Here is a 65,893-nt window from a genome sequence, read left to right as displayed (position 1 = left end):
CATTTCGCTGCACTCATTTGAGGAATGCCTTGTATTCTCAAGACATAGCGAAACGCCGAAAGGTCACCAGTGCTAATATGCGGTTCATTTACGAGCTATGCATATTGTATCATTAAAGAAGCCCATTTATATACACGAAAGGTGCGCAATTAATTCAGAAAAATAAAATTATCAATTCGATAAAAAAATTCAAATTTAAAAAGATTTCAATGCTTCCAATTATTATTCAACACCTCGATTATCCCAACAACAGCTAGTGCAACCGATACTTGTATACTTGTATTCGTATTTCGTACCATCTTATTACAGTCCAAAACTTTTGCGCGGTTTTATTAACTGGTCAACGCGTAGTCAGTTTTGGCCCAGCTAAGTCATGAGAAATTCCTAATTTTCCGTTGTGGCCCGGTCCCAGTTGACACTGTAGGTACAAAGTGGGCCAAGTCTTAAAACTTTAAAACCTTTAAAACCTTTAAAACCTTTAAAACCTTTAAAACCTTTAAAACCTTTAAAACCTTTAAAACCTGTAAAACCTGTAAACCTAAAACTGTAAAACCTAAAACCTGTAAAAAACCTTAAACTTTAAAACTTTTAAAACTTTTAAAACTTTTAAAACTTTAAAAATAAAATTAATAATATAGTTTTGACCGTGATTTTTCGAAAAGTGGTTTTAAGGTTTTAGCAGTTTCTAAAATAAAATAAATAATATAGTTTTGACAGTGATTTTTTCAAAAGCGGTTTTAAGGTTTTAGCAGTATTTAAAATAAAACTATTAATATATAGTTTTGAAAGTGATTTTCAAAAAAGCGGTTTTAAGGTTTTAGCAGTTTTAAAAAAAAAAAAATAATATATAGTTTTGACAGTGATTTTTAAAAGCGGTTTTTTTTAGGTTTTAATAGAATTATTAATATAGCCTTGAAAGTGATTTTAGCTACGTATAGGTTTTACCGTTCTAGCATATTTACTAATATTGTAAAGAAGTCCTTACATTCTAGTGGCCGTGTCTGGCGAAGAAGCGAAAAGCTTACTCCGCACATCTGATTCGCGTGAAATCGATAGCAGATTTTTTATATCGATTGCAAATCATTCCCTCGAATCCTTAAATAATTCAAACCTGGTATTGAAATGGCAACTACTAGCTAGTAGCTACGCTCACCAGTTAAACTTACAGTTAGTTGCAGCCTGCTGCATCATGAAAATATAACCACAACTAGAGTTTTTCTAGAATACTTAAATTTTAATTTCTTACGGACTAGGCAGTTGTATTTAAACAAAATTTTCTTCTACTAATATTCGAACAATATAATTTAATTTAAATTAAGTCGGCCATTGAAATTCACTATGTGAGCAAACACAAATAATTACAACCATATTTTAGTAGTTACTTCCTTAAAGTGCTTACGATTATCACTTATCGTTTCAGATCGCAGAAATTGCTAGTATTTTCTGGGTTTCAATATATAGTATGAATGCTGTACCGGAGCTAGCTTTGCCGGAACCGGCTCGTTGGCACCGGTAAATCAATTTTTTGAGAAATAAAATACAGTTAACTGCAACAGCAGTTGATTTTAAATTTCATGAGCAACTGCTCGAAATTGGGCTGTTGTTGTTTCTTTCCACAAAATCACTAACTGACCATGAGATATCAACACTGTCCAGTGAGCAAACTGCAAGCTCGTATACTTGATGACATTAGTGAATAGATGTACGAGTACTTGCTTGTTTTAGCCTTTAGATAGGATAGTGTTGTCGAGTCAACTTGACACCTTTTGATACAGCGAGTTATACCTACTTATACGTTAAGCGGATAGGACTCACTGTAAAAAAGGTGCCAAGTTGACTCGACAACACAGTATGTCATTGTAAAACCTTTTCTTTTGAGACATGTTGTACGAGTAGTTCTAACTCGGACCGTTGATTAACTGGCATGCATTCAGAGTTCAGCATATTTAGAATGTTTGATAAAAAACGGGAATGCATATGGAAAACATTATTCATAAAAAACTTTTCTTTATTGCTCATTTTGTAAAATAATAAAAGAATAAGAAGGTGCACAAACTTCGTGTCTGTCTCCCTTTTCTCAGCGACACAGCAGGCGAAACTTAGGTCTCTGTATATCATTCTGATAACGCAAAGTACAGCCTGTAGATGAGCCCAAAAAAGTCACTTTGTGAAAACCAAAAACAGTTTTGAGAAAAAACTCAAAAACCTAACATACAAAACCTACGGGAACGTCAAAACCCTGTTAAAGCTGTAACTGCCACCTCGAGTGCGAGGCTATGCTAATGCGAACAATGCATTTGCTTAAATACTTATTTCGCTATCAGGTTCGTTAGCACACCACAATTCACAACAGCCATTACAGTTATGGCTCTGTGGTGATAGCCCTGAATCAGTAAATTTTCTAAAAAGTAATTTTCAAAAAGCAAATGAAGTTTAAAAAAGGCTATTACGAAAGACTCCACAGCGGTCCATTACGAACGGCTCAAAATTCTCAAGATAAAGTAGTCGCCTCCCAAAGTGGTTTTGGTTCTGGCAGCTTTTAATAATAGATTCTTATCGCCCCACAGACGCGATATACGGTCCGGTGTACGATACGGTGGGACACCGTATCGTGCTATACCGTTGATAAGCTAGAGTGATCGCAGCGCGCAGACGGTAAACGATACGGTCCATTCCTGCCTCTGACGTGAAACATGCTGTGGTTCAAATAAGTTTTAAGGCTTTGGCAGATGGTAACAATCGTTCAGCTGAAATCTTGATGAAAACTAAATTCTAAACTATTTTTGATACCAAAACATCCGGATTTAACAGCCCATGAACTTTTCTACGAGCATTTGAATTTTAACACAGGCGCCTGAGTTTAAATGGCAGCTCGCAGAGTAATCCAACGGCTCCGTTTTTGCATGCTAAACAGATGCAGAATCGTCTCTGTTTTTCAGATAACTGCCTCGCTTGGTATCAAAAATTCCTTAGAATTTTATCTTTCTTCTAATATCCTTTTCTGATGAATCAAGAAGAATTAAAATCTACCAGAACAATTTTAAAGTTGCATGATTTGGCAGCTGCACACGTTGTGCTTCATGCCACTGCCACTACGGGAGGTTGCTATATCGCAGATGTCAACGGTAGGCATTACGATATCTCAGCCTTCTACCGTCAATCCTACCGTTAAACGGTCCGGTAAGGGTACGCCGTGATGACGTAGAAGAGCCTACCGTATATCGTACCGTCTATCGTAGGTCCATTTTGCGTTGCGATAAGAATCTAATCACTCGCAGAGTTACGGTACCGTATTTTACCAATTAGGATACCGATTAGTGTCCAATTACAAGTTCAAAATTTGTGCAAGGCCTTCGGAAGGGGACGCTATTTTGTGGGGGGGGAGCGGTCGGGGTTGGGATACTATAAATTTGTTTAATTTATTTGCTCCTTCAGAGCTTCAAAGCCATGGCGAAAGAGCGTACAAAGGGTAAGGGAGGCCGGGAAGGAACGGTATTGCGATTTGCAAAACACTGTAATAGTTACAATGGACGAGGAAAAGAAGTTGAAATCGACCGGCCAGTGTGCGGTCGCACCTCATCAACTTCTTTTAGTCGTCCAGTGTATGTAATTGGTCAGTGGTCAGTAGGAATTGTCGGTCAGTCATCTTGGATATTTTCTACATTTTGGTTTTTTTTTTATTATTAAGCGTGGGCAGTAGCGGTGGTCGTAGGTCAAAAACTGGAATCTGGAATCAGATTGTTATTACGGAGTCAAGAACAGATTTGGAGTTCAAAATGGCGGAAAATACAGTCTGTGGTAACAGTGAGCCGGGCGCGTGATGTACCGACTCATTAAAACACGGAAAATTCACAGGGATGGCGGGAAATTTTGCTCCCGAGCGCGAGTGTTTAAGCGATTTGTCCCTTCTGCTTTTCAAAAAATTTAAAAGGAAAGGGTTGACCTAATTATTATGTTACTACAATTGTCATGAAAATTGTTGTTGCTTTTAAAGCTTTTTATGAAAATCATCTATGAAATTTAAAATTCCATTTAGAATTTGTACCAGTAACCTTTGCAGAAATTAAGCGACTTAATTTTGTTATAAATTCCAACGCTTTGATCCGACATCCAAAATTTGACGTGAGAAGCACGCCAATTTTGATTATATTTTTGAATATTTTTTTATATATGATTCCCTAACAAAACAAAATAAAACACGGGAAGTTGGACAATGCCAGCTCTCGGCAGTGATTGTGGTACATATAACAGTACTGTAACGGGACGCCTGCGCCGATCAGGAAAATGCTGCCGGAAATCAGGAGCGGCAGACGTGGATCTTGAATTTATTTATTTAATATTTATTTACTGTCTGTAGCTAGAACTACGAGGTACACATGGAAACGGCAACTTTGAAATTTCTACGCTTACGTTATTCCCTAATCTGAGCCAACGAATCTACGAGACTTTAAGCCATTAAAACATTCACCAGTGGAAATAAAATAAATTGTACTAAGTTTCGCTCATTAAAATTACATTTGTAATCGTTATTTTCTAGTTTTGAGTTTAGTGATGAAAAGGTAGTAATCCTTCGCGGACTTATTCCGCGCAATTTGCGCGGGGTCTGCTAGTTTTGTAAAATAAAACTAAAACTGCGGAAAGCAGATGCGAAGCCATACTTTTGATGAAATGCACTCCAACAACTTTTTGAAAAGGTATCGGAGCAAAATCAAACAACCAATACACACACGCTACGAGAATACTTCTATAGAATATTTTACCTTATGGTTAGAAACGAACCTTCAAATATTGCACAAATCTGCCGACAACGAAAGCCGGGAGCTGTGTGCTGACTTGTGAGCCGGACTGATTTTCCGCATTAATGTCAAAAACAACAAGTATATATATTAATAGTCTCATTATTAAAAATTGTTAGAACCTCAAAATCTCTTCTCGAAATACCCAGTCATGTTATGCATTTATTATTAGAAACTGTTTAAACCTTTAAACCAATGTCTAAAAGATATCTGTCAAAAGCGAATATCATTAATTTTTTATTAAAACTGTTAAAACCTCAAAACCATTTCTGAAAAATCACTGTCAAAACTCTATATTCTTAATTTTGTTATTAAAAACTGTTAAAACCTTAAAACCTCATTTCAATAAAAACACTCTCAAAACCATATATTATAAAAAAATTGTTAAAACCTTGAAACCGCTTTTTCAAAATCACTGTCAAAACTATATATTATTTATTTTTAAAAACTGCTAGAACCTTAAAACCACTTTTCGACAAATCACTGTCAAAACTATATATTAATAGTTTTATTTTTAAAAACTGCTAAAACCTTAAAACCGCTTTTTCAAAAATCACTATCAAAAATATTTATTAATAGTTTTATTTTTAAAAACTGCTAAAACCCTAAAACCGCGTTTTGAAAAATCACTGTCGAAACTATATATTATTAATTTTATTTTTAAAAACTGCTAAAACCTTAAAACCACTTTTCGACAAATCACTGTCAAAACTATATATTATTTATTTTTAAAACTGCTAAAACCTTAAAACCGCGTTTTGAAAAATCACTGTCAAAACTATATATTATTAATTTTGTTTTAAAAGTTTTAAAACTTGGCCCACTTTGTACCTACCCTCGACTCGGAGCGCCACCATGCAACACAGGTAATTGCCTACACACGGCGAAAGGGGAAAAACCAGAGTACACATCTTCCAGCTGACATTAACATCAATTAACATTGTTAATTGTAACTTATCCAATTATACGGTACATAGTACTACATATGTACACTACATGTACATACGTATACATATAAAACGGCGGCGTACCATGGAGGTAAGTTCATTTAACCTCTTACTGTATATAGGAGATTTTGCTGTACTTGCAAGAAAGCAGATCCTGAAAGGCATAAATGTTGTTGACCAACCTGTGGATCCTTCCTTGGACACGTGCATGTAAATGAAGGAAAACAGCAACCAAAATGGGATGAGGAAGGTCGGCAATTCCGAAGCCATCAGTATTGTAATCTGTGCACGTTCCTGGTTAGTGAATCTTGTGAACTATTGAACATGATATCACTAGCGTGGTAAAAATCTAGTAGCTTATTCTATACTACGCATGGCCTTCTCATAGTTCTGACATCTCGCGGTCCAAAACATTTCACAGGAATTGGCACTACCATTCCACAGGCCGTGGCCAGAACAGGCTCGAATGATTTTTGTTTTGCAATTCGCCCTATCGGAATCGTGCCGGTAGAGCCGTAGAGGTGCAGCATTGCGAACAAAATTATTTCTAAGAATTATTTGGCAAAACGCACCCGTGTGCATACTGGGACGGCCCAAAAGCTAAAACCTGGAAAATGCCATCTTTGTAGGGACAGATCACTGGAGTTGCTGGCGATAAACTATTTCCATATCACGGCATAATGATGCAATGATGATTACGGGCATCTAAGCAGAATTTATCGCTGGCCGATTACTAGTGGACAGATTTTAATATTATATGACTTTCAGTTGATTGTAGCTTCCAGTTCCTGTACGTGTTAGCATAATCGAAATACAAGTGCGTACGTACAAGTGCAAAATCTGCCAGTTATATGCGGCACTAAACTTATGCTTATGCCGTCGATAGTGGGTGGGCCGTGGGTGTGCCCGTATTAAACATATATGGGTGGGTATGTGTTAACACAGGACCGTCCTCGGGAAATACAGAAAAATGGGTATTCCTTCAAGAAATATTCCTTCATTCGTTTTGTGCTCCTAGAGCACGGTCCTAGTTAATACCATGCATTTTGCCTGTACCTTTCTTCCATTATCTAAAAGTTGGCCAATCCACAACACATACTCGCGATCGTATCTGTTTTATACAGAAATCTTAGCTTTAGTTTTTATATGTTTTTATATAGCTTTGGCATATAGCCTTAGTCTTTTTGGGAGTTTTTGTTGGATTATTCTTGAGCGTCAATAAAAGATTCGAAACTGCATATTAGTTTGCGGTTTTCTGCGAACTGCGTGGTATTTATATGAGTAATCATAGTAGTATCAATTTTTGTACCGCAACCGTAAAGTGGGATACTGAGTCAAATTTAAAATGCCATCAAATGACTGCAGATCTTCTAAAAGGTAAAAACTAATGGAACATGCCATATTCAAAATTCTGTAGTATGTAATGTTACCGTGGCAGCTGTAGGTCGAAGTTGCCATTTCGGGTCTTGCCGGAGGTTGAGTGGCTAGAAGGCTTTCACAAGCGACCTTTAGGGTATCTTCACTAGAAGTAGAAGAGCAAATAATATCCTTGCCACCTTTTGCGTTGCATCCCACGGTAATTACAAAGGCGGCAAAATCCACTCCGAACTGTACAAAATATCTAATTCCGAAATCAGCCCAACGCAACAGCGTATTCGAAGGACGGGGCGCACTACGAAGGCATGCCGACATTTCGTCCAGGTTTTTTATCAAATAAGCTTGCTCGAAAGGTATGACGTATTTCTTGTAACAAAACGTTGCATTTCGATAAAAACACACCCCGTCCGCTGGCGGCAACTCAGCGACAATTTGGGACTCGTGGACAAATTTGCAGTTGGTGAAATTATCGTCGGCTAAGGGATCATCCGGCCACTTTACATTCCAGCATATAGAGTGTTTTTGCAGGGGCTTAAAGGCAATTCTGCCTGGCCGAAATATTAGCGGCCCAGTGGGTTCGCTGCGCACCGCCACTTGCACGCGCTGACCCACATAAACCGACCTGCCTCCTTCGAAATAATCGTGTGGCCAAATATGGCGAGTATGGATCCATGAAGCGCCGGCTGTGCTGCTATCGAAGTTAATAAAGAACAGATCTCCATTAATGTCTTGAACGTATCCCAGCCACCATTCGCCGCTGTCTCTTTTAACCAATACTGTATTGCCGTAATTGGAACATCGAGCTTCCAAGCCAAAATGACGAAAAATAACGGCGTTCCATAAACAAATAACATTATGAGAGAAAAGAGCAAATTACAGCCGAACGACTCACCAATTTGTTCTTGTTCAAACAGTCCTGAAAGATCATCCGTTGATGGTAAACGAAAGCGAATTATGTCTGACAAGTTTCAGGACCATGTCAATATTGGTCAGATTTTGTAGAGAACGCGGATCTGAATCATCTGATGAATATGATGATAACTATGTTTGAGATAACATTATGTGAGTCAGTGGGTCTAATGAATAGGAGTTTTCGAAATGACCCGCATCGGAGCAGAAATCCGACAGGTTTCTACAGTATTTCTTTGTGTTCGCTGTCTACTTACTTCTTGAGCGTTCTAGAACGTCTCGGTAGCAAGCTTGGCCTAATGCGAGCTGCTTGCCTTCAGCACAGTCGGTAAAAAGCTAAACCTTCAGTATGTCGATGGAATTGTTATATACTTCAATGTACAGTTCCACAATCTGCTTCTTACAAAGATGTTGGATGCCCTTATTACCTTCAGAATTTCGAATAGCTGATGCACGCATCCCAGTACTGCCACTATTGCCACGGTAGTCTGTATCGTGCTGACACGTTATTGTGGGTTATCACTCTGATGCTATATTGTGAGCGTTACCAGTGAACTTTTCCAACCCACTAGGGAATCCATTGTGACCTTTTTGTTGGTTTAGTTGTTTGCTAACATAACTTAATGTTACGTAATATCTTCTCATGGTCGTCAGAGCAAAATATGCCCGTGTTGCAATTGGTATCTCTGGGCTGCATAGTGCCACCACTCATCTGCAGTCGGTTATACAATACTGTTGTCAGCATTCTCAAAAGTTTTACACAAAATTAATCAATGTCATATGTGTACAATATTTTATTCGCTGATTTATACTCACTTGTATATGCAAGCTGTAGCTTATAATAAAAATTCACACTCTCAATGTTTCCAAATATACAATTAACCAACCATCGGCAACGCCGACTTGTTCATGGCAACATTCTTGTTCATGGTGTGTCGACGACTGGACTCGGATAGCCACCATACCACAGCTTTACCGGTAATCACAAAAAATATACAAAACTGCAACCGACAGATGAGAGAGGAACAGCGTCACTGCGTCAGCAACCCGAACAGCCGGCTAAAGTAATCCCGGAAGTTCCAGTGGTTCCAACTACTACGTAGCCAGGCGCTGCGTATGAATTAAGCGCTTCTTTGTTTACAATGTACGACAAAAAGAGGTTGAACCGATCAGTCGGTCCGCGGTTCAAAATAACCTCGCAAGCGTCAAGTTTTAGTGGTGGCGTGTCGTTGCGAGGTTATTTTGACCGAATCGGTTCAACTCTTTGTCGTATATCTGTCATTAATGTCAATACAGATATTGACATATGTACCAGACAAAATACAACAACAAAACACATGCACCAACAGACAAAATACTTTAGCCACCTGATTAATAACTGCAAGCGTATATAATTATATTAAATATTACATACTACGCTTATGACCAATGAGCAACCGACAGCTAACCTTACGGGTTTGTGCTTGTACATGTGCTTCTGGAAGCATAAAAACATAATTTAATAGCACATCAAAAATGCAGATCTGCATTTTTGATGTGATATTAAGTTACAACTTATAAAAATGAAAATTGTAATAAAATTATTATAAAATAAATATAAAATCCACAACCAATACAGATTTTTGAATTTCTGTACATAAAAAGTCACAATTATTCAGTTTTCATATGGGCTTCCGGTATGTGAGGCGTTCTTATAAACCTTAATACCTACATATATACGAGTATAGCTAATGAATGCATGAATGCATTTGTACGAACTCGAAGCAACGCTGTCTTGAAGGCAATTTAAAAAAATTACAGAGTAAAGGGCGAAAACGGAGTAAAAATTAAGAGTTACAGAGTTAAGAGTAAAAGCAGTTTGAACTATTAAATCTTGTTCTTGTGTCATCTTGTCGTATGCGTAAGGGAGCTCACATCATCGAAGCAAAATCATCAAAATTATTTGGTTCGTTATTAAAGTTAAACTGGCCTCCTACAGGTTGATAACTGTTCAGCATCGCTAAACCGTAATGATGCGGCGCATTGCCCATGGGTTACACCACAGTGTAGAATTTACTTTTTATTGTTTCCACCATGCCCATTGACCATACCATATGAAAATAATTGTTTTGCTTATTCCAATGTTCCTTTGTCTTTCCGCAGAAGATCAATTTTCAGAGCCGGCGACATAGCCGGCCGGCGATATATAGCCGGCGACGGGGCTGTGCTCAGTTAGGATATACGTACGGCAATCGCGTTAGCGCTTTTATGTTTTATTGAAATTCAGTGCAGTTTTGTCAAATTCTTGGTGCATTAATATTGTACCACACCGGTTATGAGAAGAGTGCTTTCGCAAAACACCTGTACTTGAACAATACGATAAAGATTTGCAGATAACACATATTATTATTATTTGTAGTAACTAATTTATGATGCAGTTACCATCAGCCACCAGAATTGTCCCTGCTAGTATTTTCATGACTCTACTGAGTACTAATAAGTAGTAGTTTTTAATAAAAGCGGCGGTATTTATCTCTACTGTGGAGATGAAAGGTTAATATGCAGCTGCTTACGCCTCTCTCGAATGTATTCTGTGAAAATCTTTTCATTTTATGCACTAATCGTTGTATACTTTACAGCATTTTAATTGTAATTGTTGGAGCAGTTGCTGACTTGCTACGGAAATCGATATAATTGTTTGTTTACTCTGGTATCAGCTTAGATTTGATGTCGTCATTAACCACTAAAATCACATGCTTGATCATTCAATAAAATACTGGCATATCTTCATCAGGTTGGCCTTTATTTTTGTGGCATACGTAATTACGCAGACATCTGATTAAAGGCGAATTTGGTACCATGTACCGGGTCACTTCGCTTAAATTTAATGAGAACATAATTTGTCCGCGACTTAACGCTTAATAATACGCTTAAATGTAATGAGAACATAATTTAATGAGAACATCATTATTATTAAATAAATTACGAATAATTTTCGCTTACGTCTGGCATTTGCCCGTTAATCGTTTAGTGGTTTTGTTTGTACAACTTTTTCGTCCATTCTTGTCAAAATTTGTATTCCATTTTGTCGTGCGGAAATTTGCACAGTGATGTAATTTCTTTCTATTTTAATGCATGAGAACAGAATATTTTTTTGCTACTCTTAATAAGCTGCATGGAGTTTGACTTGCGAGTGGCGGTACAGTAATTCTGCACACTGGATCTTACAGGTTCGGTTCCCTTGCTGGGCATCGATGTATGGGAGCATGCCTATTATCTACAGTACAAGAATGTTCGCGCTGACTATGTCAAAGAGATCTGGAAGATTGTCAACTGGAAGGATGTTGCTGAGCGGTTCAGACAGGCCGCCGCTGGCAAATAATTCTGTCATTGTGTTGCATTTTCAGCGTTTGTTTGAAGTGGTTTGGACCGCTCGGTCGACACTACTGTAGCTTACGAGTTAGTAAAATACGTACATAGAGTAGTATTTTCTGTTCCACATTTTGAATGCATGAAAAGATGTTTGGCACTTAGCCACTTACTAAATAGCGCTGCACCTTTTTTAGGGAGAATACCTCGATTTTTCGTAGATAGCTGACCATTTCTGTTTGTGATTGTCACGCACGAAAACAAGGGTTGAATAATCCAGATTATACAGTATTATCTGTGCTGTAAAATGCCAAAAATATGAACTGAGTTTGGCGTTTTACAGTATTATATCTATATATGGTCTGTGGAGTTCATCAAAAAGTATGGCAAGCCCGAGCGGTCAAAAGCAAACTGTTTTTTAAGGATTTGCGAGAACTCTTCAATAGCCTTTAGTTTGAGATCTTGATGAACGATTTTGTCATTTCATTAAAGAGTTTCATTAATGCGCAAGATTCTTTAATCTCTTTTTGAAACTTAACTTTCGTTCCCAACTAATTTTGCTGGAAATTGTTTAGTCTTTTGTTTTAACTGACCCGGGTCACAGTTGAAACTTTTATGTACACTCTGTGTTAATTAAACTAAGCTTCAAAAACTTTTTCAAACTGCATCGATGAATTTCAGTCGAAACTTTAGTTTCAAGTGATCTCAAAACTGTAACTACTGTACAGTTGTGAAAAATCGTGAAGCTTGCAAAGTTATGGGGGGGGGGGGGTTGTCACATATACTATAAGGATGATGATACTATAAGGAAGGAGCCCGGTATACCGGATAACCCTAAAGCTAAGAGGCCGGGACGCTAACAGGGTGGGGACTTGGAGGGTCGGAGGCCGGGAGGGTCGGAGGCCGGGAGGGTCGGAGGCCGGGAGGGTCGGAGGCCGGGAGGGTCGGAGGCCGGGAGGGTCGGAGGCCGGGAGGGTCGGAGGCCGGGAGGGTCGGAGGCCGGGAGGGTCGGATGTTTACACTGCAATTTATTCCCAGTTTACACTGCAATTTCAGTTTTTAAAGAAAAGCATACAAACTTTAACGATTTTGGGCAAAGACTAGACCTTTATCACACTTCGTTAAACTTCGGAGAAAGTTTAGTGCTTTCTCTGCTTTAGTCCACTCGGGCTTGCCATAATAAAGCTCTAACGTATCAATAACTAATAACTAATAACGTATCAATAACTTTAGAAATGCTGTGTACAGTATGTACAACGTACTTGCGTCGTGTATTCGTACTCGTTCACATTACAAAGAACTGCACTAAAGTGCTTAATTTTGATGCTTCAATCTGCAAATTAAGCAATACCCAGATCAAGACCAGAAAACCAATATCACCAATAATGACACTGCATATGCCCTACCGGCCCCGATGACCCGTTTTCGGTTTGTCATCCTGTGAACTGACCGCTGCTTTGGAGAAATTTCAGCTCGTGTACATTTTGCAGTTGTTTCGATTTCCCTACTGTTCAGTGCTCATACTTATACCTATATCTGTTTAAATACATCCATATTTTATATGCAAAAACTTACGTCGAAATATGGTTCTAACGCTCGAATCCGAATAGATTTAGTACTTCTGTTGTTAGTGTTATTTACCCACGGAGAATTAGGGTTAGTCGAAATTGCTTTTTCCAAAAAATTAACCCATAGCTATTATATAAAGGAGGCTCACTGGTATTATCAGACCTTCCCTTCGAAATTTAATCAATAATTTTCAATATCAATAATTGTGTGTAGTTATATCAATATTTATGCGTGTGCGTGACAAAATTTGCAGACTTTATTATTAATACGGTCCAAGCAAACACAAATTTCAAACACTAAACACTAAACATTTGAACACTAAACATCTACCATGTTAATAAAAAATTGCCAAATACATACAATACTAGAAATCACCAGGTACAGAGATCCATATTAGAGGAAACTAGCTGTTGCGCCCAGATCTGCATTCGTAACGCTTTTTGCTGGAACATGTAGCTGTCGTATTTACTCTCGTTCTCCTCAATATAATTATGCCGAATCGAAGGCACTAATCCACCCACAGAACTCGTACAACCAGAGTACTTGATCGACTATGCTCACATCCGTGGACCAGGTGTCCCCGTTGGTGTTCAGTCCGTACGCCGTGCTGGCAATAATCAGGAGCATACACAGGACAACTATGCAGTGACGCATTTTGTTAAAAAGCCGTAGGGTTTGTAGTAGCGCAGATTAAGAAAAAATATCCAATGGCAGTAGTACAACTAGGACAAAGGGGTCAGATCACGTTAGTACGTCCAGTCAAAAATTAGTAAAAGATTGGATAAAACAGTAAACACTTCTTCAGCACATGTAAGTTGTTTCTTTGGCTAAACTTGAACGCTTTCGTTATTGTGAATTTTCATTGTGAAAATTGTTTAGAAACAGTTACAAAAAGAAAAGAACACTCATACGTACTACGCACAAGAGCGCGGATAAGTTCGCTATCCATATGTAAAAAATATTTTACATGAAGTAGAAAATATCAAAGATTTATTATAAACATCTGTAGGAGAATTACTAAATTCAATCAGAAAAATCCATGCGTCATCAATCATCACAATTTTATTTAATTAAATAAGTGGAGGTAATTACAAAATTTGTATAAAGCATCACAAATCACCGGCGAAGAATCAGTTGACAGGAGAAAATCAGCAGAACCAGTACAAACTCACCCAAAACATCTAAGCAAAGTCAACGGCACTTGAAAATTGGAGAAAATTTGACATCACTAAAAGACTCCATAAACAGCATCATTTCTCGCAGCCGTACCCACCGCCACCGGGCGTCAGCAAACGGAAACAGTCGCCAGGCTGAACCGGAACGGAATTCTTCGCGCCAATGTTCACCGTGTAGCCTTCAACGCGCTCCAGGATGTTCTGACCGGAAGCTCCTGGCTCGCCGCCTACAATTTAGGGAAAAATTAATGCCGACCCGAACATAACACTGCATACACCTGGAGACATTTCAAAAGACGCAATGGACGCTTCAAAGAGCGCAAAATTATTGTACTTCGTTTACCTTTCCCTCTGATAATATTAAATACTCGTAAGTACGCCACAGTAAATAATCTGCTATACCATAATTCCTATTATTTTATAAGCAAAGAAAATTGGCGTACTGATTTATTTCATTCCCTGATTTATTTAATGATGAAATAAATTAATTTATTTCATTTTGCTTTCTTGCTGTCTCATTTATATAATTTCAAATATGCCACACTAGTTACTCAACAGAAAAGCTTCAAAAAAGCTAATAATATGTTATTACACTTTTTACATTTTGCGCGCTATTTGTAAAATGTTTAAATTCGAAAACATCGAACGAACCTTTCAGTCCGTAAGGCTGGAAGACTCTCCTCTCCGATAAGATGGACAAGGTCATATCCGCCCGGAACACCAGCTCCCGTACCACTCCGTCGCCGCCGTTAAACTGCCCTTTTCCACCCGTCTCCTTATTCAAGCAGAAGGTGCGCAGCAGAATCGGGTAGCGCTTCTCCAGGATCTCTGGATCCGTGATGCGGTGTTGGTCATGTGGGTGTGCTTGCCGGAGGCTCCGTGCCACGTGGGTCCCGCACCCGCTCCGCCGGCCACCGTCTCGTAATACCCGAATTTCTCGTTGCCGAAGGTGATGTTGTTCATACAGCCTTGAGAGGCGGCGCACCTCTGGAAGGCTTTCAGGATCACGTCCACCACACGCTGCGACGTTAGCACATTTCCGCCTGCAAAGTACACGATTTGTCGTTGGCGCTGTGTTGTTTATTTACTTGCACTTTTTGTCGCGTCGAGGCGGATCTGGCCGATATGTTCGATGAAAATTACGAACAAAATCATACCAAAAACAGTTACAATCTGTAAACATAAAATTTCCTCCCAGAAAGAGGAAACTGCAGATAAAAATAATTCATTAAAATTTAGTTTAATCGGGCCGGTACAAAAATGGCAGCCAGGTAACAGCAGCAGTCAAGTAAAACGAAAAGTTTGTGTATTATTACTACAAAATATCACATTATAGCCTGCTGCAAAATGGCAATCGTATTACAGTCAATCGGTTCATTTCAAGAGCTAGCACACGCAGGACTCATGAGCGTAAGCCTTACTGTCGTTGTTCTACGAAACCTTGCACTTTAATAAAGCGTGCCTAGCATTAATAAACCGCAATGCACTGCAATGCGTGACAAAAAGCATCCAGATAATGCATTTTTGTGAGTGCTGCCGGTTCCTATACAATCTGAGTATAAATAAAACCTGACCACACAAAATAAGAATACTACCGCTAAAATCTTCTACGCTTAACCTCGAGCAAAAGTTTTCATTTTTATTAAGAATACTTCTTTTAAAAAACCTAAGAACTGTCCATAAAAGCGTAAAAACTGCGCACAACAGGAGCTAGGTAACCATTACGTGCAGTACACGGACCGACAACAGCCGCATTTTCATGGGGATCCAGCAGAGAATGCTTGGGAATAACGATCTTCACCGGCTGCAGACATCCCTGATTCAGCGGGATCTCGTATTCCACCATACAGCGCAGCGTGTAGATAATGGCCGACAGGGTGATGGCGCGCGGGGCGTTCAGATTGCCCCACACCTGCGGCGAGGTGCCCTCGAAATTCCACTCCGACTGCCCGGAATCCTTATCAATGCTAATAGTCAGCCGGATGGCGCTGCCGTCATCCATGCGGTCTTCAGCGTATAAACGAGTGGAGCCGGTGTCCTTCTCGGCCTGCTGTGCCACTTGCCGCAGCAGATCGCGGACCGCGTTTTCGGCTTGACTCTGAATATACTGCATGTAGGCTTGCACCACCGGAAGTGTGTACTCTTTGATTAATCCCAAAACTATAATAACATTTCCGAATCAATAACCATTATAAATATTAGTAAAGCAATATTAACGATAATAAGCTGAACTAATAAATCAGAAATTATTTTTTAAAATTATATTTATTTTGCGATAGTATAAACTATAACCAGAAGTATCAAATTTATTAAGCTATTAGTATATTTTTTAGCAATTCATTAAACTATAAGAAATAATGGTTATATTAATTTATATAATACCAAAATTTAAAATTTTATGCCATTATACTAGTAATTAATAAAGCATACAGAACCGCTTTGTTACGACATTTCTGATAAAGGGATTTCACTTGTATTTCTTTACAGCAGTTGTTTACCGAGTTCAATGCCTTTTTGATTCGCGGCAATCTGCGCGTGCAAGTCAGATAAATTATCATTCAAATTGCGTGTTCCACTGCAGCCCGGATACTCCTTTGGTTTCTCGAGGGCCTCGATCACGGCTTTTTCTTGAAATGTGCCTTTATCCACCAGTTTAAAACATTTGAAAACGGCTCCTTCCTGCTCCAGTGTGGTACTTGTGGGCGGCATAGATCCTATGAAAGAACAGCAGAATTCGATGTCATTCGTAGTCTAGTGGCTGTTATTTTAAAAACTACTCCCTTCATTCAAATCTTCGAAATTGAAGAATTCCTTATACTATTCATTAGTGCAAAACTTCGAGATGCTTCAGCTTTTTTTTAATACGATACTATACCGCTAAAATATGTCCAGTCATTAGACTCATTACTGCATCGTTTTTTTTAAAAAAAAAACATGTTATTAGAATTGGCAAATCAATCAGTGAAAAAATCCATACTGGTACTGACGAAGTCAGGCCTACGTGCTAACGTACGTACGGGTTTTTTTTTAAATTAACGTACTTAAAAAAATCTTATTTTAAATTATTTTGAATCTTATTTTAAAAAGCCATACATTGGGCCATAACATTTTGAAATCGCTGTTAAATATTAACCAAAAACGAATAATCTGCTATACTGGATATAACACTAACCAGGCGTTAAACCACCGATGTCGGCATGATGACCACGATTGGCGACGAAGAATATCGGCGCCGCACCCGACCGATTAACGTCTTCAAAGACCGGCGTGATTACCGTCAAATCCGGCAAATGGGATCCTCCAGCCACCGGATGATTGCTCAGAATCACGTCGCCGGGATGCAGGTTCCCTTTTAACTGGTTCATCTGATACTGCACTGCTTCCTAAAACGAACAATAGACTGCAGTTTCTTCTAACCGGTGCAAAAAATATTTTAATGTAACAATCATTCGAAAATAAAACGGTTACAAAAAATGGTTACAAATTACCTTTCCAAAAAATGACATTTATTTTTAAGTTTAAAACGGCATCAGCCGCTCGTTTCAGGTCAATTTACTGCACTGTTTAGATTATAGCGCATATCTAATATAACCTTATTGCCATTCTAAGAATTTACAGCCATTACTCTACGAAATATTCCATGTTGTCACAAATCAGAACCTGGTTAACGGAATATTGTTAAACTCACAATCACAACTGCTGATCGGCAAATTGGGCACTATCGCAAACTGAAACGTCAAATCAATAACCGCACACACCTGCATGGCACCGAGGTGCACCGGGATATGCGGCGCATTGCTGACCAGTCCGCCATCCGGTCCAAACAGAGCACAGGAGAAATCCAGTCGCTCCTTGATATTGGTGCTGATGGATGTCCGCTGCAGCACCCGTCCCATCTGTTCGGCGATACTCATGAAACGGTGCCCGAAAATGGACAGCTGGATGGGATCCAGTTTGGTATCGACGCCCTTCACATCGCTGCGCCGCACATCGATCACAATACTGCCGTGCGGGTTAATGGTGGCTGTGCAGTCGGGTTTGATCAGTACCGTCGTGTTTTGATCCAGAATAATGGCCGGTCCCTCGATTTTGTGCCCGGATTTCAGCTTCGAAAGGAGTACGACGTTGGTATCTTTGTAGTCTTTTGCTTCCGCGAAGTAAACTTTGACGGTCTGCGAAATAACGACAGAACGGTTAAAAATTTTGATACGCCGGCATACAGTAAAACATACTGTACTGACACCCTGCACTCGGAGAAAGTTTCAGCCACGCATACGTTGTACGACTGCGTTCACTGCTCACATACACGGCTTGCAACTGCATGCAGACTGCTGGCTGTTGGTCGAACGCAATCGGCTTTAAATCCACCTGTCTACAGTAAGTGCAGTGCTGCTCATACTGTACAAAATTTCTCCAAGTGCAGGGTGTCAGTACAGTAATGATAAATCTCTGAAAATATGAAACTGCTCTAACTGAAAATAAGTAGTTGGAATGTCAAAAAAATAGTACGTAATCATTTTAGTAAACGTTTTTCGTATTTTCCTCCTTTTGTGCTGCATTTTGTGTTTACCAGCTGAATTGAGTCCGACCACATGCCTCATCTGAGACATTACGCTACGATGTGCCCGTTACAAGCAGTTATTACCACTCGGTTACGCCTGTCATGATTCGTTCGCAAACTATCCCGATTGATCTTCCGATACAGGTAAAAAACAGTAAAACATCAAAAACGAAGGATTTTTCCAAAAGACCGATGACAGTTTTAAATAAAAATTACGTTTCACCTTTGCAACTTTAAACGTAGGGAAACCTGTTTCCCTACGATGCTTCCCTACGATGTTTCCCTACGATGTTGTGAGAAAACTCATATACGTTTCCCTACGTATATGAGTTTTCTCACGACATCGAAGAGATAAATCATTAACAAACATCTCCAGGAAACGTTATCTTGAAATACCGAAGAAAATATATCAATCAAAGTATGATGCTAAATTGTATACTGAAATACTGAAGAAAATACAGAAAATAATGTTCCAAAAACATCCTAATTAGAGAGCCTATAAAAGAGCGTCAAACACAAAAATTTTGTGTCTGTATTATTTAATAATATAAGAATGAATAAAAAAATTTATAGTAGAAAACCTCCCAGATTTGATCATACCTTTTCAACCGGCGGTTCCGAATCGGCCTTTTCCAGCTCCAATTCCTCCAGCGGAATCGCCCGCGCTTCCGCCCGCACCCGCACATCATCCACGACGATCTTCCGCTCCGGCAGCGTAAACCCGAATTCCCGCTCATACTGCTTGGTAAAGGCTGTCAAAAACTGCCCAAACTCCACCTTCTCCTTCTCCACGGGATAACTCATCAGCGCACAATCCGTCCGATCGTAGCGCATATTCAGATACGGCGTGAAGCGGATCTGCTCCGGGATGAATCCATCCTTCTCCAATTTTTCTTTACAGGATGCCTTCAGTTTATCGATGCGTTTGGTTATCTCCGCAAAATTCTCCTGGGTGAAGGCCTGTCCGTAGGGCTCCGTTTCATCGCTGACCACATCGGCCAGCGCCATCCCGTACGCCGATAAAATACTGCTGTATTTGTGGACGAAAACGCGACTGATGCCCAAGGAACGGGCCACATCACAGGCGTGCTGACCACCGGCGCCGCCGAAACACGAGAGGACGTGGTTAGAGGGTCGAAGCCGCGCGCTTGGGTGAGGTTGCGGATCGGACGGGACATGGCTTCGTTGGCGACGGCCACGAATCCTTCCGCGATTTCTTCCACCGATCGCGCTTCTAAAATTATAAACAATTATTTAAAAAATGCAGGTACTCTTTGTGCGCTGGATGCTACATTTCCTGTTTTCTTCGTGATTTACCACGCTTTAAGCAACATGAAACACTGACAGAAAAATTCTTAATAATTTTCTTAGAAACTTTTGAGTAACTCCACTAATATGAAGGCTTATCGGAGTGCATGGCAGTTGCATTACGGGACTGCCCGAGGCATTACACTACGATTTGCCCAGCACAACTTCTCTCTCATCATCTTCCCTCTGTCGAATCATAAAACGTACATACGATTGTTCTATCACAAAGTTTTATAAATCCTTGATTTTGTATTGTTAATTATCAGATTTTGCTTTCCTCTTCCATAGTGACAACGGAAATTGCCAGACATGCATGCCCGGATTTTGCATCTCCATACCTGGCTTTCCCTGCTGCGACGTGAACTGGTTAACGGTGTTGGCCAGCTCCTCAAACGCTTGTCGTGAGCGGGAAATATCCAGTGGCTCGTTGCGTTTCTCGCCGAAAATATGCGGAAAATATTCGGGCAGCAGTCGGCCCAGAACTGCGTTAGCATCCGTGATCGTCAGTGGGCCACCGCGTTTGTAGCAAGCTGGTCCAGGATTGGCACCTACGCAACCGGAAGTCATAAGCCGAACGAACATCGTAACCTGCATTACACTGCAACCAACTTAAACTTAACGAAAAAATCCCACAGATAATAATTAACAATAATATTAAAATAACTTATTATTTACTTCACAATAATAATTATTTATAACACATAAATTGGTTATTTATATTAAGAATAAATTACCAGCAGAATCCGGTCCGACAACGAACAGACCGGACCGGAAGAACAGCTGCGAACCACCTCCGGCGGCCACCGTGTTGATGTCCAACTGCGGTGTCTGGATGCTGATGCCGGACACACTGCTCTCGAATGTATGATCGTAATCCCCCGCGTAACGGCTGACATCCGTACTGGTGCCACCCATATCGTAGCCAATCAGCGGCTTCATTTCCATGGCATCATAGCCGGTAGACGCGAAGCCCACCACACCACCCGCTGGACCAGAAACGATAGCCTATACGAACCACCAGTTATCGCGACTGATAAGACGACAGCATACCGGAAAAAGGAGCAACAACAAAACAGAAGCGTCAACAAAAAATATTACCATTACCAACAACATTTAACGAAATTTCTGATAAAACAAAATAAAAAAATTATAAATCGAGAGTGGAAAAATCAGATTTAATCATCTTTCTACGAAACATTATTTTTGCTAAATGCCTCTAAGCAGGGCGCAATCCGAGGGAAACCGAGAAACGGCTGAAAAAGGCGCCGATGGGGGAATCGAACCCCGGCTACGTCGTTAGATCCGCGTAGGCAGTACCACTGCACCACGGCTCAATACGTTGAAATCCTTTGAAAGATTTTGTCGCTGTACGTGAGCCGCTTCTCCGCTCACATGCCTATCTCGAATGCTAGCCGATGATATCCGGATGTAATGGCTTGTACTACAATTCTCACGTCTCCGCATATGACGCCATTATTAACATGTTGGTATCCTCAAATTACACTCTCAGATATCACATAATGTGCATTAAAATAGCGCACAGTTCAAGCAATATATTAAAAAATATCCGAACTTAATTGTGTTGACATTGTAATGAATTTTTGGAATCCATCTGATGGAACGATTACTGCAAACTGCATCGGTGTATTAGCAATTTACCTGTGATCCGATAAAATTCTCCATAGGAGTCAATCCCCCATCCGACCGCATAAACAGCACATGCACCCCTTTCAAATTATCCTTAAACCCGCCGGCAAAACTCTGCAGATACCGCTTAATACACGGCGTCAGGTAGGCATCAGCGCACACCGTCTGTCCGCGCGGCACAATGCGGATCATGGGCATGACCTCGTGCGACAGACTGACATTCGTGAAGCCCAGATGCCGCGCACAATCCGCATCTTCTTTTCTCGTGCTGCTGCAGCGTATACGCATGCATCAGCACCACGGCCAGACTCTTGATCCCCTTGGCCAGCACCGCCTTCAACTGCTCCTCCAACTTCGGCCAGTTAATCGGTGTCAACACTTCGAAGGTGTCCCCGGAGACGCCCTGGACGGTCACCAGTTTCTTGGGTTTCGGCAGACGGTCGTCGTCGCGCTGCATGATGACGCGCTCCTCCACTTCGATGATCTCCTTGTACAGGAGCTCCGGACGAGCGATGGACAGGTCGAAGATGCGGGGACGCTGCTGCGTGCCGATCTCCAGGAGATCCCGGAAGCCCTGGGTGATCACCAGGGCCATGGGTTCGCCTTTGCGCTCCAGGAGGGCGTTGGTGGCCACCGTGGTGCCCATGCGGATCCAGGCGATGCGTGAGGTGTCAACGGGGCTGTCGCGTGGGTGCAGTGTGCCTGTTTCCTGTGGGCACATCACACAATTAGGCCTTGTCCCGAATTCGAAGCGAATCTTGTTGCGATACAGCAACTCCACCTCGCGAGGTGGCTTCGCGTACCGTACCGGTAGGCGTGGCCACTGCGTACAGCCACCTCGTGCAGTTGAGCAACCGTACCAAAACCAGATTCGCTTCGAATTCGAGACGAGGCCTTAGCCAACGCCTTCCTGTACGGTGTTCCGTGTTCATCGTTTATTTTCGGAAAAACAGATGAACGTTGTAAACAGTTGCGGAAAATTAAGCACGTAAATTAGAAATAAGAACAGTTCTGGTACGGATGAATCGACATTTCCCAGGGAATTTACAGTAACATTCATAATGTAATTTACTTGTATTTCAACTTTCACTACATGGAAGACATTATAAAAAAATTACATTTTAGATGTGTTGAAAAGGAGTGCTCGCGACACTGTAAAGTTCACTTTTCAGTGCCATTATGTGGACAGCATGGCATACATGCAGCATGACCCAGAATATGGAACTTCGTGCCACTGCGCTGCAGTTTTACCCCGCTGATATTCGAAACGCCCACCTGTTGATCAGCAGTGAGAAACTGAAGACAAACCACATCAGCTGATTAACAAGGCCAGAAAATCTGATCTACAGTGAAATAAAGGCCGAGGTCAATTTTCAAAAATGAAATGATCCCCATCTTCAAGTTTGTCAAAGACAGACTCAAAGTAAATGCCAAACACGAGTAAAACTAGAACGTTTTGGACTTTGGTTGTTGAGCCTGCTACTCTTAAGTCTTATGTGCCAGCACGTGTTCAAAAAATAACAAGCTGCCAATCAGCTCAGCACATACTGAACTGCTTCGCGCTTTAATACAGTCAGTAATTCTCAACACGACTGCAGATACGACTTCGTAACTCTACAGCTTGCAGTTCCGGCAGCACCAACACTAAACCTACAAAATTCTATTATGCAGTACAGTACCTCTTCCAGAATACGGCGAATAGCTTCGCGCGGGGCATCCGCATAGCTGGGATCTTCGGACAGTAGCTTCATCACTCGCACCTTCTTATTCGGGCATAATGCGAAGACGTCTGCAAGAGTGTAGCAGTTGGGCCTGAACTACCTAACTTGAGCTAATGAGCTTTCATAGCGTGGTTTTATGCACGGTATCGGCTTTTTAATATTTCTTATCAATAAATTTTAAATAATTTATGTATAAAATTTTATTAAATCAGTACTACAATATCTTAATCCCGCATTCCACTTTACCTGTGAAGGTTCCACCGCGATCAATGGCAAAGCGGAATTTATTCTGATCAGCAGGATCGTTCATTCTCGATGTTGCAATTAAACCGTAATCAAAGACAGATTTTCAGAACTTCGGAAATGTATCGAAGCTGGAATCAAGCAATGCACAAAAATTACTTGTAAGTCATAACTTAGTGTTATCTGCTTTAGCAGAAAGCAAACTTTTTCAGTTCTCAGGTTCTGAGCTCTCCAGCTTCGCAGGTTCGACATGAAATCTAATCCATCGCACAAATCAGTTCCGGAGCTTCAGAAAGCAGAGAAACAATTACAGATCACTCTTTTCATGCACCGAATTCACAAGATGCTTTCGTATCTTAAAGCTTGAAAACGACCTCCAAAGAGAAATGAAGAAGTCATCTATTGAAGTCATGGAAGAAGTTATTGAAGTCACTCTAGTGGAGAAAAATTGATGTACAGTAATATTGCTCGATAGCTTCCGGTTTGAGGGCGCCCGCCCACGTACGGCATGTTGCAGCAGTAGAATGGTGTGGGAAAGTACCAGATGCCAGATGCTGCGTCGGCACTGGCAGGCGGCTTTGCTTGAAACTGTGCGATTTGAATCTAATAGAATAAATAGATCTTGTATTTTTGACACTTTTATTAGCGGATTTTCCACTGCTAAAATTTAAGGAATTCCGTCATCTACGTTTTTATTTATTATTAATTTTGATAGTATCCTCGACTATCGTCACTATGTTTCTTTCCAAGTTGGGACAAAGTGCAGGTTGTGCAGCGTAAGTTCGAGCTTGTAGTACATACAACATTTTATGTACATTGAATTTTCCATATTTTAACATGAAAACAACCAAGGGATCCGTAAGATTCTGCAAGAAAGCGCCTTACATGCAAATATGAAATAGTGATAATTGTAAATTGCTGTTACTGCAAGATCTCGTTTCGGTAATGTTTTTGTAAGCTTGTTGGTGCGAGACTTGATGGTCGATGCATTTACCTGTTGTGGAATCAGCCAACTAACCATCCAGTGTTAAATTGCGCAGGAAATCAAGTGGGTTCCTGAACCATGCATCCAGCAGTGGCGCGATGGGGGTGATGGCATCCCGCAGCAAATACACCCTCCCGGATCTGCCCTACGATTACAATGCCCTGGAACCGGTGATTTCGGGGGAGATTATGAAGCTGCACCACCAGAAGCACCATGCCACTTATGTGCAGAATCTAAATGCGGCCGAGGAAAAAGCAACCACAGCGCTGCAGAAAGGTACGAGTAGCAATATTATAACCGCAAAAGTTGGCAAAACATTACATTTGCAGAACATAAGTATAGGGAAGTTGCAGTGTGAGGAAATATAGGTCTGCGCGCCTAGCAGAATACGCAAGAAGTTAAGTAGGAAAGAAAATCGCAATAAAGGCGGTATTTTTTCCTGATTCGTTCGTATGTTAACTGTATTTGTTAAAATTATTTATAAGGAGGACGTACAGAATAGAGTGCATAAAACTTTATCATTCCTTTTTCGGTATTTTGAGAGTACGAGTACTAGTCGTAATGAGCCACAATAATTTTTTTCTGAGGGTAAGTTTTGGCTGTCGTTTTCTTAAATCAGGATCGGCTGGCACATGACTCGGTCAGTGTCGATTGTAAAAATTAATTGCTAAAGTTAATACCTATATAATGTTTTAATTTGTGCTACGCGTACGGAAAGAATGTTGGGGATTAATCGAAATTTTGCAGGCGATTTAAAGACGGCCATCGAGGTGCAAGGCGCTCTGAAATTCAACGGCGGCGGCCATATTAATCACAGTATTTTCTGGAAGAATCTCGCGCCTGTCAAAGAATGCAGCCAAAAGCAGCCGGAAGGTAAAGTCTTTTTTTGTACATCTGTTGTTTTTGCCTGACAGCTGTAGGCCTGACTAGATTTTGCATCTTCCTATGCAGATCCATCTCAGTGACGTGTTGCTTTGACTTGGAATTTTAAAACATAATTCGTTTCTTCGGTTTGTTATGGTGTGTTCGCCATTAATTTTCTCAATAGTAATACTCGTACACTCGCAGTACTCAGTATTTAATCAGTAACACTAATTAGCTGATTAATTTTGACGGACAGCTACTAGCGTTAACTTAAAACAGAAGCACAAAGTTTTGACATATCTAATATGAGATACATACTGTGAGTGCGTACATATTGAATGCGAGAAAGTACTTGTATTGTACTTCTAAAAAGACGAACTTCAAGAAAATGCACTTAGCTACAGTTACAAACTTAAAATAGTACGATACTTCTTTTGGTTTGTACTAGGTGATCTGGCTGCTGCTATTAAACGGGATTTTGGGGATGTTGAGTCGATGAAGAAGAAGTTGAGCGAGAAGGCGACGGCCATTCAAGGATCGGGTTGGGCGTGGCTGGGATATTGTCCCAAAATGAAGCGCCTGGCCATTGCACAGTGCGCCAACCAGGATCCTCTGGAGCCCACTCTCGGTAAGCTCAAAGTATGAGGAACGCTTCCAGGTTAAAATCAAGGAAAAACTATTTGAATAATTATTTAAAAGTGATTGTAGGATTCGCAAGGCCGAGAAAGCGTTGTAGTTACTAGTTAGTGATATTATTTTAATTTTCAGATATTCGTTGTTGTTAACTTTTTTATTTTTCCCGACTAATATGCCGTTTCATTTGGTGTTGAACCTTAAATGCATAATTTGTGTATCTGCCTTTGTTTAAGCAATACTGTCGTGCATTCTTTGCGACATTTTCGTTCCCCTTTGTCGATCAGGAATTGGTGAAATCATGCGGTTGTTTTCTTTTATTATACAATTTATTAAAAATTCAAGTATTGTTTAAATTGCATAGAAATGGTCTGAGAAGAATGGTCTTAGAAGTTACCGTTTTTTCATGAACTGGATATTGCAGGTTTGGTTCCCTTGTTGGGCATCGATGTATGGGAGCATGCCTATTATCTGCAGTACAAGAATGTTCGCGCTGACTATGTCAAAGAGATCTGGAAGATTGTCAACTGGAAGGATGTCGCTGAGCGGTTCGGACAGGCCGCCGCTGGCAAATAATTCTATCGTGGTGTTGCATTTCCAACGTTTGTTTGAAGTGGTTTAGACCGATCGGTTGGCACTTGCTTAGTTAAATACATAGTACTTTCTGTTCCACATTATGAATGCATGAAACATGTTTGGCACCTGCTAAATAGCACTGCACCTTTTTGGGGAGGATACCTAGATTCTTCGTACAGGCCGCCGCTAGCAAATAACTGCTTTGTCTTCAATGGGCAATTTCATCCTCTTTTAAAATGAAACCGCTCTGATTCACAGAGGCTTTGATACCCATTTTCTTTTTGACATTCTGATTGTATAAATCAATTACGTTCGTCAGATGTGAATATAGCTGCACCTTTTTATGCGTTCCTAGAGTAGTTCCATCGAAGATTTTCGAATATTTCGGTTGCTGATTGGTAATAATTGATATTATTAATTTATTATTAATTATAGATGCGCGTACTTGTATGTGCGGTATGATGTATCTGTACTACCGAATACCGACTACTACCTTACGTCATGATGGATTAATTTTTCCTTATGCTTTGAATACTTCTGTAAATTATTTGAATCAGACCGGACTTCACGAACCGACAAGCGTCTGGAACTGAACTGGATAGTGGGAAGGCATTCCCTTTTCTGCATGCAGTCAGCGCGTTTCAGCTATTATTAATTTCATATTTATTGAATTTTTACAGCTCTAGCAATCGGCAGCAAACAAAATTAATATTAATAAGTTGTTAAAGCAAACTGAATCATTACTAATTTGACCCTGTTGCGTCACGTACGTACGTACTGTACCGGCGCACTGTGCTGCGGCCACGGTCAACGGCTCAATGCTATTAAATCGAGTCACTTGCCAGTGCCAGATTGACAACTGAGCCTGGACTGTGAGCAGACTGTCACTGGAGAGCTCGCTCCGACGCTCCCGAACGATGACATAAGCTTTTTTACCTCTTTCACCTTTGCGATTCGTTGTTATTGGGAAGTTTTCAATTGTTTCAGAGAAAACTGTAGTAATTTCGAATGTTTACATGACTAAAATTCCCAACACGAGTCATCCGTATCCGCAAACTGCTTCGGAGGTAGATGCACAGTGGTGCTATACATTTTCTACAAAAAAACTGCGCGCTACAGCGATTGCGTTCCGTTGAGCGGACCCACGATTCATTGGAGTGTACAGTGGACTTTAGATCTGCGCTGCATTATTATTTGTCCCGCTTCTTCGGAGTTATTGGACGCTCAAGCTATGCATTCGCAAGTGATTGTTATGTCGTTTTTGCCACCAGGAAGTGATCCGGCTGTCAATCGCGCTGCAAGCGGTGGCTCCACGCTGTTTGGAGTTTGGGAGATGAATGCCGCGCACTTCAGTAAGAAGTTCATTGTGAAATTCTACTATCCCTCTTTCTCAGTGGAAATCCCCACCATTTGTGCGGAATATCAAGTGAGCATTAACTGCTTGGTAAGTCTCTGAGTAAAAATTGTAAGGAGAATAATACTAATAATATGGATATGGTAATTTAAAATTTTAAAATTTTTCCTGTTATTTCTATCTGGTAAGTATTTCTGTCTGAGCTACCTGCCCTGGTTACATATGGTCGGGGGCTATTCAAATATTATGCAACATGAATTTCCCGTTTATTTTCTCCATCCCGCACCCTTGTATGGCCATTTAATCCTATGTGCCGTCAACACCACTAAGACTCACCCCCTGCAAAGTCGTAACGTGATCTCTAAATGGCGCCTGTCATCAGCATTTTTATTGCAGCCGGCTTTCGTGCTGATCCGCGATCGACAGGTTGTGCACGCAGTCGGCGTTCCGGAGGGTGGAGATATTGGTTCAGATATGTCGCAGGCTTTGGGAGCGCCTCTTAAACTCTACGCTGAAAAAAAACATCTCGGGAAAGGTAAATGGCGGCAGACATTTCGAATGCATGAGAATTCTTTCGGCAGATTTTTATTCTGGATTTGTTGACATGTTCGGTCATTGCAGATTCGTAATTTCGTATGATCCCGAGCCGGACGAGAATCAGCTTCTTTTGTACAGCATGCGATTCTGCCCGTACGCGGAGCGAGCTCGGCTGATGCTGAACCTTAAGAAAGTCCAGTAAGTGCGCGCTTGCCTTCCGCCTTTTTTTCGTGTTAAACTGTCTTATGGCAGCCGCCCTAACCGTGAAATTGTGGTGTTTGCAAGGTCACCCTTTGTTTTCGTAGTGCAACCTTGTTTACAGTTTTTAACGGTTTAAGACTTTAAGTCGCACCGCGGAAACCATCAAATTGGGCATTTTGAGTATATTACCGTATGTTTTCGGCTTCTCCTGTGATTAATTATTTTTTAGTTTTGCAGTCTAACAATTAACACTACGAGAATTAGAATTTACCTTTTTGTTTGTTGGGGGTTAGATGATTAAATCTGTTTTGGAATTTTCCATTTCGCAAAAAAAGTGCAATCAAACCACAGCGAACTGAGCGAAGTGTCAAAGCATTTATTAGAGATCGCAGTTTATATAGCACATATCATCGAATGCTGGCGATTGTTTCGAAAAGTTAAGTACAAAATCATTTTGCAAAATATAATATTTCAATGCTCCGTTCTTGAAGAGTGACATTCCAGTGCTGTAAGTGTGTGCATCCGTTGGTGTTTGAGTACTCTAGGGATTTTTGGCAGAGTGCATGTCGAAATTTATGCTTATCATTAGCCGTGTGTTAATTTTTGGTAATTAATATTGGATGCCGCATGGTAGCAATTATTGAGAATTATAATATCTATATTAGCAAAACTCCAGAAACGCATCATGTTTGTAATTTCCGCTGTCGCAGAATATCGGTGCTTTAAACTTGACTTGCTGTTGTCGTTGTAGGTACGAACTGGTGAATATGAACACAACCGATTTGCCGAAATGGTACGCCGATTACAGTCCACTGGGAGACGTACCTGCGCTGCGCGTACCCGGGAAGGTTGGTCTGCTGTTCGATTCTGTGATTATGTCTGAGTACATCGGCCAGAATTTTCCTACTGAGCCGAAGTTGTTGCCGAAAGATGAGTACGAAAAGGGGCTCCAGAAGGTCACCCTGAACGTTATTACGCGAAAGGTATGTAACGGGTTGGCTCATTTCCGTCGTTTCAGTATAAAACTGTACCCAGGGTATTATCCAATCACATGATGAATTTCGCTAACTGCAGTTTTTGCCTTTTAATTTTCGTAAGTGTTATATCGATTTTTTTAATCATTGTATAGGTTATCAGCAATTTGGAGGCTGTTGCTGCGAGAAACGAAAAAATCGACGAGCTCAAAAAGAGCCTGAAAGAAGTGGAAGAATTAATGACCGGGCAGTATTTCTCAGGTGAGCCTTGTGCAGATGTACGTACGCGTATGTACGATAATACTGATCACTGTTCACTGTCTTCTCGCTTCAACTAGTAAGTACTTTTATTCATTGTCAGCTTTGTACGCTTTTATATTCATGATGTTTGATTGTTCTTTTTCAAATTTTGCGACGAACATTCTTCGATTTGCTAGCTTTGTGAAGTGCGCATACAGATGCGGTCGATTTATTTGCATTCTCATAAGTAATATGAAAAGCATATGTAAATACTACAGTCTCCAAGCAGTAACGCAGGATATTTTGATTTCTGGTGCTACTGTAGAATCAGGCTTGCTAACAGAATTGCACACAAGTAAGCGCAACCAAGTAAATTGTACAAGTTGTGTGTGCCAAATTTGTGCCGTTGTAAATCCATATGAATTTGCAGGCGACAAGATGGGTTTTGTGGACGTGATGATCTGGCCGTGGTTTGAGCGTATTGCTCCGGTGTGCGAAGTGTCGATCCGAAAGTGTGAAAGTGTCGATCTGAAAATGTCGATCTGAAAGTTATCCCAAACTGCACGCTTGGATGCAGAATATGCTGGCGGAACCAGACATCGCTAATGTCGTTTTTCCTCCGGGAATCATGGCGTCTTTTGTTAAGAGCGCCTACGTGGATGGTAGAGCTGATTACGATATCGCATTTTGAATCGACAGATCGGCCCGTCTAATTTTTTCGCTTTGTTTTATCGTTTGTTTGCCGGCCATTCATTTTGGAAGAATAATTACAAAGTTTTCTCATAACAGGTGATGGATCTTGCGGTTATGCGCTTTTTCTGACCGCGTCTTGTAATGCTGTTCTCTGTTTAGATTTTACTGTGCTTCGCTGTGTTTGTGAGCGTTCCGGTTTACGGTATGCGGTTATCTGAATACGTAAAAAACTCCTAGATTAGTTTATTTCATGTTCTGCAACTTTGTGTTACTGGAGTCAATGGTTGAATAAGATTATTCGAAGCGCTTTAGCAGTGTACTGTGGCTGATTGTAAGATTTTTGTTAGTAATTACAGTACGTTACGCTATTTCGTATTTTCTGCAGAAGATTAAATTTCATACTGGGTAACGGGTATACAGTCTATAACATATCTATTGACAACGCGGAAACTTCATTGTTGTGCACAAATTTCTAGAAAGTGCTTCATTTGTCAATCATGTATGATTAACTTAATGAAATGCTAAAGCACATAAACACCGAAAGAAAAAAAACTGAACAATTATCGTGAAGATATTGCATGTTTTATTCACTCGTATTACCGATCGTTAAAAACTGTTACGAGAAAATTACACAGCACCTACAAAAGCCAATTACCGTATTACGGTACTTCGGTATATAAGTAGAAATATTCGCAGAGAAAAACTAATTACTTACTCGTAAAAACTGCACAGAGTAGAACAATTTTACAAAAAATAATTGCCCGACGAAGTAATCAGTCAAAATATCAAAGTGCTGATAACACGAGGTGTAATTAATTGTATCAAAATAAGCGGAATACGTTGCTGATACTGAGTAAACAATAATAAAGCAATATATTTTTTTCTATATGTGCATGCAAAACACACTTTAACACAGCGCAGTAAAGTCTTACTTTACTGCGCAGTAAAGTCTTACTTTACAGCGCAGTAAAGTCTTACTTTACTGCGTACTTATGTTATGTTTGATGCTTACAGAAGCCGTTTCAACCTATAACTTCAACCATTATTTGCATCGTGCTTGGGATTTGGGCCATGTGTAGTTATTTTATATGTAGATGTTTTATATGTAGTTATTTTATATGTATTTTATTTTAACTTCTCAAGCAAAAATGGCTGTGGTGCACTACATGTACGAGCGCAATCGTGCAGTAATTGTACGAGTGCAGTAAGTAAATAAGCCGAATAATAAGCTGATAAAGGTCATATATGAATTGTCACAATACCAAAGTACGACTACTTATCATACGTACTTATGGGGATTGTACAGAAACAAAAGCACAGATGCCTGCGATATCTGTATATATACGATTTGTATTATAGTTCTATGCCGAAAGAATTGAAACAACAAGATACTGCGTAGTAGAATTTCCAGCAAAAAAGCATAGAAGTTGCGCGAGCCTTACCGTAAGACCCATAATCAGCCCATCGCAATACTGACTGAATAGTCCATTCAAAAACTCTTTTATACGTCGTACAAAGTAATCAATATCCAAATCCGTCGACCGCGATTCCGTTAATGTTAGTTTACCATCACCGCTGAAAATACAGGTCCTTCTGACATTCAGATGTCATAACACTAAATTTGCTATACTTCGTACTGACATGGGAGAAGCTTGGAAAGAATCTCAACTTATGCGCCGGTCCGGGTCGGCAGTCCGTACCCCACAAACAACGAGCGTCTCTGACATCCCGGCAATTCCAAGGGATCGCGTGCGTCCAGAGTGCAGCTGCGGTGCATGTACTCAACGATCACACAGACTGCAGTCATCTCCGCATCAAAGACAAAGATATCCATGCAGATGAGCCGGGGTGGTGGTGAGTACATCATAAGCGGGCACTCATATCAGGACGGTGATGCCGCGGTCCGGTGTCTGGGCCGTTGTGAAATCGGGAAAGGGATGCGGACAAGATAAGTGGTACGTTGACGGTGTCCAGGTAGGACTGGACATTGTCGGTTATTGGCAGTGCCGGCTGGTTTAGTTCCAGTCTGCTGATCTGTGGACAGACGATGGTGTAGGACCTGTGCGGGATGGTGATATCGGTACAGTAGGCCGCCGAAATTACGCGAATTAATCGCGGTTGACATCGCGTCCGAAGCTTACTCACTGCGGCACGGTAGGTGTATTTGGTACAAACAGTACATTGAGCTGATGCAAAATAACTACGCAGTGTTATAGTCGTGAGCAAAATCAAAATTATGAACTAAAATTCATAATAAAAATTTTTCAATCACAGTATCGGTAATGTTATAATATTACCGATACTGTGAGTGAAAACTTTTTTTTACCAATGATATGTTACAAGTGGTATTTCTCTATCGGAGATGGCAGACGCTGTACTATACTTAACTACTCGTAACAAACATAAGTTGATGGGGAATGACTTTAATCCAAAAATCCAACTGAGAAGAGCGCCTTTTTGGCAGCGACGCAGCGCTGCCTTTATGCTACTTTGTAGAACATTTGGGCAGCAGTTTGCATTAGCAAATTTTAGCAAATCTAATGAGCGCAGAACAATGTAATATCAATATTATCCTGAGCGTAAATCAACAATATGGCGTGGAATGGGTGTGATAACAGAAATTTAAGCACACAATGATAATTTAGGGCATTGTTTGGTGGTAACAATTAAGGAGTAACTATTGTAAACTGTGGCTGATCTAATTGTAACGCTTCGATGGTCATATAATTATATGCAGCAATATTTTTAACATTAACAGATGCATACTGATGATGCTACGTACTATCTGTACTTCTATAGTACATTCAGCATCATTAGTATGCCTCAGAAGCATGATGTTATCCGAGTAATCGTAAGTATTATCCGAGTAAGTATTGTACATAATACATACGAATAACACCGGAAATGGCTACTGTCACCCCCCCGCACCCCCTTTTGACTATTGTCACCCCTTTGTTTTAATAAAATAAACACCCCCTTTGGCTGTTGTCACTCTTGACCATACGCCTTATTTTTGGCTACTGCTACCACGTTTCAATTTATTGCTTATAATAGGTCTTTATCACGCCTGCTTCGGTTGCCATATCGCACACCAGTCGCCGGTATGGTCTGCAGCGTCTTCGACTGAGCGCGACAAGCTAGCCGGACTACAACGTAAAGCTCTGAAAACCATCACTGATTACAAGATGCCGGTTACTCCGGAACTGTATCAGAAGTTGGGTATTCCTCACATATTCGACCGATGGCGGCAGAGCGATGCGGTGTGGTTGTTCAAGTTCTGGAACAAAGATCAGTTCCCGCTTCCGGCTTACCTCCTGGACATGATCCAAGTAAAAGATAACACCACGCGCTACAACTTGCGAAAGCCGGCCCGGATCGATGTTACGCGGGCAAAGAAAATTATCGGAGGGTGGACTATGGAAATGCGGCTAAAGCGTCTTCTTGATAAACTTCTTGCTGTTAATCCTAAAATTCTCGAAGCCAGTTCTGTACCTTCTTTCAAATTTCTACTCAGATCTGTTAAACTCTCCTAAAGGTTTTTGTTAGCGGAAAATTGTTTTTGTTCGACCAGACTTGAAGTCCCTTCGGGGTTGTCTGCTCTTGTGCCGTAATAATAATAATAATAATTTTGCCACCAACGACTCTTTTTCGATTTTATTTATGCCACCACTGTGAGAGAAGGTATTACTTTGTATGGTTGGTCACGCAGTGCAGCAGCACCGGCGAGGCATCCAGGGAGGACGACGGACTGGCCCGCGACTTGAGATTGATCTGTTCGACATTCTCCGGATCACCCTTCCCGTTGCCGTTCTCCGAACCATTTCAAGGCGCCTTATTGGCCGCCGCCGCCAGCTGTCGTTTCAGATCCTTCATAATGCCATGATACGCCCGGAAGAGGAGGCACTTCTCATTCTGCGAGTTCTCATACTCCAACCTGCGTCGCGCTCTTCCAGCTGCAGGCGTTGGAGATTCCCGGCGTAGTTGACGCGGGAGAACCGTTCGGCTTCCAGCTGGGTGTTCAGGAGGTCATGGTCGCTGGACACGCGCGCCGATCGCGACAGGAGATGGGCGTGGCCGGTTTGCAGCGCGGCATAAGGAACTTGCCTGTAGGGAATCTAACTAATACAAATTATTAAAATTCTGTTAAGATTTAGATTACGCAAATCCTATGTGTCAAAGTTCATAATCGGCTTCACGCACTTATTTTCCGAGATTTTTTCACATCAAACATTGTATTATTTATTTGATTCGTCTTAACTGTACAAAACTACCACGAAACTAACTATTTAATACTATAAAGGTCATCCATTTGAATGATAACAAAATTTAATGTAATAATGATAAATTTATACCATATAGAATCAATAGGACAGGCTGGGTCAAAAGTACTCCATAAACAGCGTTTGGTCCAGGCATCCCGGACCCCCGGTTACCCGGTAACTGGTCAGTAATTCGAGGGGATCGTGTGTTCTGGTGGAAAGGGATATCGTACCGTCCAATGCCCTGCTCAAGCGTGTTGTTGCATCACATCACATCACAGCGCTTCTGCCTGAAGGGTTCTGGGGAATAAAGTTGTCTTGTGTTACAATATACGTACAAACAATATGAAATACAACGTAACAATAACGCCTCTGGAGGAGGGCCATTGCCGTTACTCTACATCTAAGAGTACGAAATGAAGAATGTTCATTCATTCCTCTCGTACTCCTAGAGCACTACAATGGCCGTAGGGCACTACACCGGCTGGTCATCTCCGTTTCGCAGGCAAATGTCGTTATGTAATTATTATGTATCCATATTCCATGCAAACTCTCCTATTGCCACTAGTCATACTCTCCTATTGCCACTAGTGTAGTTCTGTATACCCAGTTTATAATTTTTTGGTAAGACCGTAAGAGACACCAACAGTCCGATTTCGATCCTTGCTTAAAAAACCTTACAATAATTGCTAATGCATTTGAGCATTTCGCTCATGTGCTAATAAATTAAACGAATTAATTGATTTAATTCCTGAAACTGGCCCTGATCACAGGAAACGCAGAGGCTGGATTCATGCTTTTCTGTTTTCCTTGACATAGAAAAAGGTTTTCTGTTTTACGAAGAAAACATTTCGAAAAAACTTTTTCTGTGTCGACTTTGTACACATTTTTTGTTTATAAAATGTGGTTTAAATGCGGTTATTGTATCAGTTCCTCGCTCATACGTCGAAAATCTGTTTCCAGTTCTTCCCCCGTTCTCATGATTCGAAATAAAGCACATTCGGTGTAATTGTGTTTAATTTGTACGCGTTCATAATTATTAATTACGTTATGACGCTAGCGCGACCGAAACTTGTATAATTACTTGTACGACACTGTGATGATACTGTCATTTGTGAAACTTTTCGTTTCAACAAAAGTTTTCTGAAGTATTACAGTACTAACCTAATTACTACAATAATATTATATGCCGCTAAAGTATAATGATTATGCTATACATCACTGCCCACACTGATCGCCATGGGTCGAAGGCAAAACATTTCTGTTTTCGTAAATGATTTTGATTTTCCAAAACATATGCCAAAACAGATGAAACATTTTCAAAACAGATGGCTTTTTCGAAAATGTGTAGCATGATCCTTACTTTCTGTGTGGAAGCTCACAGAAAATCTTTTTTCCTTATATGTACTCATACATTTTCACCTGTTTCACATTTTTCCACTGTTTTGGGGGAAACAGATAAGTACTCGTATATATACTTATATAGATATATGAATATATAAAAGGTAATGTCCGGTAATGTAATGGTCCGGTAATGTAAAGGTAATGTCCGGTATGGCGGACATTACCTGCCGGAGTGCACTAATGCCCTAATACTGAGCGCTTATTTCAACACTGAAAATCGCTGTTTTCCTATGTCTTTTTTCTTATGCTTCTTATGGTTTATTATGTTCTCTTAGTCATCGCCCTCGTGTCGGTCGACGCAACGTTAATCGACGAAATGTCGGTTAGCCACCGCACGTATGCAACCATGAACCACGGGCAAACATTTTGTCTGTGGTTGCATCATGCATGTAGACGGCAGACGTTTTTCTGGCCCCTAACTGTACGTTTTCGCTGTTTTAACCCGTTCCCGACCATCCCTGTCAAATGGCAGGGTGGCGGACTTAATTCTTGTAGCGGCCCACAATGCAGAAAACTCGTGCTTAGTGATTTTAATCTAGAGTACGAGTAGGGATGTTTTTGGTCATTTTAAAAATTTGGCCATCAAATGCAGCATGTTTGTAGCACACAGCAAGTGACCAAAGATTACCAAAATGACACCTTTGGGGTTCGCGGAGGTCTTGGCTGTACATACGGCCTCCCGAAGACCCGATAATTCACATATAATTCACTGAAACCCACCCTGTGGCACATATTGCAAAAGCATTGCATGGCCCGAAGAATAGCTGGACAGTGGACAAATATGGTCATTTGAAAATTTCCTGCCACGTTTGACAGAGATGGGCATGGCGCTACTTTAACAATAAATCTCATAAATTCTATATAAAATCTTAGAAACATAATGAAAAACCAAGCATAGATTCATTAAATCGAGAAAAAAATGTATTACCAACTCTAGCGTTTTGATGGTAATTCAGATGACCAGTGGTCAGCAAACCAAAAAAATGTTAAAAATTCACTTTTTTTTTATGATAAAACTTGTACAACTATACAATAATAAAGTGTAAACTGTAAAACGAACGCGAAGTACTGAAAGACAAGTGTATTTGTTTTCGGCAACGAAAATTTGGAGACTTATCCCTAATGTACACTCAGAAAACTATGAAATGCGCATTATATCTAGTCCGGGCCTGTCCGGCATATGGCGGAACGGTATCATTTGAAGAAATGTGAACGTGATTTATCAACACTGGGCACAGCGGGCACAACATTCTCGTGACGTCAGTGCCACTGCACTACGCCACAATTGTGGATTTCACAGGGAATAAAATCAAGAAGCTATCCAAAATCACGCTCTTGTGCAACGCCTTTGTGGCTGTTTGCGGCGCAGTGTGGATGTATTGTCGCCTTCATGGAAGCACTGTGTCGCCTTCATACACAGCCGTATAATATTTATGGTTTACACATTCGTACGATTTTCGCGATTATCATTTTTCAAGGATTTCCTCTGTTTGGAGTTATTGTCGAGGTGTCCTTGACCACCGTTTACTTATACATGATCGGGACAACGAAATACACTTTCCGCAGTATAGCATCCGACGTTGCACAGAATTTCGGTGTGGAAGAGTTTACAAGCTGCATAGAGCGCATCGGTCGCGTCACCAACGCTTGACAAGGATCGTCCGGCCTTTCGATACAGTCTTCGCGCCCGGTGTGTTTCTCTTGGTGTGTAGCGCTACGCTAGAGGTGATTCTGATGGTGGGTTTGGTCACGGAAGACGACTAACCGCAGCCATGGGATTTGCGTTAACCTCCAATGAGGAGGATTTTGCAACCATGATAATTTCCGCAAATGGTGTAGCCAGTTTCCTAGCTGGTTGCTTACTTTCCGCGAGCTGGCTTAACAATCAAGTTAATGTTATTCGGTTCGCGGATGGGGAGATAAAACTTCAATCACTCCTGACAGGCTAAGCAGGGCTCAGTTGTAGGAGATTGTACCTTTTGGCGGCGTTGCCACAGTGGCATGTCAACATGCGCAATGGACATGACACCTCCAGGTACGGAAATTAAGTCGTGCCCAAAATCCTGAATAGTGGATGTTATAACCATTAACCATACCGTTAATTTCTGCTGGTTTTTAAGGTTGCGTACTTGCTCGCAGCGTCTCGCACTCTTTTTTCCAACCTGCTGAATTTTGAACAATTAGGAAGTGTCTGTAAATTATTGTTCAATCTTTTGTTTTTTCTTTTCAGAATATTAATTTTTTTTGCCATGAAAACTATCCTTCAACAAATTTACAGAATTTAAGGATCAGTAATTGACGCTGGGTACTCTGATGTACTGTTTTCTAAATATTTCAAGCTCTGCATATTCGTTTGTTTTGTAAGTGCACCGGTATCATGGATATAACAGTAGCGTTGAGAGCTGAACATGATTCCGGTATTCACCGGAAGTTTATGCGTATCGGATTTTATCGAGGCGTAATTACAAAGGCACAGACTACTTTTAGTTTTGGATGGCTATTTTCTTTAATAATCTTTTAAACTGTAATTGTTAAATAAATATTGGACTGCAGGGGCATTCATGTTTGAGATGAGAAGACTTTTGCGCAACATTTCCCGTAAATGCATTGTCAGAATGATTTGGACTGTGTGCCTGGCAGCATAATTCGATCTGATGCGGCTACTGTTAGTACAAGAGAATCCCCGCATGCCCGGGATTTGAAAAACGTACCGCCGCACATACACAGAAGATCGATGAACGATATTACTTCAAGGCCAAAAAATCAAACTGTCCCTCAATTTGGTCGCACATAAAAGTCAGGCCGGGACCTCTTTATCCGTACAGTTTGGCACAGGACCTTGATAAATTATGCAAAAGCGCGCGCTTTCCCCGAAACTTTCACTAACGATTACGGGGGTTTTTTCGGATATGAGGTAAGCATGGATCGAAGAATCGGTTGGGATAATCTGGCAGAGTAGACAGGACGAGAGGTCAGCTGATTAGACAGGGATAGGACAACTGGAATTACATGTACACCATATATAGGTCTGGACACCATAGGCCATCAAATTTGCAGTGCGCATCGTGACAACGGATAGCTTGTTGTACTGTCCGGAATTTATAAATTTGATTTATGAGAACTGCGAATTTTTTCCAGATGTTTGGACTATTGGTGACGTGCCTATTGGTCATCCACGAACTAGCCTCGCCTAACAATTATGGTAAATCGTGCTGTCAGTGTGGCACACACCTGACCAAACTCACAGGCTTATTTTGCTAACTGGTTTATCCTTATCCGTTAGGATTTTCATCTCAAAAGTGCTGGATTTTCAAATCAAAAGTGTCAACTTTATCTGGTTTCTGGTTTTATGTTATTAACTTTATCTGGTTTTATGTCCAAAAATAGCAACAAATCACGCGGACGGTATAGGCAGTCAGGTTTCGGATTTTTTTGTGACTGAACAGTACATGGTTTTTCATAAATCATAATGTCCATAACCTACGCCGACCTTGCTTACAGATAGTGATTGTAAATGTATAACTTTCATGTAGTTAATCGACCGGATACATATGCTCTTTCCGGCACAAGCGCCCCTAATTTCAACGTACTTATTCCAGTACTTGTGCATCATTTACTTGTGTGTCTCCGTTATAATTATATTTCGACATCAGTTGACTATCGTATGCCGGAATGACTTAATATAAGACAAATGGTAGAATGGCGTAAACCATTTTGAAAAAGGTAAAAGCTGCGCTCCAGTCTACCAGTGCAATCAAGCGCATTCCGTACATTTCCTACATTGATGTTGCCGGTGTTTGTTGTGCGAATTGTCAGCTTTGTTTTATTTGCGTTTTGCTTTGACATATTTGCTGGATGTATTATCAAACTGAGTTAGAGAAGATGCAGTAACAAAGTTGGTAAAGCAATGGAGCATCCAGGCTTTCCATGACTTTAATGACATATTCGAAAAGCAGTTCTGATTGAGAACGGTGCGATCATATGCATTTCAATGAAGAAGTGTAAATACCTGCGAAGCAGACTGGTCCAGCGTTGTGAACGTAAACAAGAATTTCCCATCAAATTTTCATAACCTATGCACGATGGATATTGGAGTCTTCGTACTGCATCATGAATTCACTGGTTTTGAGAATAAACTTAACAAATTTTGATAGGAAAATGAATATTGGATTACGGTATCTATCAAATTTTTGTCTCTACACAGCGTGGCTTAAATTCGCAAGCTAATTCATCTTTGATGCATCACTAACTGAACGGTAAAGCTAACCGAAATCCATTTGTCGTTTTATCCAACAGTTAATGTTACCGCTTCCGGTGACCACTGTGGGCGCTGGAACCCCGGCTGCTGGGCGACTGGTACCCTCGTGAGCGGCTGTGTGCGGTGACCGTGGGTCAGCGAGAAGCCGGCCGACCGGGGGTCGGCGGAAGAGAGCGACCAGTGCCCTGCGCAACCGAAGGCCCCAAACAAACCCCAAACAACATCCATGATCAGGCGTAAGGATTGATTCCATTCGTGGGAATTTGGCTGCGGACGTAGGCGGAGAAACAGTTGCTTTTCCAGCGTCCAAGGCGTTGGATTTCATTGTCGCTGGATCCCCCAATAGCGGCTGTTGTGGTGCCGCCGATGCGGAAGCTGTGGGTTCCGTAACGGTGATGTTCCGGCAGGAGGCGCAGCAGGTGCTTCAGCGTTCGATCGACGTCTTGACGAGTCAGGTACGCTCTGCTAGACAGTATGAAAAGTGGTTCATGCTTACTTCCGAGTTCGAGTCTTAGCGCCGCGTATGTCGCAAGTGCACGAACTGGGCAAACTGAACGCCCTGTCGTACGCAGTGACAGCTTGTAACCATGACTGTACTGGTCAGTTTTCGTCGTTTTAAGGGACACGGTGATGATGTCGGCGGCAAGTGCGATATCACTGAGCAGCAGCGTGCGCGCCGTGCTGTATGATGATGGTGATGGTGCCGTGTACTCACTCACTCGGAGAAGTCCGGCAAAAGCCATGGTGAATGCCGCCCAGTACATAAGCTTGTCGACCGTGGGAAGATTCGTGGCAGAAAGGCGATCTTTCAAGTACCGCATAATTTCGAGCGTGATGGGCAAGCGGTGATCCCGAGGAGTCGGTGCCAGCCTCTGGTAACCTTGTAGCGCGCGAGAGATGGCAGCACTACGTGTCGGGATTGAGAGTTCGCATTCGGTATGTTTGTTGGCGATGGATGCCAGATAAACTTTGGCTGTTGCGATCGCTATCGCCCGGGAGTGAAGATCGGCAAGGAAACGGAGCACTGTGTCATCGGATGCAGGGAGTGGATGTTCTGCAAAGCACACCCAGAACTGCTCAAACTGGAACCAGCCGGCATCATACGCTTGTCGGGTGGACGCTGCAATATGGTGGTATTGAAACCGGTTGGCTGCGGCATTCAGCTCATTGCACTGATGTACTCGGCCTCCAGCTCCTCCCATATATCCGGTAAGGCGTCCGGCAATTGTCTGTATAGTGATAGTGAAGTTGTTCTGAGCGGCCGTCATCACCATTCTGCGCATCAACGAAAGTACTGCTCTGTTAGTGGATCCAAGCTTATCCCACGCCTGACACACACCCATGTTGTCGCAATGAAACATGACCTTCAGGTTGCGAAACAAGTCCCGCCAGAGGGTTATGGCAAAGAACACGCCCAGCATTTCTTGGTATTCGATACAGGGATTGACCGTGCTTATCCATGCAGGCCAACGGGCACTGAACCAGCGGCCTGCGAAATAGCCACCGACACCGATTGAGCCCGACGCATCGGTGTATAAATGCATCACCTCAGGCCTGCTCCAGTCAATGCTGAGAAAACTTGCAGTGCCGTTCCAATTCGGAAGAAACTGCAGCCACCAGGCAATATCGAGCTGGAAGTCAGCGTCTAAATGAATTGACTGTGCATGGTGCGGCTGGCGAGGCGGCATGTTTGTCATTTTCTGGATCAAACGTCTGAGAAACAGCCTTCCGGCGGGAATGCACTTCGTAGCGAATTGCAGTGAACCAACCAGGCTTTGCAGCTCATTGAGCGAGCACGTTGTCTTCTCCGACCAGGACCGGAGCAGCTCGATAAGTTGTTCGAGCTTCCCTGCTGGTAGAGAGAGCGTACGCGATACTGAATCTAGTGTTATTCCCAGGAAGACTAGCTGAGTGGCGGGTCCCTCTAGCTTGTCTGCTGCGAGGGGAACGCCTAGCTCATCGCATAGATCCTTGAACAGCACTACAAGTTCAGCGCAAAGACTACCTGGCGGTGCAATAATTAAAAAATCGTCAATGTAATGCAATACTGCATAATGACCGGATATATGAATAAATATCCATTCGATTGCGTCCGAACAAGCGCAGAACAGCCGAGGCGCAGACCGACAACCAAACGGCAGTACGACATCGAAATAGTAGTTACCTTTAAACTTGTATCCCAATAGGTTCCACTGTGACGGCATAACTGGGATCAGCCGGAAAGCGCTTTTAATGTCGAGCTTCGCCATAGCTGCACCGCAGCCGGCTCGAATAATCAGCTTTACGGCGTCGTCAACAGAACAAAAACTTAGAGGCGGATCATCTTTCGGAATGTAGTCATTGACAGAATTTCCCGTTGGCTGTGACAGGTCCAGTATGGGACGAAAGCCACCGTTCGACTTCGGCCGGATGCTGAGCGCATTGCAAACGAAATTCGGTAATGGCGTCACTTTAAATGGACCGCGTGCGTGTCCGGAATCGAGGCTCTTCTGGATGCATTCAGCCATATCAGCGGAATGTTCGGAGACTGTACCGGAATTTCGCGTAAATCGGCCAACCTGTGGGCCCGTGTAGCCCAGGTCAGCTCCGTTGGTCAGCATGCCGATCAGGCCGGTTACGTACCGTTGATTAGGATGGTCGACGAGGTATTTGGCAAACACGTGTGGCCGGAGTGGGGAGCAAAGGTCACTCCCGCTTGACGTCGTGGCCACTGCGGCGAGGGCAGCTGTACTCTCCATGGTTGAGCGACTGACACTCGCTACATTCGTGAACGCGTCCGCGGCGGCATGGCGTGGAGCAAATGCCTTTATTGAAGAGGTTGCAGATTTTCCCCTCTGCAGCAGGGCGGCCTCGAAAGGGCTGTTTACAATCCTTCTGGATATGCCCAACCTCTTTGCAGCGTCCGCACTGGAGCGTCGCGTGACGAGCCGTACCGCTAGTGCTAGTTGCTTTAGAGGTGGATATTTTGGGATTGGCGATTCACTCTTGAAACGACTCTTCGTGGCGTCGTGTCCAAATATCCGTGTCGTACGGATTATTGGCGGCGTAATTCCGAAATTGCATGTGGTACTCGAGGACGTGGTTAAAGTTGTACCCACGGTCCGGATCGGAAAACAACGCAATGAGATCCATATACTTCATGAAGGGAACCGTGAACTCGGGGTGGTTAAGCGTGCGGTAGGAAACAAAGACTCCAAACGCCCGAGACCAGCTGGCATCGTTCGTGATTTGCTCTTTCTTGACTGATGGCATGAAAACCGCTTCGCCAGTGGTTGGGTCGTGCATCATCTTTGTACCACTTTAGGGACGCTTAGACGGCACTCGATTCTGTGGCAGCAGGTCCACAAAATCGACGAACTGAGTATGGTCCAGAAGAGTTTCTCGCAGTTTAGGGTTGACGGCTTGCATATCTTTGAAAGCTGAAGAGGCGGCAGGCTCTCTCAGATGACGCGGATCATTCTTCGGCTCTGGAGCGCTATCAATAGTTATCTGTGCTATTGGTTGCTTACCGGTGCCGGCGACGATCCGATTTGAGGATTCTGACAGTGAGCGGGATCCAGGCGGAGGGACAGTCAAACTCGCTGATCCACCATTTTTCTGCAAAGTGGAGACCGTCTGCTGTAAAGCAGCCACCTGCTCTGCTAGCGCTCGGATACTGTCGTCGGTGCTGGACGTGAACGTGGTAGTAGATGGGACCACTACTTGTGAACGCAGGCGGCGGGGACCCGGCCGCGTTGGATTCCTCTGCCCGCGCGTAGAATTGGTGCTGATTCTCCCACGTCCTCTGCGTTGAGGAGGCATGTTGGCTCAAAACGAGTTCAATCAGCAGTAAATGTCTTATCAAGACGCGAAAAGTCCGAAAATCGCGACAAAATAAAGAACAAAATCACTCGCGCGCACACGAACAGAAATGCAGTGACAGAGCAAACGCAAATGCAGAACCAAAAGCAGAACCAAGTGCGAGCACAGGAACAGTGCCGAGTGCAGACGGCCGGCGTCGGCGCGTGTAAGCCGGCGGCCGCTTTGATCAAACGGCCGTAGCGGCGCAGCACCACCACTGACTCAGGTAACTAGCTACGGAAGGCGAAAGGAAAGAGCGGGAGCACAGAACCTCTAGCTAACATTAAAACCAATTAACATCGTTAATTGTAACTTACTGTTTTGATCCATGGACAGCGCTTCGTGCGCAGCAGTCAGCAGTGCAGTCGGTGGGGATCGGCGAAATTACTGATCAAAACATCTCATGGAGAATCAATTCATTTTTGCATACGGGATGTGCAACGAAATCCCAAGAAGTGTAGCGTTTGCTGTACCGCACGCTGTTGCATGGTGTGTAGTGTGTACTCTGTATTTCTCATATCAAGTTTTTATCCAGTTTCGCAAAATAAGCTGCCGCAGTGGTTGGCGTAACTCAGCACTCTGCTGTCATAACAATTACACATATACAATAATAATTTTTACCAAAAGATTATAGAGGTACCGTTATTGTGTTACATTCGATTTAAAATCATTCCGGCATTCTTTTAGTTAGCAAATTTTTGTAACATAATAATTCATTTTCTGGTATAAGAAATAACGAAATGACCTTAAGGAAAATGGCCCGGTACATAGTGTCAAAAATGGGATACATACACTAAAACTTTCGCTTGCGCGCACTCCGAATCATTATTTTGTAATATTTTATGTCATTCTAAAGCTAAATGATTTGTATACATTGTTCTGAAAACCGTCTGCGCGCGCAACATCCGGTTGCTGAGATATAATGTATTAAAATGGGCGAAAAGTTTAAATGCATTGTTGTGTACCAAAAGTCTGGTTATTATCCGATCTTCTTGAAACTTTGCTGTAAAAGGCACATGACCATGAAGTTGAAAGTGAACCAATATCAGATCCATAGCATTTTTTTCCGATTTTAAAATGAATTTCAAAAATTTTAAAATTCATTTTAAAATTATGGGAAAGTGCTATGGGCCTGAAATTGGTTCACTTTCGACTTTATAGCCATGTGCCTTTTACCGCAAAGTTTCAAGAAGATCGGATAATAACCAGACTTTTGGTACACAACAATGCATTTAAACTTTTCGCCCATTTTAATACACCATATCTCAGCAACCGGATGTTGCGCGCGCGAACGGTTTTCAGAACAATGTATACAAATCATTTAGCTTTAGAATGACATAAAGTATTACAAAATAATGATTCGGAGTGCGCGCAAGCGAAGTTTTAGCGTATGTATCCCATTTTTGACGCTATGTACCGGGCCATTTCCCTTAATAGCTTAATAATGGTGTAATTTTCGATTAGCACGTCGACACAGGCGTTCGGCGATACGTGGTGAGAAGCATTATTTTTAACACGATTGAACAACGTTAAAAGCATAAGCGGTAAAATTTGATTACATACCTGCTAGTACCTGTTGTAGATCGCTTTCTGCAACGTAACAACGGTGATTATCGTGGCGGTTACAGTGACGGCAACCGCAATAATTATCATGGATTCCCGTACGTGCACGGGTTTACTTAAGCTTTACTCACAAGTCAGTAAAGGCTACATGCCATCGATCGTTTTGTCATGGAGCTATACAAAAAGATATTATTTTAGTCATCTCCATAATAGGACAACTTTGGACTTTTGAAAACTGGCCAGGTGACTTCGTGAATAGTTTTCTTTCCTTGGAACGTCTTGTAAATTTGTTGCTTTTGATGGAGGTAAAACCTCAAATGCGAAATTGACTGATAACGAGAGCGCGACATCGTCTCCATTAACGAACGAAGGTAAATGTTGTATGCAATACAAATCGATAGCATATGTTAAAGTTTGGTACGGCATAAGGGCCGTGCCTGTGACCTGTGAGGCTGTGGCCGTAGTCACCGTACGTGATACAGGAATCGAATATGTACAGTACAGTACTCTGTAGGTGCATGACACCCGGAAACTATTCAGTCGTATAGTTTAATTTTGTAGACCCTCTGCAGTCAACGACGAACGAGGCGTACTTACTTGTGCGCGAAAGATAGCGATTGTTCCTGAGGAACACCCTGCGCCGATTTCGATCCACATACGGAGCAAACGATTACATTCTTGCTGGACGTAACTGCTGAAGTCTTGTGTTGAGGTCAGCTAGGTTACTGGTATTGCAAAACGACAATCCTCGAAAATCATGATAACACTTTTGCATTAGTGGTAACAGCAGTTGTTGTAATGTCTGCAGTTGCTATGATTTGCACCGAGCGCGAAGCGCGAGGTGCTGCAATTAACTGATCGTCAAGACTACACGTTCCATAGCAGAGTACATACTTCCACAGCAGAGTTGTCTGACGCCAAAAAGCGCGTCACCGTCACCTCTTTCCTATGGGATATGTGGAATTCCACAATATTGATTCCACTTCCAGTGGAACGTATCATACTATCATTTTCAAGTGGTACTGGAAATGCGTTAACAGATCACAGTGGCTATTGCTCGCGCTCGGTGTAATAATGTGGTTATCAACCACCACTAGTTACTTATAACCGGTATGTTCAGCAAATGTGCTGTTGTCACATGTACTAACGTTTGGATCGCTACGAGATGTGATTTCATAGATCACGATGAAATAGGTAGTAGCAGCCCGAATACCTAAAATGAAGAACAAATGCTAAAATCTTAATATCAGCAAACCTGCTCTTAAATTCACAGGTTTTCGCCGAATGTAGATGAGTGGTGGCGCTATGCAGCCTCGAGATGCCGACACCGGCATTCAGTACTCTGCTTTCCGGTCGGCCCTGAGGAGAATTAGCTAGGCAGTATCAAGGCCCAGACACATACAGTATAATTGTGATAAAAAATTAAGTAACAGTAAGTAATACTAACAAATAGCTGGAACCAACCAAAAGGTCACAGTGGTTTTCCCTAATGGACTAACAAGTGGTACGGATAATACGAAAACAACGTGCCAAGTCTGCCAACACGATAAAGGTTTACAACGTCAATATGGTACGCATGCGTCTGCTCGCAATCCACGGAAAAAAAAATTGGATGCTGCATCACAAATAAATATACACACAATGCCAAACACGAAGATTTCACGTCAATACATAGGCTTTTTTAATCTGCTGACCACATAAGGAAACCAGTCTCAGATGAGGACAAGTGCCGTTATCGCACCCGGACATTTGGGAGTGTGACATTTCGCCGCAATTAAATGCGACGCACGACTTTTCGCCGCAAAGAAATTTTGCCGCGGGACATCTTGACGCGGGGACAGTTCGGTTAGGGACAATTAGCATTGAGACATTTTGACTTTGCGACATTTTGACGCAAGACGTCTGGTCGCGGACACTTCGCCGCAAAAGCATTCGACACGCTTAATTTTTGCAGGTTTTACGGGTTTCTTGGGAGGGTTTCTTCGGTCTTTTAGGCTTCTAAAGTTGTTTTAAGGGCTATTCTTAGGTTAGTCTTAAGTTATTTTTAGGCTGTTCTTAGGTTTCTTAGGTTATTCTTAGGTTATTCGTAAATTATTCTTAGGTTTCTTAGGTTATTCTTAGGTTTCTCAGGTCATTCTTATGTCATTCTTAGGTTATTCGTAAATTATTCTTAGGTTTCTTAGGTTATTCTTAGGTTTCTCAGGTCATTCTTATGTCATTCTTAGGTTATTCGTAAATTATTCTTAGGTTATTCGTAAATTATTCTTAGGTTATTCGTAAATTATTCTTAGGTTTCTTAGGTTATTCTTAGGTTTCTCAGGTCGTTCTTATGTCATTCTTAGGTTATTCGTAAATTATTCTTAGGTTATTCGTAAATTATTCTTAGGTTATTCGTAAATTATTCTTAGGTTTTTCAGGTCATTCTTAGGTTTCTTAGGTTATTCTTAGGTTTCGCAGGTTTATGTCATTCTTAGGTTTCTTAGGTTTATCGTAAATTATTCTTAGGTTTTCTTAGGTTATTCTTAGGTTTCTCAAGTCATTCTTAGGTCATTCTTATGTCATTCTTAGGTTATTCGTAAATTATTCTTAGGTTTCCTAGGTTATTCTTAGGTTTCTTAGGTCATTCTTAGGATTCTTAGGTTATTCTTAGGTTTCACAGGTTTAGGTCATTCTTGGGTTTCTTAGGTTTATCATAAATTATTCTTAGGTTTTCTTAGGTTTCTCTTGGGTTTCTTAGGTCATTCTTAGGTTTTTTAGGTTATTCTTAGGGTTTTCTTATGGTTTTTAGCCTTCGTATTTTAAAAGTTTTCCTGCTAAAATGGAGTTTTCGTCAAAACAGCCCCGCGTCGAAATGTCTCAGCGTCGAAACGGGCGGAGAATGAAATGTCTCGCGGCGTAATGTCCTGCCGGTTAAATGTTCGGCGACGAAGCGTCGCAAGGCGAAATGACCTTGCGGCAAAATGTCTGCGTCCAAAAGTCCTGCGACGAGTTGTCGGCGGCAAATTGTCGCGGTGCCGTCTGTTATGATGACATGGCGCTACATCATGCAGTCTCGGAATACCGTACCGGTACCGACTCACTACCGAGTCATCACTCATCAGTAACTATCGACATCGGCGTGCTTCAGTATGATGCCAAATATTACATGACATTCATAAAACTAGCAAACAGCTGAAAGCCTGAAACTAACAAATTTACCCAATAGATTTCTCATTTCCGTAATCTTGGATTTTTTATTTCACAAAATGCGGTAACATCACTGTTTTGAAACAGTAAATCAAAATAACAAAATTTCATTTAATGCTGCCGCTCCTTCCATTGTACCGAGAACGGAAGCAGCGTTGCCTCGCTGAATTTCCAGCGACAGACGTTGACGGAGGTACTCATGGGAGCGAGGCTCACCCGTATGCTGTTGAAGTCGCTTGCCAATTTCCTTCACTAAACGGCTAGCTGATTTTCCCCATGGTCCGAGAGTTTCAAAAGCTAGCGGTACGAAGATGTATCTGCCCTGTAGGTACAAGTACAGTCCCGCCTTTCTATCCTCCGCCTGCGCGGCGGCGGATCCCGCAGTGACTGATGTGGCTTTCCGGTGAGACATAGCAACAGTATCCACGCAGGTCACCTCCCACGCCAAACACATACCGCGTTGCCACGCAAACGTGGTGCAGCCATCTGGGCGACGGTCCGATGTGTGGGATGTACCTCGCGGCTCCAATTTTGCAGGGATGCCGGCTGATACTAACGATCTGCACAAAATACTATTCAAGCCGCCGTGGCGTGGATGTCTTCCGGCTGAGAAAGCACAGGACAATCCGTGGTGGCCATACACATCAACGGGCTTGTGGCACTTAGAACATGAGTGCGCTTCACAGATATTCACCCCCAGTCTCAGGCCGACTGATATCTTCACGGTGTCATCGTCCAGGAGGTTGCCGATGTGTGCCGAGGGCAAGGCATTTAACCATATGCCGGCTTCCGGTGTCGACTGTGCGAGGAGGCGGGCCCGGTTAACTTCGTCATCGCGAAAGATGTCCAAAAGTGTGGATAGTGATGTGTTACATAGCGGAAGGTCCCATGATCGTTGTACCTTTCTGACATTTTGCTCCGGGAGTTCTGCCAGTCGCGCGTTGACTTTCCACAACTCAGAAGCGGCCGAAACATTTACAGTAGGGTGATCAGGAAGCAATAGTGATATTAAGCCGGATACGGAGTGAATCGATGCCAAAAAGGCAGGGAGAGCTAATTCTTCCGCCCGGCGTATGCCAATACCGCCTCTGCTCACTGGTAGTGTCGCCTGCCGCCAACACGGATAGTCGTCGTGCGACGTGCGTACATTGCACAATGACTGAAAACACACCCGCACTGCTTCATCCAGTTGATAGAGTTGTTGCGGTTGTTTCCATGCATTGCAACAGCGCAGCATATAAATGATTTTTGGGACCCCTAGACAGTTTTTGAGTAGGAAGAGTGATTGGTGACGTGGCAAAAACTCTAACCGCTCACACGCCATTTTAACTGTTGCGCACTTTTCGGCTACAGCTGGACCGATGGCATCGTCCAAAACCGGTGCACCTAACAACAGGAAGTCGGCATTTGTCAGGATGCGTAGTTTCGAGTACATCTCCTGGAAATATGCCACAGCATCGTTTCGGGCTTCTTCGGTTCCGCCGGAAATATGAAGCTCGCACTTTGCCTCGTTCACAACTAGGCCGATTTCACGGGCTTTCAGAATGATCTCCGCAAAGGCATGTGCTACTGTCGCTGGCTTACCGCCCATGGTTCCGTCATCCAGAAACCAGGCGTTTAAAGCTGCTTTCAAAGACGCCACGACTGGCTGGAGTGCAAGGCAAAACAGTAGCGGTCCCAGTGGGTCTCCTTGCTGTACTCCTGATTCGGATGACATAATCAGCTGCTCAATGAAAAGCGATGAATGATTACCGTACGCAGACTGAATGAAGGCTTTGTATTCAGGTAGGTGGCATTCCGCGGCGGCTAACACGGCTTCTCTAGATACGGTGTTGAAGGCGTTCTTGAAGTCGACTTTCAAAATCGCCGTTACCTCCGCTACGGACGACTCCACAAATTCTCTGGTCGCATGCACAATTGCTTCTGCACCACCACGCACGTTGAAGCCAAGCTGCTGGGGCGACAAAACGGGTGTGATCCGGTCGGCTACTCGGTGGCATATGATTTTCGCGATCAGGCGGCGTAACGTTACACCAACCGCAATCGGGCGTAAGCCGCCGTCTTTTTTTCTTAGGGCGAGCAGCTTGCCACCAAAAAATATTGGTCGGATCTCGGCTGGGACACTTCCGCTGAGGCTTAGGTTTAAGACATTCGCAAGCGCTTCACAAAGTGGGCTACAAAGATCGTTGAACTTGTGGCCAACCATGTCAAGAAGGTGTTGAGGACGTAAGCCGTCCGGCCCGGCTGCTGAGCCACGAGGGAACGTGTGGATCGCGGAAAAAACTTCAGCTGCTGTGATAGGCGGCGCTGCGTCTGCGAGCGGGGTGGGTCGAGCCGCGGCTGAAGGCGGTGGACATTCTGGATGCTTTTCCCGTAGCTCCTGCAATACATTTGGAGACGGCGCTACAACAGCGTCAGTAGACAGAATCAAACGCATGGCTCCAGAAATGCTGCCGTCGTCGATTTTCTGTCCAACACGGCGTACTAGTTCCTCCTGCTCGCTTTTCTTCCTGGGGGCGGGCGGGGGTGCTGACGGGGGCAGTTCAGTATTGCGATCATAGATCCCCACGTTTTTCTTTACCACGGACGCTAAGGATTCCGTTCGCTCGGATTTAGCCTTGGGCGGAACACAGAGGGCGGTGGGGGCGAAGGAAGGCAGCTTCAACCATGAAGGCTTGTCGTTTTTGCTGGCGACCTGCTGCAGGGCTGTCCTCAGCGAGTCCCTTGCGGTGCTACGTGCTCCATGTGGAATACGACGCATTACCCGCTCTTTAGACGGCTTAAAGCATTCCGTCGGCGGTGGCGTGGGAGCGGGGGCCGTAGAATTGTCCGCGGTACCCGCTGTTACAGGCGGAGGCGGCGGGTCTGCTGGGCGCAACGGGCACTTTTTCATGTGCCTTTTTAGCCCTCCTCCTCTACAATACAGCTTCTTACAGTACGGGCACGGGTCCTTGACGCCAGTCATTGTGGAAAATGGTCAAATGGAGAGCGACTAACCTGAATAGTCCGGGAGCGAGCAGGATGCCTGAAGGACCGGGTCGCTGCTAGCAGCAAAACCCGAAGCGTGCAAACGGGTCCCCTTCTGCGGCGCAGCCCCCGAGCACGTTTACATCCTCCAGGCCACCCTTAGGACCAAGAGGGTTCCTACCCCGATTTGGTCGGCGTAGGGAAATTAAACGCCAATGTGTAAATCCAAATTTAGTTGCCAGAATCGTGAAAATCGTGAAAAGCCAGAATCGTGAAAAATTTTCGAGTTGTATTATGCCTGTATCTTTGGCGAACTACATAGAGTACATTATACAGTACATATCAGTGGAAAAAGCGTTATATTATACTAGAGAAAGCCTTATCTACTGCTTCCGTAATTGGTTAACGAAGTGTACTTGAAGTGGTTTTGGATGTGATTGTGGCATATATTATATAAAAGAATACACCCACACCAACGCATCGGCACCAGAAAGATTAACAGTGAAAATATTTCTATCTTTCTTCCTTCTTGCAAAGCCCAGAAGCTTTGAAAGAAGTAGATAGTAGAAATACAACACTAATTAGTTTTACTAGGCAGACCGAACCGGACAGCTGTCCAAGCCGGATAATTTGCCTTTTACTACACTATGCAGGCTCTCTCTTAAATTCAATGGGGCGACAAGCGTGCGCCGCTTTATGCCTTAACTGACGCAAGTATTACGGCACAACGGAAAGTAATGAGCGTGGTCAGACCAAAGCCTTTGTACAGACTAAGAAGCAAACAAAACTAATCATCAGATTGTAATCAGTCGATTCTCTACTGCGATGCGGGTCACCTCGAAAGCGTGTAAGATCTAGACAGTGCATTTCATTCATACTCAGAATTAAGACATAGGAGTGACCACTGTATAAACTGCATCGCGGTTCTGCTTAATCTGATAATTTCTTGCACATGGTCCAAGAGTTTGTAAAATGATTTGTTGTAGTTAACGCTTGATGACCCACTGAAGGACTATTTGCAGGAAAAAGATAACGCTATTTCCGGTAACGCATCGTTCGGTTGCCATTTTGCACTTTTCTGAGTTTTCTCATACACATAAATAATGCCAATGGTTTATGGAACGCCGTTATTTTTTCGTCATTTTGGTACGGAAGCTCGATGCCAAAATTATGGTAACACGGTGCTAGTGAAGAGAGAAAATGGCGATTGGTGTATGGGATATGTTCAAGATATTGATGGAGATTTATTTTTCATCAACTTCGATAGTAGCACGGCCGCGCCATCATGGATACATGCTCGTCATGTTTGGCCGCATCGTTACTTCGAAGGAAGTGACTCGGTTGACAAGGGCAAATGCGTACAGGTGGCAGAGCGTAACGAACCCGGTGGTCCGCTTATATTTCGGCCAGGCAGAATTGCTTACGTGCCACCTCAACTAAATGCTGTATGCTGGAGTGTGCATTTGGATGATCGTTCATCCGACGGCCATTTATCCAAGTCAAAATTCGTTCACCAGTCCCAAATTGTCATGCAGTTGCCGCTAGCGGAAGGACTATGCTTTTATAGGAATAACTGGAATAAGAATTATTGGACGTACTCGTACAACAAATATGTTATTTCTTTTAAACAAGCTTACTTGATAAGAAATCTGGACGCTATGCCGGGTTGTCTTCATAGTGCTCACAGTCTGTCGGGTACACAGCTGTGTCATGATTTTGGTCCCCGATTTTTTGCACAGTTCGATACGGATTCTGCCACCTTTGTCATTGCCGAAGCATGCACAAGAGTGGAAGGTCAAGAATTGACCAATCATGTGGATATCTTTCAACGCGCTTGTGAAAGTCTTCTAGCTATTCAACTTCCGGCTAGACCCGAGAGGCCAACGCTAATCTACAGCTACCACGGTAACACTACAATACAGTAATAATCATAGTATAATAACAATTTTGTTATTACAAATTAATGATTTAATACCTACCCGTAGAGCAGGTATTAAGGGATTTGGCCCGATACGTATAGCACCAAATTCGTGTACATCCACGGGAATTTTCGCTGTCGCGCTCTCCCAAACGCTTTTTTGCATTGCTTTATGGTATTTTGTAGCCACAAGAATTGTATACGTAGGTGTGAAATCCGTTTTCGCGCGCAACATCCGGTTGCGGAGTTAAGGGGTAACCAAATTCTAAAAAGTTTAAATGCATTTCCGATGTACCAGTCTCATTATGGACCAATCTCCTTCAAATTTTGCGCGTAAATACGCATAACCATGAAGATTGTTATTACACCGATCCACTGTTCTAGAATGTTTTTCAAATTTTAAAATGAATTTCGAAATTTTTAAAATTCATTTAAAATTCGAAAACAAATCGTGGAAGTCTGGATCCATGTAAGAACGATCTTCTCCGTTCAAGGCGCATGTAGTAAGTACTGCCAAATGAGGCAACACTTCCTTCGGTCCTGTTGCAAATGCAAAACTTTTATTATGGCACTTTAATTGTTTTAGGCCTCCAGTGCGTATTAGCGACTTACCGTTATCTTTTAAGTGCAAAGTAGGTTAAAATGCCCCTGGGGCATCTAAAGGCCTGTCTAGTGGCATTTAAAGGTCGTAGTCGTGCGCACCTAATCGTTATCGAAAAATCCTTGCGCTGCTAGAGATAGACAGTCTACGAATCAGACTTGGGCCACCTTTGCGTTTTCCACCCCCCACCCACCCCACCTAATCCCACAAATTTTCCACTCCACCCCGCCCCACCATGCTACAAAACTGGCCCACCTCCGCCCACCAACGATTAATGTTTCCACTGTCCACCCGCCCGCCCACCTTCTTTAAAAAGTTTTTTCGTCAGTTTTTATTGTGTTTGGCTTGTGTTGCACTTCATAATTATAAGAGGAAGCACGTCATGGCAAAATTATTTAATTTTTCACGCGCCCAGCTCACCAAAAGTGACACCGATCTTAGTGAGTCCGCGCGGAGCGCGGAAATTTTTTTCGATTTTTGGCTGAAAAACAATGTTTTTTTGAATGTGGCGGGTCCGTTTTCCTCCCACGTTTGAATTTTTCCCACCTCCGCCCGCGCTCGTATTTTCCACCCCGCCACCGCCCACCAGCTTCTAACTTTCCACCCACCTCCGCCCTCCAAAAAAGGTGGAGGTGGGCGGAAAAGGTGGGATTTTTCCCACTCCACCAAAAAGGTGGCCCAATTCTGCTACGAATGTTGCATACGGTTAGTATGCACATCTTTACTTACTTTCATTCAATTCATAACTTGTTAGTTATTTGTTATTACGACAATAAACAGGTTTAATAAAAGGAACGCTTGTAGACACCAATACCGATGGCATCGGAATTAACGACCTTCCATATAATATTTTGGTTAATGTCCTTCTTCCATTTCATGCGCGGCTTCAAGGATGGATGCACAGGCAGGTTCTCAAGATTTCTAACGTTAATCCTATGTATTGTATGCACTAGCATAGTGGAAGAACTAGTATGTAACTGCAGCAAAATCACTGCAAGGCTGAAATGTTTCCTGTTTTCCATATAAACATAATGATGGTTTAAATCATCAGGTGCAGATGATGATGGTCTTCAGATTATTTAAATGACGTATAATAGTGCACGTGATTTAAAGCATGATTGTATTTGCCCAAATATTGTATCGCTAGATTCGCTACTCGTACTTGTACTTCGACGTTTATCGCATTCCGGACACTTTCACAGTGCGTATTCGCGTACGGGACACCAGAGACAGAGTTCTCCTGTTATTCCAGATTATAAAATCTGATAATGTTTTATTAATCTTGTGTACCGGCTTGTATAAAGTTCTACTTATCACGTAATCAATTTCAAAGATTTTCGTCATGTGGAGCAACGCGGAGAATACCGTATCCGGTACGCGGTCCGTGTCCGGTCCTCTGGTGTCCGGTACGCGAATCCATATTGTGAAATTGCCCGGAAAAGGAATCCGAAAAACTTTGAAGTATACTAGGGACTGCAATTTGGAGTTTCACCCACAGCGAATAAGCCTTACATACGGGAGAGCAAGTGTTAACTCGAAATTGCAGTCCACTTTAGATGTGCGGTAATGACGTTTTCTGTACCAACTGTCATGCCTGTGCCATTCTGTCCTGCCGAAGAATGCCATTGTACTTCGTACTGCTGTTTTGTGAAAGCATATGTCATGCATCTAATGTTTTACAGGGTGTGCACGTTATGGCACCTATTGTTGCCGGAGCATCTCGTCACCGCCAATGTCTTAGTTGACATCAGCATACAAGTGGATGACAGGATCATGACGCCCAGCATAGTGCTCTCTATCAAAAACGTCAGCTCGTTATGGAGCGACATCTACAGTCTCACCATGGTTTTGGACCAAATGATCACCAGTCGCACGCGAACGCTTACCCTTATCGATCTCTGTGGCAGAGCGGATATCGAAACAAGGGCGGCGATCACAACGAGGGTGCTGCTCGCCAAGCGAATCAGAGTCCCTTTGATTATTATCAGAAACTGTGGAAATCAGTACGGAGAGGTGAAAAAGAATATAGAAAGAAGTGAAAATTACGAGTGCCATAATTTTTCAAAATTGCTGACCGTTTGTGATCAGCTACTGATAACAAATCATAAATTTACCGTTGAAACATTTTTCCGCGAACCGGCACTATCTTTTGGAATGCCGGAAGTAATCCCGGAATCCGACTGCGCTTTTGTGCGACCTTCTTGCCGCGACAAAGATTACCGGGTCGTTACCATCGACCGTCTCCTTCTACGCTCTGTGGAAACAGCAGAGCAGCAAGTGCGACTTCTTTTATTGGCAGCTGATAACAGTTATCCACTCATGAGCCATGTCGTCTACGACAAGGTGGAATTTACATACAAGCGTTGGCTACAGACCCTGGTTTACCCGAAAGACTGGGCCGCAGTTCGCAACTTCCTTAATCTGTGAGTGTAATAAAGTAATCGCTACTGAATAAATCGAATACAGTGTTAATAAAATAATGGTGAGTAAGTAGTTTACTACTTATTATTGGTTGATTTACCATTTACGTTCTAGTGAAGTGTAAGATAAGCTCGTACTCTGCAAAGCAGTGCACTTGTAAATTGCATAGAAGTAAATATCGATCTCTGTGGCAGAGCGGATATCGAAACAAGGGCGGCGATCACAACGAGGGTGCTGCTCGCCAAGCGAATCAGAGTCCCTTTGATTATTATCAGAAACTGTAAGAGCACGAGTAAATACGCATTTTTACAACTCTTGTAAATTGCATAGAAGTACTCGTACAAGAGTTGTAAAAATGCGTATTGCATACGCTGCCTGTAAGAGCACGAGCTCAGCTTACTCTACGCAGGGCGCAATCCGAGGGAAACCGAGAAACGGCTGAAAAAGGCGCCGATGGGGGAATCGAACCCCGGCTACGTCGTTAGATCCGCGTAGGCAGTACCACTGCACCACGGCGCAATACGTTGAAATCCTTTGAAAGATTTTGTCGCTTTACGTGAGCCGCTTCTCGCCTCACATTACATTAAAACACATTTTACAAGTTAGGTATTGTTACTGGAGTCTGTATGTACCATACAATGTGAATGGCGTATCAATATTAATATACATGTAGCTATACTTCTATCATTTATTTACGAAGTATTGTACGCCTTGTCGTGCATTCTCATTGACCGGCATTAACATCCATAATTTTCGTCGTCTAACAGTACAGAGTTAAGTCCACTTACCGTACCGTACATCTGTAAGTACATTTACCGTTAATCATATTGGCGGTGCAAAGTAATCATTTACATTATTATCGAATAAAGCATTATTATTATTATTATTAACATTGAACATTGAAAGTTACCACGAGTACAATTTCACAACATTAACAGAGCAAGAATTAGTGTTTTGTCCCAGTGCCACTCTGCAGTCTAACTGCTGGAAAGTGGCAATGGTTGTGTAGACTTGTAGTGGTACAGTAAGTGCCGTAATAATAATTATTATCATGTGTTCGTTAACAGATTCAGTGGGTTTAACGCGGACGGAACTCCTCAAAGATGGGATACAGTGGATATCAGAAAGTTGAACGTGTCTGCTTTAAATAAAATAACTTTAGTAGCGATAGATGAAATTTTTAAAGGCGTAGACAACAACTGACCGTATACACATTTTAAGCTTCTCTCTCTGGGTGTAAATACAGAATACATATAAAAATATAAAACTCATCGTGTGTTATTCGATGTAACGTACTTTCGTACCTGTAAGTGGTGTGCACGTTATGTTGCGTTGTGATTGTTGATTTATGTGTTTGTTGTTACAATCAATGTCTGTTGCTTTCTCCATCTCCTTTGCTTTTCTGCTTGTACGTGTTATGTTAGTAAGTACATAATAATGGCTTCTGATGTGGGCAAGCTGCCGCAAGCAAGCATTCTGTAACTGAATAATGGCATAGGTCAATTGCTCTGTGTAAGCATTACGCGACGCGCAAGCGGCAGTCGGGTAAAAAAACATGACGTCACGGCGCGTAAGCAGGTAAACGATTTGATTGGTAAACCAGAATTCTGGGATGGGTTTTCAGCTTACCCGTCCGCGTAACCGTTGCGCTTCGACGTCGAAGCGCAACCGTTACCCAAACTACGAGTAACTCGTAACTCTCCTGTCCAGATCAACAAATTTTTGTTTTTGAACCAAAAGTGCATCCAGCGACCCATATTGACACTTCTAAACTCAGAATCAACTTTTTTTGACGTTTTACCGCATTAAAGCATCAAAACAGATTTTTCAGTTCCACTTCAGTTTTCCGTTGTTCAATTTCTTTCTTGGCACGGAAGCGTACTCGCCTTACGATTGGACGATATTTTTTTCGCTGAGTCATGGACAGATTTTTACCCGTTTCCCCGTTACCCGACGCGCATCGGTTACCCAAATGCAATTGACCTATACCCATAAAATAATAGTGCAGTACAGACAATGCACAGTAAAAATGGTAGTCTGTTTATGAAAGGCCTGCGTGAAAACAAATCCAGAAATAAGTTGTCATTAAAAGGGCCGGTAACTTACTAGGGAAATGCACCGAGCTGTGCATTGATAAGCCGCTGGTTTTTTAAGCCGCTGGTTTTCTTAGGGTTGAAAGCGGCAGTTATCTGTACCTGTTAGTTATGGCTGATTTTGAAAATTCTGTTTCGAATGACAGAACAACGAAGCGTTGAACAAATTCAGCGTAATTGCTCCACCTGCATGTGCATGTGTAACAGTGTAACAAACTAAAACGTCCAGACAATCAAGCAGTCCGGCGGACAGCTTACCAAACAACCAAACTATCCGCTCGTTGGTTTAAAAGATAGTATTGTAGCGATAGTATTTGTACGAACGATAAGACCACCCAGTTATGATTCATGGTTCCATCGCGTTATGAATTTGTGTCCACTTTACCGGCTAGTTTCCCTTCTCATGACTTTCTAGAATTCAGTCTTGTGCTCAGCTTGCTACAGCTTGCATCTACTTGATTGTTTCTCTTGCTGAAACCTTGCTTACAACCTTGCTGTGTTCTTGATTCCCTTGTCATTAAACCTGCCTTGAGTTACGTTGTTGCGTTTGACCGCTTGGGATGAACTAGCGTCATCCCAATCGGAGCCACCTGTGTAATTGCGTTACATCTGTAAGAGCGTCCTCGGCCAGCATCGTTGCCGGCCGTGCCACCTTTCACACCAACAGCCGTTTAATCGTGGTAAAGGCTGATCGCCACCCCACTAGAACAGTAGCCAGATAGGCCACTGTTACAGTATATTACCTAGAATCTTTCCTGAAGACAGCCAAACTAAAACGTGCATTCAGAAAAGCAATAGAATTAGCTTCTCCAGTGTGACTCAGTCAACTCACGAATTTATATATACTCACGCCACATTTAAGGAAAGTGGGCCGGTACATGGTACCAAATTCGGTTTTCACGCCAGTGTATACAATTCTTCTGGCCACAAAACGTGATAAACCGAAACAAAAATGTGTTTGGGAGTGCGCGAAAGTGTAAGTTTTCGTGCATGTACACGAATTTGGTACCATGTACCGGCCCACTTCCCTTAACTCTACAGAACCGAACATATCTCAGAGACGATTTTAGTTTAGTGACCATTTTACCCGATCATGGGTCAATTGACCCAGGCACATTTATTGGCGGTTTTGTCTAGAGGGCAGGACAGACTAATGAGAGCGAGAATAGTCAGTTTATTTGTGCTGGGCAAAAGTGGGACAGAGCCTATTCATCTGCCAGTCTTCGTAGGGGAAAATACCTCTGGTCATTTCAATCGGTCTAGCAGACAGCGATGTCTGCATGCTGGCCACAACTAAATACTGTTATCACGGATCTCAGTAACGCCGTGATGAAACTTTGTGGCCTCTCATGACTGCACTGTTCAAACGAGGATGGTGTGTATAAAATAAACAGATACGCTTACGTAACGAGTACATTACATAACGAAAATAGTCAGTCACAAATTCACAGCAACAGAATGATCAGAATCTCATTTAATGCTGCCACTCCTTCCATGGTTCCAAGTACACAAGTGGCGTTGCTCGCTGAATTTCCAACGATATTCGCTGGCGCAGGAACTCACGGGAACGAGGTTTACCTGTTTGGAGCTGGAGTCGCTTCCCAGTTTCTTTAATTAGAGCGATGGCCGACTTTCCCCACGGTCCGAGAGTTTCGAAGGCTAATGGCGCGAAGATGTATCTTCCCAACAGATACAAGTACAGTCGCACTTTTTTATCTTCGGCCTGCGCTGCAGCGGATCCAGCAGAAGCTGACGTGGATTTTAAGTGAGACAGGGCGACGGTATCAACACAGGGGACGTCCCACGCCAAGCACATACCACGTTTCCAGGCGAAGGTCGTGCACCCATCCGGGCGACGATCCGACGTGTGGGATGTTCCGCGCGGCTTCAGTTTGGGAGGGATGCCCGCTGACACCAGCGCTCTGCAGACGATATTGTTCAGGCCGCCGTGACGCGGGTGTCTTCCAGCAGAGAAGGAACAGGATAAGCCGTGGTGGCCATATGCATCAACGGGCTTGTGACACTTGGCGCATGAATGCGGCTCACAGATGGAAACGCCTAGTCTCAAACCGACTGAAATTTTTACCGTGTCGTCATCAAGGAGATTGCCGATGTGTGCCGAGGGGAAGGCATTCAACCACAAGCCAGCTTCTGGTGTCGACTGAGCCAGGAGGCGGGCCCGGTTGACATCGTCGTCGCGAAAGATCTCCAAAAGTAAAGACAGTGATGCGTTGCACAGCGGAAGGTCCCATGCTCGTTGTGTCTTACGGACGTTTTGCTCAGGAAGTTCATCGAGGCGCGCTTTTGACTTCCACAACTCGGAGGCGGCCAGAACATCTACCGAAGGATGGTCAGGAAGCTGTAGCAACACTATGCCGGATACGGAATGAATCGAAGCCAAAAAGGCTGGTAGCGCTAATTCTTCCGCCCGACGTATGCCAATACCGCCTCTGCTTACTGGTAGTGTCGCCTGCCGCCAGCACGGGTAGTCGTTGTGGGCCGTGCGAACGTTGCACAGAGTTTGGAAGCACAGCCGCGTGGTTTCATCCAGCTGATAAAGCTGTTGTGGCTGCTTCCAGGCATTGCAGCAACGCAGCATGTAAATAATTTTCGGGGCGCGTAGGCAGTTTTTCAAGAGGAAAAGAGCGTGGTGACGTGGCAGGGCTCCAACCGTTCACATGCCGCTTTCACGGTCGAGCACTTTTCGGCCACGGCTGGGCCAATAGCATCGTCCAAAACCGGTACACCTGATAGTAAGAAGTCGGCATCTGAGAGAATGCGTAGCCGCGGGTACATCTCCAGAAAATCTGCAACGGCATCATCTCGTTCTTGCTGGGTTCCTCCGGAGATGTGAAGCTCGCACTTCGCTTCGTTCACCACTAGACCGACTTCGCGGGCTTTCAGTATAATCTGGCCAAAAGCGTGCGCTACTGTCGCTGGCTTACCGCCCATGGTTCCGTCGTCCAAAAACCAGGAGTGGATTTTTTCCTTCTCTAGAGCAGCAATGTATTGCAGTCACAAACTTTTTGAGTGATAGAACAGGCCTTTCTGCTTGGGTTGGAATTATTTCATGTTCTTTGTACGCATGATAATGAAACGCTGTGCGGTTCTTGTGCGTCGATCACTGCCACCAAATGCACATGCACTACAATTTTTGTTACCGAACTATGATGGGAATTTTTTGATTTATTGTTGGTTGTGGTAGTTTCAGTAAGGTAATTCGAAATAAGTGATCAAAATGATCAAAAAATTATCCTCCTTGTAGCCACCGTCGGCAAGGGAGGCTCCAAAATTAGTTCGGCAACTAGGAATGCCGGCAATTATACTAAAAATTCTACCAACCGGCATGTTAGCAATAAAAAATCGCAGAGGATTGATTAAACTAAAACAGGGCAGTCAATGGGTGTCAATCACCTTTTCTTATGCTGTAGTCCTGGTATGCTTTGGTCATGCAGTGCCCACAAAGAGCGAGTGCACTTTCTTAGTATTAATATCGCCAATATTAATAACTACTGAACTGTCATGATTACGGTACAGTAACGAACTGGCAAAATTATTCTACCATCATCCCTGTCTTTCGTCTTGGCGCAGGCTGGGAAAGTGATGCCATGCAGCCGGCCCCTCGCATCGGTCAGCTGACGCCGTGGCTCTTGAGCGCCATCTTGATTCAGCTGGACCTGCACTCACAAATGACGGTAAACGGTAAGTGCTATGTACATGTACCGCTGCCCTTAATGGTTTCCGTGTGCAACAGCGGTTCTTAGGTTGATCGAAGGCGGCTCAATATACGGCTATCAGTAAGAAACGCTTGAAATAACTAGGCCGGACCGTACAAGTCCGGATGCCTGCAGAAGTATGAAAGAAAACTGGATTTGCAGAGCGATAGATCTTTACTTCTTATATAGGTTAACTATTGCTGTCATCTACGTACAGAAGTATAACAGTGTCGATTCTTCACAGGGTATGTGGACTATGGCATCTACTTTTAAGCAGCCCGCGCAAGGCGGAACACATTAGCGTAAACATGGAAAGCTGTTGGCAGCTGCAGGCAGACAGTAACAACTGCTACAAACTGGCAACGCTGCTTAGCCGCTCAGTCAATCCTACCACGATTAGCCTCACCTTCCTCAACGTTTTCTCCCCAAGGCACGTGTCATTTATAGGAAGCTTGCTCGACCGGATGGAAATCAGGCTGCCGTTGCTTGCATTTAAAGACCAAATCATCACCAAAAACGGGTGCCTGGGCGGACGAAAAGAGCACCGGCGGAAGCACTCTGCCACACTGGTGCCAACGTTGTACAAGCGCCGGTGCGACGTCGTTGCGCTGTACAACTGGAAAGTGGGCGACCTGTTCGGACTCGCAACGTACGAAATTTTTCATGGTTTAAGCGATGATGGTGGCGTTGTCCGTCGCCTGCCGGCAGACCTTGAGGAAACCACGCGAGCGGAAGTTGTACGCAATGGGCATCGACAAATTGCAGATCCGCTTTCCGCGGCTGTTTCTACGATGCAGCGATGGAAAAATGCATATGACCAGTCGTTTCATGTCTGCCCTCAACGACAATTTCCCGTCGGCTAGCGTGGACATGCTAGCAAAGGTCACGACTGTATATGCTCGCTGGTACGGACTTTAGCGTATCCGGAAGAGTGGCAGACCATTCGCACCTATCTTGTCGTGTACGTGGGGTTAAACTAACTCCAGTATTTGGTTAGAAGTGCTTATTTGTGCAGCACGCGTCAGAACGAAGCCTTAACATGTTTTTGCTAGTCCTACGTTGTAAGAATCGTCCGCTGTTCTGTTGTTTACTTAGTGCTTGAACCTCTTTTGTGTGCTGTAGGTTCAGCGGCTTCCATGCCGACGGAAGCCCGCGCATATGGAAAGAGATGGGCTTGCGGTTGGTGGAGGTATCCACACTGAGCAAACTGGCCATTTACGGCATCACCGAATTATTCGCTGTTTGATCAGGACCCACAGACCCTTTGCCACGCGCTCTGCTCTGGGTTAAAAGCCCGCTCTTATTTGAAGCAAATTGAATTTTAACGCGTATTACTTACTGTGGCCGTTCGATGCGATTGCACCTCGCACACGCTCCGTAGAACGTGCTGCAGCGTGTGCAACGATTTCCGTATATCAGGCTTTGTGGTTCTATCGCGTGCGGCTTTGGCCTACCGGAGCTACTTTAAAATGCTAATTTTTTTAAGTAACTCCACAGTCCATATAACACCTTTTGTGGGAAAACATCTCCTGATCCTGACTAAGTTACGGCCAGGTACTACTGAATCAAGGCCCGTGTTATGTGATAATCTTGATTATCTTGTTACATGCCGTTTGAACCCTTTGTTTTCTGATTTGATTTTCTTTTACTATTCCGTCTTCCATTAATTATAAATTTCCCAGTTGAGCTCACGATCAGTTCTGCCTGAACTTTGTCACAGCCAGTAGCCACCGACTCAGTGAACAGGATTTCCGACTGTTCCATACCACGTTGCGAACAATAATTAGAAAAGAGCGCCGAATCGTTGGAGTTTGCCATCGAACACAATGTGAGCCATAAACACGAAGTCAGATTGTGTATCTCCATTCTCTTTTTTTGACTATTTTCGGAAAATCTACCAATTTACAAAATCTGTTTATCAACGTCAGAAAGATTGAGAAAATAGTTAGTGTTGCGTCGAGCCCTTCAATAAATTTTCGCGATGATTATTACTTTTTGTAAAGCTGCTGAGCGTTGGGTGCCCTTATTACATTAAAAACCTTGGAGAGTTAATGAAATATGAGTTAAATCTTTAGTCTTTTGCAACAAGACGTGGTTCCCTTAAGGCATTTGGCACAAAAAAAATGCATGCTGACGCCCCTGACGCTGCTAATCGTGCCGGCACGTTGTAAAGGGTCCCTAAATCTGATGTTATAGCGGTGTTTCCTCTACACCTTCCTAATCCAATAGTAAAACCCACGAAGTGATATTTTGCTGGTCCCAGCTGTTTCCAACATGGTTAAATTTACATAGTGTTACGTAATGTTTGACAATATACGAGCAGGTCCTTCGCATTACGTAATTCCCCTCAGGGCCGTCGGAGCAACTATATGCTGATATTTCACACCGGCACAGTCCACACCGTTCACCCGAAAACTGGCTATCTTTTGTGGGCAGCAGGCTCCAAGCTTCGTATACAGCAAGCAATTTTTATGTTATGTTTTCGGAATGTAAATGAAATTATACTCAATTGTATATCAAAGCAAGCTACTGCTAATAAATAATTCACATTCGCAATGTTTCCAAGCATACAACAAACGATCAGCAAAGCCGATTCTTGTTCATGGTTTGTCGACGACTGGACTCGCATATTCGCTGTCTTCCTAAAAAGTATAGGGTACCACCCCTGGATCACGGACGCCAATGGGCAAAAGTTCTCATGGCGCGCTATATTTCCCGGGCTGCTTTTGTCGATTTCGGTGTTCTTGGCCAACTTAATTGCTGTAAGCGATACCCTGGTGAAAACTATATCGTCAATGTCGAGTTCCCAAACCGATAAGGCAACTATAATTATGGTTGCCGCATTATTCTTCCAGTTCTCAATTTGTGGATTGATGCGATTAATGACGTTTCCCTTTACTGCGCGCCTTTTAGATAGCTACATCGGTGAACTACATGAAATGTTACCTCTTTTTGACATCCGTGCAGGCAATCGCCGGAAATTACTTTTAGCATCAGCGTTGCAGTTTA

General features: G+C 42.8%; 2 protein-coding genes and 1 pseudogene across 2 annotated transcripts; 2 read left to right on the top strand and 1 right to left on the bottom strand.

Moving 5' to 3' along the window:
- Nucleotides 1-13,993: 13,993 nt before the first annotated feature.
- On the bottom strand, nt 13,994-24,050 carry LOC129601632 (5-oxoprolinase-like; annotated as a pseudogene).
- A 129-nt stretch (nt 24,051-24,179) lies between these two features.
- On the top strand, nt 24,180-27,003 carry LOC129601633 (superoxide dismutase [Mn] 1, mitochondrial-like). The gene is made up of 5 exons (XM_055500497.1): nt 24,180-24,377; nt 24,642-24,862; nt 25,334-25,459; nt 25,899-26,078; nt 26,508-27,003. The coding sequence occupies exons 1-5, from the start codon at nt 24,337-24,339 to the stop codon at nt 26,657-26,659; spliced, it is 720 nt and encodes a 239-aa protein (XP_055356472.1). The 5' UTR covers nt 24,180-24,336; the 3' UTR covers nt 26,660-27,003.
- A 538-nt stretch (nt 27,004-27,541) lies between these two features.
- Nucleotides 27,542-30,959, top strand: LOC129601635 (glutathione S-transferase omega-1-like). Its single transcript, XM_055500499.1, has 6 exons — nt 27,542-28,103; nt 28,410-28,548; nt 28,635-28,748; nt 29,503-29,734; nt 29,881-29,986; nt 30,396-30,959. Exons 3-6 carry the CDS (start codon nt 28,690-28,692, stop codon nt 30,509-30,511), a joined length of 513 nt encoding a protein of 170 aa, XP_055356474.1. The 5' UTR covers nt 27,542-28,103; nt 28,410-28,548; nt 28,635-28,689; the 3' UTR covers nt 30,512-30,959.
- The last annotated feature ends 34,934 nt before the right edge of the window (nt 30,960-65,893 follow it).

The sequence above is a fragment of the Paramacrobiotus metropolitanus genome, unplaced genomic scaffold, assembly GCF_019649055.1.
Source record: "Paramacrobiotus metropolitanus isolate TYO unplaced genomic scaffold, Prichtersi_v1.0 Parri_scaffold0000259, whole genome shotgun sequence".
Classification (NCBI taxonomy): domain Eukaryota; kingdom Metazoa; phylum Tardigrada; class Eutardigrada; order Parachela; family Macrobiotidae; genus Paramacrobiotus; species Paramacrobiotus metropolitanus.
Note: the sequence above shows the minus strand (reverse complement) of the source record. Positions and strands in the feature narration are given on the sequence as shown.

Bases quoted from the DNA above. Each gene is read 5' to 3' on its own strand.
- LOC129601633 (XM_055500497.1), top strand. From the start codon at position 24,337: ATGTTTCTTTCCAAGTTGGGACAAAGTGCAGGTTGTGCAGC. The intron at 24,863-25,333 runs GTACGAGTAGCA...GAAATTTTGCAG, and splicing joins AACCACAGCGCTGCAGAAAG to GCGATTTAAAGACGGCCATC. The intron at 26,079-26,507 runs GTAAGCTCAAAG...TGGATATTGCAG, and splicing joins TCCTCTGGAGCCCACTCTCG to GTTTGGTTCCCTTGTTGGGC.
- LOC129601635 (XM_055500499.1), top strand. From the start codon at position 28,690: ATGCGATTCTGCCCGTACGCGGAGCGAGCTCGGCTGATGCTGAACCTT. The intron at 28,749-29,502 runs GTAAGTGCGCGC...TTGTCGTTGTAG, and splicing joins CTGAACCTTAAGAAAGTCCA to GTACGAACTGGTGAATATGA. The intron at 29,735-29,880 runs GTATGTAACGGG...ATCATTGTATAG, and splicing joins TGAACGTTATTACGCGAAAG to GTTATCAGCAATTTGGAGGC.